Source organism: Mastigoproctus giganteus, chromosome 6 (genome assembly GCF_048544385.1).
Source record: "Mastigoproctus giganteus isolate SK-2022 chromosome 6, ASM4854438v1, whole genome shotgun sequence".
NCBI classification, from domain to species: Eukaryota; Metazoa; Arthropoda; class Arachnida; order Uropygi; family Thelyphonidae; genus Mastigoproctus; species Mastigoproctus giganteus.
Window position 1 is genome coordinate 217,337,870 of NC_143580.1, and position 72,089 is coordinate 217,409,958.

Here is a 72,089-nt window from a genome sequence, read left to right on the forward strand (position 1 = left end):
CCATGGCCAGTTAAAATAATAGATGGGAAGTAGTATTTACTAGTTTAGGCTGACGAGGCGTATAAAACATCAGAAATAAATCTTCTGGTAAAAATTCCCTTGTCAGAAGAGTTCCAGCGAGATGGCCAGATATTTTGTAAATCAGCCCGGATTTTGCGTTTTCACATTTTATGTTGTTAATTGGATTAATTTCAATTCCCAAAATTGATGTTGAAAACTCCTTTTTGCAATTTGCAGACAATGCCTGTAAAGCTATTTAGCGATCAAGAGGAAGTGCTCCGGCAATAACTTGTAAAACACGTAGCTAAAAGGAACACCAGAAAATTCAAATTAGCAGAGTATGCACTAGGTTGCAACCTAGGCGTATAGCGAAAGGAATTTTGGGATAATATGGGTTGGAGAGATTTTGAAAAAATAAAAATAAAGGAAGCCCTTTACATCAAGACATTTAGCCATCTTGCATTGAAGAAACTTATAGGGAAACTATGGAACAGGCTTTTCACCATTAAGATTAAATAAGAAGTAAATGAAACGTGGGACAGCCGACCAAAGTACTTGAACACTAGACACCGGTTAGAGACTACCCTTACGTCATCAGTTTGAGAAAGACGAATCTGTGCTCCTTGTTCATACTCACTGTGCATGTGAACAATGACCTTATTTATTAAAATATTTATCGTGAATATAAAATCTTGAAGCCTCAGAAAAGAGTTTAGTATTGATAACACCAAGAACTTCTATCATACCATGTAACAACTTTCATTTACATATCGTACGTTTAATTATTTGTTGATGCAAATGGCAAAATATTTCTAATTTTCTGGCCAAAAAGTTTGGTTTCCCCATGGCTACATACAGGAGCAAGGCTATCGCCCTGTACAGTAATTTCCCTCGCGGGTAGCAAGTGGTTATGAACACTGTCCTCTCAAACCGATTGAAAAAGGGCCCGACTTTGAATCCCATCAATGACGTGAATAACCTGTATGGGCTCTTTTCACAACCTGGCTGAGGAGTTTTTTTTTTTTTTTTTTTTTATCCCAGAAGCTTTGGTTTTTTTCGTTCAAACAAATCGAAAGCAAACAGCAAACCGACCGAAGCATACACGCAATTGCAAAAACAATATAGTGACGTCTCATAGCTTATTTTCTTTGGTACTTAACACACCTCTAATATAATCTAATCTCCAGTTTAATTATAAAATTTCCACTTGTGCCATCCATACAGGTCACATGACATCGATCTTCCATTTTTTATAGCGTGGGTTCCATGAGTTTTCCATTGCGCAGCTGGTAAATAAACTGATGAAAATTCATGAAATCTTTCAAGAATCTGACTTATAAAAGAAGGTAATTGATGTTCATGAAAGGTTCTCAAGTAAAATTATTTACACAGATGTTTTAAGTCGGTTTTATCGATTGCTGTTCTACTGTCTGTGACACCCCATGCCATTTAGCATTTTCCTTTAGATAAAAAAATAATGGCAGCTCATCTGCAATGCTAATAGATTCTGTGAAAGATGGGGTTCACCTCCGTATGAGAAAAATAAAATTACGTCGCACAAAATTTAAGAAGCTGAATCCTAAAAGTAGCAGTGTCGTAATTTTTGACAGAACAAGAACAACATCGCACCCTCCCCCTTCCCCACTCCATAAAAGAGAATACGATACCAATCGATAAAGCGATGTGCCAGATTTCGTTTAAAAACTGCATCGGAACTTCATAAGATGTTCAGCAGATAAAAATCATAAAAAGATTCATCTCCAGAGCGGATTTTCTCGAGGGAAATTTTTCTCATAACCTCAAAGGAAGTGGAATATACCCTAAAGAAGGGATCATCGAAGAAATGCCGAACTTTTCTGCTCATTTTTCAGTGTCAACAATCAACTCCATAAGTGCATCCAGAGGAATAACTTACTTTTTCTTGGCGGGATGTGATAGATAGCTACAGTCGTACTTCCATCAACTTTTCCATTTCTAAGGCGGTAATGGAAACAGAAACGAAAGAAGTATAAGAAATCCATGGGATGAAGTTAAAAATAACTGCCCAGCTACTCTTAAAATTCGATATTGGAATCGATACGAATAAGAGACTAATTCGGCTCAATTCAGATATAAGTCTTTAAAACGTATTTAAACTGCAATAAAGCCATTTACCAAGTCCAAGTGCAATTAAAATTACGTGCTTTGATTTTGGACAAGGCAACGAAGCCCAACTAACACCATCCAGTCCGAGCCCGAGACCGGCTAACTCCACCAGAATGTCGTTTAGAATAATCGCCTAGGAGACAAAAAAAAAAAACCTTTCATATTAGGGCCTCCAAAAAACTAACTTCTATGACGATGTGTATTACGTATATAAATTGTGTGTATTCTCTGGTCGATTTGCCTGTTTTGCTGGACGAAACACCCGAGGTTATGGGTGAGAACCTTACTATCCACGCCTGAGATTGGCTAACTCAGCCAAGGAGTAAAAATAAGGCCATAAAAGTTCCTTGCATTACTAACGGGATTCGAACCGGGCCTTTCCACCCGGTGTGCAGAGGATGGTGATTTTAACCATGTGCTACCCAAGCGGACTACTCATTGAATGAACAGGAAATGTATTGTGCCAAAAGAATAAGTGGAATAGGACCAGAGTATATCTGCCAGGGACAAACATTCATGACGTTGTAGAGCAGGTATTATCTTTTAAGCGCACATAAGGTGATATTGTTGGCACTGATGACATTAAGAGTAGGAGATCTGTGGATCGGATATCAGCTATCAGACTTGCTTAATAAGTACAGGCCAATATTGAAAAAAGGCGCGAGTTCGGGTTAAATTTGAAAGTGTCTGCACTTTTCCCGAGACACAATAGGAGGGAGTATATTATGAGAGCCATGTCAATCATTTCGGCTCTGGAGAGATTGTGCAAGGCTCATGGGATAGAATTTTTCTCAGCGTGGTCTGGTCTGGGCGCCTCCGTAACCAGGTGGGAAGGAGCAGTAGTGCTTATCACATGCTTCTTGATTAGACCGGGGTTCGAGCCCGTCACCACCAAATACGGAAGATGCGGAAAGGTCAGGGACTGACCACCGCATATCCCGGAGCAATATGGCCTTAGTTGCTAATGCTCCTAAAAACAAAAACAACAACAACAACAACAGCGTGGTCTGTGCTTGTTAACATGCGACACTGCTTCTACAAGGATAGGATACACTTAAATAGAAAGGGTGCAAGAATATTAGCCGATGATATCGAGGCAGTGTTAGGTGGGTTAGAAAACTGCTAGCTTGGAAGGTTACACAGATTAATAGATCAACAATAGCCCAGCAGAGGTGAAAGTGATTCTTGCACTGCTTCTATTGGAACGAGCAGCAGCCTGGAAAGCAAGGTGCCAGAGAATTCAAGGATAACTAAGAGTGAGAACAGGTGCATGTATATTTGCATGTGCGCCAATGCTAAGAGTGTAGTAAATGAATTTGATAAACTTGAGGTGCTGGTCAAAACATCAAATGCGGACATTGTTCGGATATCAGAGACGTGGCATCATACAGATATAAGGAACTTAGAATTTGAATTTTCGGAGTACAGTGTGTACAGAAAGGACAGACAAAAAAAAAACTATTATTTTAGGGTCACCTAGAAAGTCACTTCAACTACCCATGTGTATTGTGTCTGTAAATTGCGTATGTTCTCTGGCCGATTTGCCTGTTTTGCTGGACGAAAAACCACAGTTTTTCCGGGGAAAAAACTTGCTATCTATGCCTGAAACCGACTAACTCTTCCACGGAGTGAAAAAAGCCATTAAAAGTTCCGCGGGATTCGAACCCGGGCCTTTTCTATCCAGTGTGTGGAGGACGGTGACGATACCACTGTGCTACACGCATAAGATAGGATAGGAAGGGAGGTGGGGTTATACTGTTAGTTAAGAAATACATAAAAGATATGTAAGGCAGTGCATCTAGTTGACTTGGGTGGCAGGGCAATGTTCAGTCAATTTGGTGTGATATAAGCACTGAGAAAGCTAAAATGAGAGTAGGAGTGTGTTATAGGCCTAATGACTGATGACTACACGAACTGTACAGAGAATTAGAATGGGCTAGTAAATCAGAATGTCTTATAATGGGGGATTTTAACACCCCATTATAAGACATTATGGAACTTATACTGGAACTTATGGGTTGGTCACTTGTACACTAGCAGTACTTTTGTGGATTTATTAGATGACTATTTTCAACAGCAGCATGTTAATTAATTAATTAATACCTTTATTGTAGACTGTAAATGGTTACATAATTGCCTGATGCAATAATACCCATAACAGTGACAATATCAGGGGTTTAACATAAAATAACTAATACAGGAAAAATTACATAAAACATATATTATAACATTGTTAGATTGTTAGCCACCTGCTCAGGTGGCTAACAATCTAAACGAGTATTTTGCATCTACATTCACGCATGAGGAGTTATTCAGGAAGGAGAATGATGTAGGTAAAGTAAACATTGGCAGTGAGCTGGATGATTTTGTAATAACTGAGAGGAAAGTGGAGGAGAGATTGTTGAGGATAAACATAAAAAAGGCACCCGGGGTGGATGGGATCTATCCAGTTATATTAAAGGAGGCAGCAAAGGAAGTAAGCAAACCCCTAGCCATAATTATGAGAGCTTCTTTGGACTCAGGGGAGGTACCCATAGACTGGAGATGTGCAAATGTAACCCCAATTCACAAAGGAGGATCAAAGGCTGACACAAGTAATTATAGACCTGTTAGTTTAACTTCTATTCCAGGTAAATTAATGGAGGCACTGGTTAAAGAAGCACTGCAGGATCATCTAGACAAGAATTCAGTTATAGCTCAGACGCAGCATGGTTTTGTTAAGGGCAGGTCTTGCCTGACCAATTTGATTGGATACTATGATGTAGTCACAAAAGAACTGGATGCAGGGAATAACTTTGATATTATATATTTGGATCTTAGAAAGGCTTTTGATACTGTTGCACATGGAAGACTGCTGCACAAATTGGAGCAGTGTGGCATTGGAGGAAAATTGCTGCTATGGATAAGGGGATGGTTGAGTGGCAGAAGACAGAGAGTGGTAATCAATGGACACTGCTCAACGTGGACTAATGTTATTAGTGGAGTTCCTCAGGGTTCAGTGTTGGGTCCGTTGTTGTTTTCGGTGTTTATGAATGATATTGATGATGGGATATCAAGTTTAATGTCCAAGTTTGCAGATGATACAAAGGTTGGCAGGGTTGTTAAGGACACCACTGACGCTATGCTGCTGCAACAGGATCTGGAAAGGTTGAACAGATGGGCTGAGAGGTGGGAAATGAAGTTTAACATTGACAAATGTAAAGTACTACATATTGGGAAACAGTAATCCCAGAGCAACGTATCAACTCTGCGGTACTACACTGACAGTGGTGGAGAATGAAAAGGACCTGGGGGTAATTGTGCAGGCAGATATGAAGTTCTCTGAGCAGTGCAGACGAGCTGCAAGAGTAGCTCATGGTGTTTTGTCAATGATATACAGGAATATTTCTAGCAGGGATAAGGAAGTGATTATTCCCTTGTATAAGGCAATGGTTAGGCCACATCTTGAGTACTGTATACAGGTCTGGAGGCCTCATCTCAAGAAGGATGTAGAGCTGCTGGAACGGGTACAGAGAAGGGCAACAAGATTAGTGAATGGAACAAAGGGTTGCTCTTACGAAGAAAGGCTTAAGTTTTGCAAATTACAGAGTCTGGAGACTAGGCACCGGCGAGGTGATCTAATAGAGGTGTATAAGGCTTTGAATGGTTTGAGTATGCTCAATGCCAATGGGATTCTTCATCTTGCTCAGAATAATCAGCTCAGAGGGCATAAATTCAAATTGAGGAAGGACAGATGTCGGATAGATGTGCGGAAATTTGCCTTTGGCCAGCGGGTGGTTGGTTAGTGGAACCGACTTCCATCACTTGTTGTTGAAGTTGATAGCCTAAACAAATTTAAGGCTCAACTGGACAGGTATTTCGAGTGAACGGAGGGGTGAAATGGGAGTGATGTGTTTTTTTTTTTTTTTTTTGGCTGAAGCTGAATAAGCTTGTTTTCTTGCATCATATGCCTTTACTAATGCTAATGCTAATGCTAATGCTAACATAAAACGTATAATTACATATTTTACATATAAAATTAATATTAACATGGGAAATGAAAGAACATGAAAAGCGATGAAAAGACGATGGCAGTCACTCGGCTGAAGACGAAAGCTGTTCCCTGACGATACATATTCTGTAGGATTTGTCCTCTATGAACTTTTTGTAGTCCACATCCATCTCCTGGATGTTGTAGAGCATCTCCATGGGCAGGAATCTATCCCATATCCTGAGCCTCCACGCCACAGACTGCAGAGAGGGGAGGGAAATCCCGCCCCTCTCTGATAGATTTCCCTATCCTGAGCCTGGAACGCAACTAAACCTGGAAATCCATTTCCCATGGATTTCCAGGTTTAGTTGCGTTGGGTTTGATTTGAGTGAGAACACTATTTGTGCAGATTTGTTTGGATTTATCTTAAGCGAAAACTGTGCCAAGTATGTATTCAGATTCTTAAGGCTGTTAATAATGGTTTCAGAAACAGAATCAGGTCGGGCGGTCCCGTTGATCCGATAGAGGAGCTTCACGTCGTCTGCATAACTGATAAATTCTGTTTGCTGGCACAGGAATGTGTGGATGACAGCCGTAAAGAGGAGCCCTGAAAGAACTCCTCCCTGGGAAACACCCACACAAACTTTCCTTGTGAAAGATTTTTTATTCACATTCAGGTGAAGGACCCTGGTCGTAAGTTGCGACTTCAAGAATTCCAGTATATTGCCTTTTATCTGGTATCCCTCCTCACAAATTTGCAGGAGGGGCTGGATGTTTATGCTGTCGAATGGAGACTGGATATCCAAATAAACGATTGCCAACTCAGCCCTATCTCGTAGAGTCCCCAGAATGGTGTTGGTGGACAACCAGATGTTCGAGAGGCAACCAGAGGGAGTAATAGTCTATCTCATTATCACCGGTGATTACTCATGCATTAAGAATCTGAAGATAAAGGAACCACTAGGTGGCAGTGATCACAGTGTACTGATGTGAGATTTACTTAAAGATGTAACTACCATCAGGGGTAAAGGGAAGGGTTTTTGCTTTCGTAAAGGTGACTACGGTGGTCTGAGACAGTATTTAAATTCTATACGGTGGGACCAACTGATGATGTTACCTACAGCAAATTCAAAATGGGAAGCATTCAAAGAATTAATCTTGGAAGCTACTAGGCTTTTCATACCAAATAAGAAATATTGTTCAAGATTTAGGCCTAAATAGATGCAGATGAACTAATTAGACATGTGACAGAGAAGAAAAATGCTTGGGATACATATAAATTAACAGGTGACACAGAAGCCTATGATAGATATAAGCCGCCAGTTTGTAATAAAATCAAAAAAGAGGTTAGGCAAGCGAAGGCAGATTACAAGAAATCTTTGGCAAAGGATGCAAAGAAAAACAGCGAAGACTCCTTTGCTTATGTAAACTCTCGAAGAAAGGGGATGAATCAGATTGGACCACAATCAGTGGTTAAACTGTTAATGATCTTGCTTATAACCAACACCCTCCCCACACCGGGTGGAAAAGGCCCGAGTTCGAATCCCGAATCCTGTCAGTGGTGATAGAAACGTTTCACTCCGTGTATCAGTTATTCCGTCTCAGGAGTGCACAGCAATGTCTTTTGATTCCCCAAAATCCCTGGTTTTAATTCTAGCAAAACAGGCAAATCGACCAGAGGACACACACACAATTAATGCACATAATACACATGAGCAAATGAATTAGTTTTGGGGGTGGCCCTAATATGACAGTTTTGTTAATGTGTTGTGGCGCACTGTGGCTATAGATGCTGATGCGCCGAAAAAATCCCCAAACAAACAAAAAAATGTTAATGTGTTATGTTCTACTAAGGTCGTAATTACTGCTCACTCTGAGTTGCTTTTAACGTTTTTGCCTGATTGCAGCTTAGCTTCAATCACTTCGTAAAGAACGAGATCATTTCTGAACAACTAGCAACCTATTTACGGGATAGAAAACCGAAATTTATGAGTTAAAAATCATGCCGCCATTACCCAATTCTAATTTGGTCATTGGCGTGTATATGCACATAAAATTTCCTTTGGCAAGACAGACTGTTTTCAAACTGTGTGAAAGATCAATCGATTAAAAAAATTAATGGTGAAATTTTACGATTCGCAAGAGTACTTTGAAGAAGATAAATTTCATTAATGCATATCAATAATGGTATATTGATTTTAAAAGCCCTTGCCAGTAGCTCAGTGGATATAATTATCTTCCTCCCCTACCTGATGGAAGGTGGTGTTCGAATCTCATTGTTTTTTTTTCACTACATGGCTGCGTTAGTCGGCTTCAGGCGAAGGTTGCACAGTTTTTACTCTCAGAAACTTGTTTTCGTCCAGCTAACAGAAAACTGACCGAAAAATACACGCAATTATAGACGTAATATACTGACCCTCATAGCCTTAGTTGCTATAGCACCTAACATCTACCTTACATAATGTTTATTTTAAAAATTGTTTTCATTACTTTTTTTCTGGTCGGATCCCATACTATTGATCATATCATGCATGCTTCTGTTCGGAGTTATTTCTTTCCAAACATATATCGGCTTCCGAGGACATAAGACAGTCACCTTTGCCCAAACTTACTCGTGGTGCCTTTCCTTTTTTTCCCTAGAGAATGACTGCAGATGCAATCTGAACACACCGCACAGCATCATCTCTCAACTCACCTGCCACCCCATAACGACATCTCCGGTTGGTCGTATGTGTGTCGCACTTTTATTACGACCTGATCACAGGTGGAGAAAAAGAAACCATTTTTATATTCTGGCGAGCAGAAAGCGCTCCACCACTCACTTGGGGAATACCAATGGCCTCACTTGGAAGGGGATGAACGTCACAGGGGTGATAGAGCACGGAAACACTCGTTCTCTTGAAAGTACCATCACGATGCTACTGTTTTAAGCTTCCCACTGGTAGAAGATTTGTCGATGATGGAGTAGTGAAATTTTTCCTCTGTATTTGTTTGCTTTTCTTCAGTCATGTTTCTTAACAACTCTTCTGACTTATTCGTAGGAGAGGTACTTGCTACGTATTGGCAGCAACATTTTCTGTCTCGATTTCTAGCTGCATACTCCTGTGAGGATTAAATCCCAGATTTAGTTAATTAACCAAAAAGAGATAAACATGCAACCATCTAACTCCTTAAAATTTCCATATATCCAATTGTTTTACAACTGAATTCATAACTTAAATTGTTAAAATTTGAAATTCTCTGTATATATATGTGTGTCTCCTTTGATAAATGTCCATGTTTAAATAGCTACTTTATTTTGGGGAAGAAAAAAAAGTTCCAGTGTATTCTTTGTATCTTGCGCCCTTGTGGGTAGCATAATTGGTACAATCCCGTCCTCCCCACATTGGGTGGAAAGGGATCGAGTTCGAATCCCGTCATTAAAGGAAGGAATTTTATTGGTCTTTTTTACAGCGTGGCTGAGTTAGTCAGTCTCAGACGAAGGAAGCGTGTTTTTTTTTTTTTTTTGTCCCTGAAACTCGAGGTTTCTCGTTCAGCAAACAGCAGCTTGACTACAGAACACACGCTATTGTTTTTTGCTGATGTGCCTGAAACCTTACAACAACATTATTAGCGCAATGTTGCCTATTTGCGATAATATTCTATGGTGCAGAACATGTCTGTATATGTTCTAATTTCAATAATTAAAGATAGGAAAGCAGAAAACGAAATGAAATTAATACTATGAAAATAATGAAAACCCATTTCATCTTTTTAAGTAGTCTTGATATGGCATAAGGAAAGTAAACTGGTGTAATAAAAGTTTAGGTTTAGTCGGTATATACAGTATGTTTTCATAAATTGAATTGAAATTGTGACCACTCAAGTAACTGATAGAAATTATAACTACGATATTTACATGGATGGAACTACTGTGAGTTCCATCCATGTTGGATGGAACAACATGCCATCTGCCCACTGTACTAATCTTCGCAGGTATCATAGTGATTATAATCACTGTCTTTCCACACGTGTGAAAAATACCTAGATTTGAATTTCATCAAAGACGACTAGAATTTTTTTAAAGATTTTCTTCTACCCTGACCGAGTTAGTCAGTCTAAGAGGTAGCATTGCTGCTTTCCCGAAAAGTTGTTTTTCGTTCAGCAAAACCCAGCAAACCGAAAACAGAATACCTGCGGTATACAATGAATGGCAACTTTATTGGGCTCATCTAACTAATAACCATTAGGTTCCCTTTTAGCCCTCAAACCAACCTGTATTTGTTGGCATAGACTCAACGAAGACTGATAGGGATGCTGGTCTCCATGTTGAAAATTGAGTAGTTGCAGATCTCCATTCCGAAGAGCTCGTTCCATCTAATCCTACAGGTACTCAATTGGACTGAGATCTGGTAATTGGTAAGATCATAGCATGAGGATGATATTCCTGGAACCAGTTCTGTACAGTTCAGTCCTTGTAACGTGGCGCACTGTCCTGTTAAAAGAACCCATTTGTCGATGGATACACTCCAAATGTTGAGATGCTATGAAATGCATTGGTATCAAGGGGCTTCATTGTTGACAAATGGTAAGTTGGATCCATAGACTCATGGCGTTTTCCACATATTTTGATCCTCCCATTACCATGAAACAGCAAACGCCTGGTTTTTTCGATTTGATGGATCCGAGATTCTTCAAACTGGATATGCGTGAAACAACAAACGCCTAGTTTGGTGAAAACATTAAACGTCTAGTTTGGTGAAAACATTAAACGTCTAGTTTGACGTCATGTATACATATCCATATGTAGGGCAGCATCCGAACATCAGTTCAACTTTGTCTTGGTACAGATCTCTGTAATACAGATCTCTGTAAAAGGACAGAAATGTGTGTAATGTTATATCTGTGCAATATGCGTGGATGCTGTTGTGTTGTTTAGTTGTTTCTGGCCATTTTACCACCATGAAGGCGATCACCCGGAAAGCCTGTCCAGTACCGTCTACACCACGAGGAGGTGTTCCATAACTACTCGAGCAAAAATATAAAATAAAATAAAAATAATTGAAAAAATCACAAAAGTGAAAAATAATTAAAAAAATCACAAAAGTGAAAAATAATTAAAAAAGAAGATAAAATAATAATAAAAAAATTTTAATTTTGATAGTGCATATCTAACTAATAACCCGAATTCAGTTCCAAAGAAGCCTAGATACTGACTTTGTCAGTAGGGAAAAAAAAAGCGAAACCATTTCAAGTTAGACAATTTTATTGATTTGAAAAAAAAAAAAAAAAAAGAAAAGAAAATAAGCCGCATTTTGAGAAATATAACCTAAAATTGCAAGAACATATTCAACTGTTTGCAAAAATCAGTTAAAATAAGTACTTACATTACATTACATCAATGTCAGTGTTAAAAAGGGACAGTAGTTCATGACAAGAAAAAAGAGCCAATTAAGGTCCAAATATATTGACCATAGAGTTTACTATTGAACTCAAAAAAATTCAAAATTGTCCATGAAAGTTCAAGTTCGAGTTTTTATTCAAAATCCATAGTAGAAAGAGCTGATAACGCTAAAAACAAACCACAAAATTTACCATAAATGGGGTGTTAAAGTGACACAAACAATCTAGTCTAGACAATATATGAAAAGCTGTATAATACATGTGGGCCAGTGGCGCAATGGATAACGCGTCTGACTACGAATCAGAAGATTACAGGTTCGAATCCTGGTTGGCTCGATGTGACGTTTAATCTTTTGGCTTGACATAGCCAAGTGGTCAGGACTGAAAGTGCAGTAGCACACGCTTTTTGGAGTGGACAGTAGTTCAAGCCCGTGACTACTGAATACGATTAACGATTGTATTCATGATTCTTTGTCAACTCCTCTGATGTAGTGGTAGTTCCGGAGTATAAACAAGAAAAATATCTTTATATAACAATAAAATTTATAAGGAGAGAAAATTAACAAAATTTTTAACATTTGTGTTATCAGTTAACAATAGCAGGTGATTTGGAAGGTCTGGTGTCAAAGGTTTGAAAGTTTGACGTCAAACGCATTAAACAACAAACGCTGGTTTGACGAATCTCAGATTCGTCAAGCGTGTGTTTGTCTGCGCGGGGTAGCACAGTGGTATCGTCACCATGTAGCATAGTGGTATTTAACCCAGGCCTTTTCTACTCATACCGGGTGGAAAAGGCCCGGGTTCGAATCCCGTCGATGACGCGAGGAACTTTTATGGGCTTTTTTCAGTTCGTGGCTAAGTTAGTCGGTCTCAGGCGTAGCTAGCAAAGTTCTCCCCCAGAACCCGGGGTTTTTCATCAAAGCTGGCAAATCGACCAGAGCGCAATTTACATACACAATAGACATGGGTAGATGAAATAACTTTCCGGATGACCCTAATAAATATATATATATATATATTTTTTTTTTTTTTTCTTTTAACCAGGTGTTTGTTGTTTTTCCAATCCTCCACTCTAGCGTTCGTGTTCCCAAGTGCACTGTTTAATATTGATAAATGCAAGGTACTACATATGGGTAGCAATAATCCTAGATTAACGTATCAACTGTGTGGTACCACACGCAGGGTAGTGGAGAGTGAAAAATATCTGGGGGTAATTGTTCAGTCAGTTAGGAGGGTTCTCTGAGCAGTGTAGACAATCTGCGCAGATAGCCCATGTGGTTTTGTCAATGATATTCAGGAATTTTGCCAGTAAGGATAAGAATGTGATTATCCCGTTGTATAAAGCAATGATCAGACCACATATTGAGCTGTATACAAATCTGGAGGACTTATTCCACGAAGGACGTGGATCTGACGCAGGAAATAGGAACGAGATTAGTGAGAGGAACAAAAGAGTGATCTGAAAGGTTTCAGTTCTGCAAATCGCAACGTCTGAAAACTAGGCCTGCGAGGAGATATAATTGAGGTGTTTAACGCTTTTAATGGATTCAGCATGCCCGATGCTGATGGAATCTTTTCTCTTTCTCAGACTACACGCATGTGGGGGCATAAATTCAAATTGATGAAGGATTCATGAAAATGTATTTTATTACACGGCAAACAGCTGATTTGTTTCTTGCATAATAATCCTGGCTAAATTCTTCTTTGAATCTTCCTGGTTTTTGTTTGCAGAATAGATGTGCTTAAGTTTGCCTTAAGCCACCGGCTAGTTGACTGTTGGAATAAACTTCCATCTGGTGTTGTACAAGTGGGTAGTTTGGATAAATTCAAGGAAGAACTAGATAAACTCTTAAAGGGAATGGACAAGTGATATTGATATAGGGGAAGCGTTTTTTTTTTCTTTGCTGATGCTGTAAATAATATTAACCGCCTTTTCTCTCTGAATCGAAATCGTCTCTTAACTGGGCTGATCTTACCTTTCCGGAGCTGGCCTGTACTCCCTTGCTGCTGTGATGTGACTATTCCGGTAACTAATAAAACTTTGCTTTTCTCCATCGACCTGACCAAAGAGGATCTTATGTGCTTAAGAAACTGCTTTACAAGCAAATGTACGGTCAAGCCTGATGGATTCCCCATATTCATGTGAATAATCTGCAGTTAATTCATAGTAGATCCCCTTCTGCTCACCTTCAACAGGAATCTTGCATTCGCAACCCTCAGTTTGAGATCCATCTGGTATTCTTCAACATTTTCCAAATATTAGTTCAGTCACCGAACTTTTTCACGCCACGTATAAGAGAAGTTTTCAATATCGATCCAGAGTACTTTAATAACTCTGTGGGTAATTTTGCTTCTTGACTGTCCTTAATTGAAAACGATGATAGTCAGTCATATCGAACGCTGGAATTTGAAGCTATAGATATTTTACTTCTCTCCAAACATCTTGCAATATTTTGTATTCCCCTGAAGTAATAAATAAATATCTGTTTACAAAATTAAATTTTGCCACGGGATTTTATACCTCACTCTGAATATCGATCATGACTTCATTATTCTACAGGTTTGTATCAACACCCAGCACAGCACATATTTGGGAAATAGAAACGTGACTGAAATTCTTAAAACTGTAAACCTTTCAGTGAAACATTGAAAACGTTGTCCGTGAATTTAAGGGCAAAGAGTAAAAGTTTCGCGGTATTTGCCGTTCAATAAAAGGCAAATTCTTTATATCAGCAAATAATTTAAAAAATTCTTTAAATTTTTTCTTGAATCTGGCAAAGTGTTGGGCTGCCTGTTCAATTTTAATCCGCTCTAGATTGGTGAGGAGATTCCACTCCCCCAACTATGACTTTCACTTATTAATACCTGCTATTTTATTGCTAAGAATGCGATCATCATATCCACAGCGAACCCCAAGGAACGGAACCATGACCACGTATCAGATGACCTTTTTCAGGTTTAATGATTCGTTAAATTTAACATATATGAAAAGAGATTAAAGGATCTTTTTGTCTTTCCTAATTATTTTCCTGGTGGTAATAGCCACCCAGTTTGTATGTCTCCTGCTTCATTTTGCATAACGATGTTCCGGGTTGCAGAAGACTTGGAAAGTTTCTCATTAAACCTTTCCGGAGATTCTCTCTCTCTTCTCATTACACCTAGTGCACAGCCAGACGTTAGCAGCGACTTATTTTCAGTGGAACGAGGAAAAGGCATTTGCTAAATCTGATCTCGCTTTAAAATAATGAGCCCTTCTCTGGTTATAATTATCTCTATCTATTGTTCTCGCTTGCGCCAAGCAATTGCACTTGAAAAGAATTTATTTCAACACTTCTAACGCCATTCTAGACTTTCTTATGAGTTGAAAGTAGTTAGGCCCAACGTCAGAAGAATTTAAAACCATTTCAAATTTTAAACTGCCGCTCACTTCCCTTTGCAATTTGGCCTGTGAAACCTAAATAATTAAACTAGTTGCCTTTTATGTGCTAATAGTGACGAAGAAGAATAAAAATTTAAGGACTATTTGCTAGAGGTTGTGTTAAACGCCAAGGCAGCTAAGGTCACGAAGCTTCAGTTGTTCGTTTGTCTAAGAATATACTAATAAATAAATTAGTATTATGCTATTTTCTGAATCGTGTTATTTATTAGTAAAATTTCAACATAGTAAATTTTATTATGACTTAAAAAATGACTTAGAAATTATTTTTTTAAAAAACCACTGTGATATATTTTATGAAACAATTTTTCGGACGAGGACATATTTGATATAAATCTTCTTTAGTAATATATTCCGTAGTAAAATTTTTCTTAATAGTGCGGAGTCCACTGTGCTGTTCGCCAAAAATACGGTAATGTTATTGTATTTTCCATCTCGTAAACTCCTCTAAGAACATGGCTGTCCCAGAATGCGAAAAATATTTATTTAAATTTAGGACTTGCATTTCAGACGTATTAAAATTTCATTTTGCAAATATCAATAAATTGTATCGAGTGTTTTCAAAAGAAGGAAGTGGCATTCCTGGAATAGCTGACCGATTTACGCTGTTGGAGTGAAACTATCTACTAGAGAAGCCTGTTTATAACCAATACCTGTGAGAGCGCTGAATTCTTTTCTGTGCTGCTATGGCAGTCTGTAGAAGTCGGCTATCTGTTTTTAACTAATCCGTGATCCAGACGGGGCTGACAATTCAAAAATGTTTATATGAACATCATAATAAAAATACACTAATGATTTCGCATAATACTAAAATCCTATATAATCATTCTCGAATCGGTTCGGATAATCTATATACAGCAGGATGCACATTATCAGAACCAACTAATAAACAGTAGAAACTGCAAAAGCATTTTACTGTACACCACTTCATCCTTCACATTTGGCCGAAGGACTGTTTAAAAATTGCCAGTGAAACCAAGTTCGCCCTTCTTAATATCTGTAAGCTAAATTTGCTTTACCGTTAAATATTTTGATTGATGTGGAATAATGTACAAACAGAACACGAATGGCGCTGTCTGTCAGTTTATTTGATGATTCGGATCATAGACGTTTCGGATAATCGGCGTCCCATTTTTTTAGAAGATCAAGTCCTTCCTTCTATAGACGAATTCCCAACCTTTTTGTTCTCTCAAATTTCCAGGTTAATTTTAAGTATGGTTCTAAAATAATTTTCAAATTACATAAAGAATAAATATACTACGGTGGAATATCTCGAGTATGTACCATCAGAAGTTTTACTATGATGCCACCTATCGGAGCACAGCGGAAGAAATGTTCAAATTAAAACTTAAGTTGATGTATGTACTTGAGCAAAATATTTGAATCAAAATATGTCCGTTTTTCATTTCTACAGCCAAATTGTTTTTTGGAGTTTTGTTATTTGGATATCTGATTTCAATTTTATCATCTGTCATTAAACAAAAGCTCTAATTCTATATTTTTCATTTTATTCCGCAAGGTTAAATGCGGCAGAATTGCTAAATATCTTGTTCCACTTTGTTATTGCCAGGTGAGACGATTTAGCTGGGTTAATCTTATGACCAAGCATCTCTGGGGACTTTGATATGTCATGTAGAGTTTGATTAATGAGGTTTTCATTGTTAATGGCATTTTTTGCTGATGTAGAAGTTGCCCATATTTTTAGATCATCAGCGTAGGAAATAAAGTAGCTGATGTTTATTTTGAATGGGGGGACGTGTGAATTATCGATGAAAATATTAAAATGAAAATTTAAAGATTGATGAGAGTGTAAATTGAGCCAGACATGGTAGCAGAGATCTTTGAAATGTTTTAAGAATTAATAAAAATAATTATCAAAAATGTGAAATTGCAATTTGAGTAGAAATCTTGCATGGAGGCATCCGTTAAACAAGAAATATATCATAGATTTTAATTACAAATGGAACTCATATGAATACTATTAATATGTGCTATTAATAGTTTGTATGATTTTTTTTAGTCCGATGATAAAAACAAAGATAACAGTGAAAAGCGAAAAGAATGCTACCACTTACTGGTATTTCATGTTGACATCCCCTCCATAAGCTCCCCACTGTGATGTGGTACGGGTGTCTACTGATTCTGTCACTATTAGAAGCATTTCTGGATATCCTATTAATTTTTGTTTTTGTTAGTGTTTTATTTTTTTTTAAAATCCACTCCAGCACTCCGTGCGATTTTTTAATGGATCTCTGACTCGTTGTCAAATCACCCTTCCCAGTTCAAATTTTCATTTCGGACACAAGAATAAGACCTGAAGAATACGGAGAGTGCTAGATCATAGTCATGCAGCTCTTGATCAGAAGTTGTCGCTCTTCAGTCTAGTGTACAGTGATCAGCTCGAATTTCAAGAGCAAGTTCATCTTGCCTTTTGACTTCGATGAAATCGTACATCAATTTGTTCCACTCAGCCAAACTGCCAATCAGAATTTCTAAAAAGAGTTCTACACCGGATACAGACGGATGTGAAAATGGAATATTAGGGATTGGTTACTACGTCATATCTTCTTTCGCCAACCTGAACGTGCAATAGTTTCTTCTTTTTTTAACTATGGTCCTTCTCTGATTCTTTAGACCCATCTCTCTGTCATTTCTTCTTGTCCCTTCCCCCCAAAAAATTGCACTCAAAAGGTGGAGACCTCGTGGCAATTCAGGAATCCATGCAAACTCTACACTCCAAAGTCGGTGTTGTTTCCATGAAATGGAAGCGTAACGGTACTACCACAGTTCAACAACTCACAGGAAGACTGCGAAAGGTCAGGTATCCCTACAATACATCAACTATGAGTTTTAAGATGTTCAACAGGAGCTGAGATCTGTGCAAACACTGCTTACAGAGCTCCACAGCCTCCTTTTTTTATGAACAGCGACGACGCATAAGCTAACCATCACCAACCGTTGCATGTTACAACGAACTTCATAATTAGTCCAGAGAGAAGTCGAAATCGATTGTGTGGCGTGACCAATCTAGTTAGACCCTGTTACGATCAGATGAGTCAGTGTGGATGTGGGTGAGGAGGATGCATGGAGAACGTCTGCTACCAAAGTTCATTGTGTCAACAATGAAATTCTTAGGATGTGGGGTTATTGTGTGGGCGGGGAATCATGAACATCGATGCCTTTCGTAACATTTTGGACAAAATTTCATACGCCCTACAATGTAGCAGTTCTTTGGTATAGGCCCATTTCAACAGGAATATGTGTCCTATGCCCTACTGCCGGTGTTGAGAATGGCGGCCGACACGCTATGGAAGTGAGCGGCACTGACATCATAGTGTGCATAGTGTTAGGGTCGGGCGCCACCTGTGATTTCCCACATCTGCGCCATATGTACACTGTGAAGAAATACAGTACTACTGTAAATGCCAGAAAAGTGTTGTGTGTTGAATGTGTAGTATTATGTAGTGTGTCCTGGCATTTGGCCGCAGGGCCCCTAGTGGGTCCCCACGTTACCCGCAAACACCACTAGGAGATGGCCAGGCTGCCCATTATTTTCTGGCAGGTCTCCGTCAGGGTCGCTTCAGCTTCCTGAACGGAGACCAATTAAAAAAAAATAAATAAATAAGGTTGTGCGGTAATACAGGGTGTATGGAAGAAGAGGGGAGGAGTAAAAGTAAGAGTAAGGGGATGTAGGTGAAGGCATTCACTAAGTTGACAATGGAGCTTTGCCCCACCAGGCGAAAACGGGGCGGCGGATAACCCCAGGAAGGGTAGAAAAGCGGCGCAGCGAGAGTGCTGAGTGTGACCGACATTTGGCGGTGGAGTGGTATAGACCACTGGAACTTACCCAACCATGTGGCTGGGTTAGCAGGTAATCCTACCCAGGATTTTCCAGGGTTAGCAAGTCAATGTTGATAAAAAGGTCAAGTAGAGATTTTATTTCCGATTGGGGCAACTCCCTCACGGGTTTGTATCCCTAGCTTGAGTTGGTTGTAGGGTCCTGCACCTAGAAAAGAGGTTCTGGTGCGTACTCCGTTAGTAATTTGTAGTATTGTTCGTCAGAAATGAACAGCTGCTCCTGTTCTTGAGGTATGTGTTGGAGTCCGGCGTATATCATCATAAATTGGGCAGTTATAAAGAAGATGGTCCCAATCTTCAATTTCTCCACATATACAATAGGGGTTATTGATGATTCCCAAGGTATTCAACTTATGATTTATGGAGCCGTGTCCAGTTATAATATATGTACAGTAGAGGCCTGGAGAGAACCAAGACGGCGACTTTGGATTAACAAGTTCGACGTCTGGGATGAATTTCTAAGTTATTAGGCCCTTGTCCGTCTCTTCCCATCTTGCCTGCCAGGTTTGTAGTAGCATGGCAGGGCAGCAAGTTTCTTCTTTTCTTGCTTACAGTCATTGTGGGTGTCGATGGTATGTCCAAAGATGGTAGCGTGGTGCCCGGCGACAAACAGTAGTGCAATCCTGGACGGATAACCTCCAAGTCGGGGGGGGGACATCCGCAAGAACCTGGAGGGCTGAAGAGCTTACTGTGCAGCAGGTTCTGGTAATGGCGAGCAAGATACTCCGCTGAATTGTTTCTAGAGTGCGTTTATTGCGAAAAATTATTGCTCTATGGTACCAAATCCCGGATCCGTATGTAATAACAGGAGTCTGCGCGTGTAGCACAGTGGTATCATCACCATCCTCCCCACACCGGTTGGAAAAGGCCCGCGTTCGAATCCTGTCGATGACGCAAGGAACTTTAGTGGGCTTTTTTCACTCCGTGGCTGAGTTAGTCGCCACGGAGTGAAAAAACTCCAGTTTCCCCTAGAAACTGGAGTTTTTTCGTCCAGCAAAACAGGCCAATCGACCAGAGAACATACGCAATTTACAGACATAATACATATACGGGCATATGAAAGAAATTTTGGGTGGCCCTAATATAATAATTTTGTAATAACAGGGACTGGCCCACCTTCCCGTGGTGTGGACGAGTATCCAGAACAATCTCTCCAGTTGATTGATACTTCTGGGTAGCCAAGCGGCCAGACACAACAACAGAACACGCACATAATACACACAAACCTACGTCACATACGTATCTGGCCCATTTGTAGTGATACTGTTCTTCACAGAGCTACGAGGCAGAGTTGAACTGACGTTCTAGAAGCCACCCTTTACAAAAACACATGTACACACACACACACACACACACACACACACATGTAATAACATGGAGGAATATAGCTTTATATAGGAGTTTGAGTGTTCTCCTATTCAGTCTCCAATCACACCTGCTTACTCGGACTATTAGAGCTGCATAATTTCTGATTTCGACTTGAAGGTATGAGAGGTGAGGTGAGGTGCGGGAAGAAGGAGAGCTTGGAATCCACGATAATACTCAGGTCGGTCATCAATGCGAGACCGACTTATGTCCGGATACTTTTTGGAAGGTGATGCTATTTTGTCTCGCATTATTCTTATGTGTTCGTTCTCTCATCGCCTTATATATACTGTATACAGGGTCATCGAAAAAGTGTCCGTGATTTCCCTTTTAATTATCTTCGGAAATATTTGATCGATTGCTGTGATCGTAGCAACAAACAGTGTGGTAACTCATTAAGTTTTATTTGACACCTCAACAAATGACTCCTACGCGCTCCGCCTCAGTCAGTGTCAATAAGAATTTAAATCTGTCACAACAGTGCAACGTCAATACCGACGTACGTCGGTATTGATGTTGCATTATTATGACAGGTTTAAATTCAGCGTACCACAACACACACACTGCGCTTTCTGTTGCATGGTCGCCATCTTACTGGCACTGACTGAGGCAGCGCGTAGGAGTCATTCTGTGCACACGACGCAGCCAGGGTCATTGTTGAGGTGTCAAATAAAACTTAGTGAGTTACCGGACTGTTTGCTGCTGCTATCACAGCAATTGATCAAATATTTCCGAAGATAATTAAAAGGGAAATCATGGACACCTTTTTCGATGACCCTGTGTGTTGGATTGTGCTTTCCTGAAGAACTGTTGGTTGCAAAGCTGCACGGAGGAATCATCGTGAGCTGGTGGAAATGGGAGCAGTGTTTTCTCAAAAATAGTGTACGTCCTTATAATAAATGGAATACTTCTACGGCTATCACAAAATTGACAGAGACAGGCTGAAATTTACGTGCTTCTGTAATTCAGACTTAACTCCCATGTATCACATGCTCCTGGCCATATAAAAGAGCCCCTCGGAGGACATGAGTTTTGCGCTAATGATTAGCGCAAAATGATGTGGTTGGTACGCACTTAGTACAATTGAAAATGCACCAAACCACATGACATCGTGGTCAATATTCAACGTTCATGCATTTTTATTCACATAAATGCAGAATAAAACAGAATATAAAAAAAATTAATTGTATTTTTGCTCAGTTTTAAATTATTAATTTAAAACTGAGAAAAATTTTAAAAATTCAGCTGTTGATTTAGAAACTTCATTTTGTAAACATCGCCAAGATTTTTGGATCTTTCGAAACACTCTGAGACTTCGACATTCGATATTTAAATGATCATTCCCTCGCGGGTAGCAGGGAATAATCGGTGATTATTTTACATCATCAGGAAAAGGCATGTAAAAACGTCTGGTTCAAGTGGAAGGAACTGTTATGGATTTTGCAATTTCTTTCCGTAAACTTAGGCAAAAGCATAAAAGAAATTTTATGGATCCGATTATTGACGCCTCTTGGCCTTAGTTACTTCGGTGCAAATTCTAAACAATCCAAAATTCCAATCGAAGATATCTTAGGGAGATTTTGTAAAATCTGTGCTAGGTAATATGCCATCCCGTCTTTGTTCTGTGTCTAAGAAAAAGTTGGAAATTCATCGCTATCACAAGTAACAATTTCCTCTTAACTCATTGGAGTAAACAACACTACTCTGGCGAACTCATCTTCGAGTTTCTGCACAAAATTATAATTTTGAATGAATTTTCCAAATCTCACTAAAGCAATGTAATATCCCACGTGTCTATTTGACATATACTATCTTATATGATGCAAATATGAATTCTTTATTTCACTTGATCCAGACTTTAAGTGCATTTCCATTTGGTTTGGTCTCTTTAAGGCGGTTTGTCAAAGATCAGTAAGCTCAACTTTATGCCTGTGTGATAACTGAGAAACTAAAAGAAAAAATGAAGTAATGCTATATTTGTTTTCTTGCGAATGCCTGAGGGTTAGGGCGATAAAGCTGGATGGATATCATCCATAGTAAATTTCTTACTGCGAGAGAAAAAATGTACATCACTTCTCTCTGGAGGACATTTGCGTTGAGTGTAATTTTTAAAAAAATCCCTCAAATAAGATTTAGTCGAAAAACGGATGGAATTGTGTGGAGAAAGTTACATCAAGTTCCGTCAGTAAGAATAAATTACGGGCACAAGAAAATTGAACTGTGGACAAATGAAATTGGAAATGCTTTAGAGGGTAGTGTATCTAAAATCTAATAGTGACTGAAGAAACTGTCAAAAATGAGGCGCGTAATAACAGCAGTCTTTTCTAATCTTGAGTTGCATATTTAATTGAATGCAACTCAAGATTATAAAAGCAAAACTACTGTAACTTATATATAAATTTTACACAAACTCTTCAGTTTTCTCTATCCATTATCCAGTATGCAATTTAATCTTTAAAAAATTGAAAATCTGTCATACATTTTCATTGAGATGTTTTAATTAATACTAAAAATAGCTACACTAAATGGTCAGTTTATTAGGAATGCATACATTTTTTCTTGAAATAGATCGCTCCTTCAATAACAGCATCACTTGTCGTACCACAGATACGTAGGGATACTGTATGCGCGAAATTCAGCGCGAGAATGGGCAAGAGGAAAAAATTTAAGTGACTTTGAATGTGAAAACTGATAGTATGAGTATCCAAGCGACCCTGCTGGTGTTCTATGTACTATGTCTCGGGTGTATCGAGATTGGTCCACTAAGAAACAACATCCACCAACGGTGATTCTGTGGTCGGAAACAACTCGTTGATGGGAGAAACCAACAGAGGCTTGAGACTTGTGCAAGATAATAGAAAGGCTGTCAACAGGCAGTTAGTTCACAACCAAATACAATAATAGTAACCAAAGAGGCATTTTAGAAAGCACAACTCGTCGTATCTTATCACAGGTAGGAGTATCGCAGCCAACGACGGAATCGGTTTCAGTTCTTGTCAACAAAAAACAAGAAAGTAAGTTAAAGTGAATTCGGTAACACTATTACTGGACAACAGGGGATTCCAAAAACTCTGCCTGTTGGACGAATCCCAGTTTCTGCTGTTTCATTGTAATGGGAGGGCCAGAATATGGCAAAAATAGCATCCAGTGATCCATCCTGCCATATACCATCAATACAAGCTGGTGATGAAGGTGCTATGGTATAGGGAATGTTTTGATGGCCCATATTAGGCCCATTGATACCAGTAGAGACACACTTCGTTGTCACAGGTCATTAGAAATTGTTTCCAGATCAAGCATATCCCTCCATGGCTGCAGTACATCCATCTCCGAATGAGTTCTTCCAACAGTTGATCTGTAATAGTTTCGAAGAAAAGGTGAGGTTGGTAAAGGCTGAATATGGGAAATCACTGTCCAAGAGAATAAAGAAGGTGGACAAGAGGCCCATCAGCATTGAGCTTGCTCAATCCATTCAAATCCTTAACACCTGAAATCATATCGCCTCGCAGCTGTATGGTCTCCAAACGCTGCAATTTGCAGAAATGAAGCTTTTCTTGGTAAGAGCATCCCTTTGTTCCCCCTCACCAATCTTATTGCCATTCTCTGTACCCGCTCAGTAGCCCTACATCCTTTCTAAAATGAGGTCTCCAGACCAGTATGCAGTATTTAAGATGTGCTCTGATCACTGCCTTATACAATAGAACAATAACTTCCTTATCCCTACTAGCAAAATTCCTGTATAGCATAGACAAAAACCCCATGTGCTGTTCTGGCATCTTGTCTGCACTACTCAGAGAGCTTCATATATCTGAGTGCACAATTAGCCTCAGATCATTTTATCAAGTCTGCCTTGCCTAGTGTAAACAGAGGAAAAAACTTCTGAAACTAAACGTGAACCGTAGTTTGAGAAATCGCTTTCTGAATCGCACAAAGAGTCGCTTGATCGCTATAGCGCTTGGTACTCGGGACCCTGAAAAGAGATTTAGACTGGATCATGGGAAGGTTTCTTTTAGCCACTTACTGTAATAAGCACGCCGTGCAAAGGTGCTTGGGGGGACGGATGCAAAAGGATTTAAGGGACCTCATTTATTTATGTTGAGACTTTGGTGGCTTCCTCGATTGGAACCCCATAGGCCGGGGGCCCTGGTGCGGGCATCCAATGCACCCATCATTTTCACGGCCCTGGGAATAAGTTATCTCCGTGGGTAGTTGAGACTAACAGCATGGGGAATTTCAAAGGTCAGCTAGATAATTACCTAAGTCAGAAGGAAACACAGTAGTTTTTATTTTTTATATACTATATGCATTATTTTTATTTGATTCATTTTTATTATAATAAAGGATGTCAGCAGAATTTTGCAAAATCTTGAAGCAGAGAAAGTGCAGGTCCTGATGGTATTTCTCCACTTGTTCTCAAAACTTGTGCTCCTGAGCTTACTCCTGTTTTTGTCAGCTTTCTGCACTTTCTGATTCCAGTAGTATTTTTCCTTCTGCAAGGAAAGTTGCTCACATCCAGCCAGTTCCTAAAAAGGATAACAAATCTTTCCCATCCAATTATCGTCCTATTGCGCTTACTCGTTCTGAAATAATGGAAAAATCCATTAATCAACTCCTAACCTATCTAGAAACCTTCCATCTGATCAGTGATCTCCAATATGTATTCCGTCATTGTTGATCCACTTGTAATATACTGTCATATTACCCATTTATGTACAAATTCCATGGAAAAGTTTGGCGAAACTCAAGCAGTTGTTTTGACATTTCAAAGGCTTTTGATCGTGTTTGGCATAAAGGTCTTCTAAATAAATTTCCATCTTATGGTTTTCCAACTGTTTTTTTTTAATTGAGTATCCAGTATTTTCTCTTACCGCTCAGTACGGGAGATGGTAGACGTCTCTCTGTCTTCTAACTTCTCCACTAATGCTGGTGTTCCCCAAGGTTCAGTTCTTCCTCTCACTATTTTTCCCTTGTGTGTTAATGGCCTTCTTCTATTGACTGGAAATCCTGTCTATAGTTTTGCTGATGATTCCAGTTTGCGAAACCTTGCCCTGCACAAACAGCTTCAACTTCTCGAATATCCACTACCAATTTCTTAAATGCTGATCTCCAGGTAATTCTTCAGTGTGGCAAAGATTTCAATAGTATATTTCAATCCTAAAACTCAGTCCTGTCTTATATCTCGCAAAAAGAATTCTTCTGCTCCTATGCTTATCTTCGGTGGCACTGATTTCTAGGCACGATCATATTTCTCTATTGGGGATTATCCTGTCTTCTAATCTCTCTTAGCATAATCACATTACAAATATTGTTTCCTGTGCATCTAAAAAAACTAGGTTTTCTTTTTCTCTCTCAGCGTTACTTTTCCTCTAAAGTTATTCACTCTGTACAAATCTCAAGTCCACCCCACCCTGCTGATCTCCGTCCCAGATATTGTTTCCACATATCTGGGACGGTGCTCCATAACCGCTCTCAGGGCCTCTAGACTCCATTCAAAATACGGCAGTTAGGTTAATTAATGATCCATTTCTTACAGTCTCTCCGCTCTCTGTCTCATAGACGTTCTGTTTCTGCTACATGCCTTTTCTATAGATTCTTCTGTGTGTGCTGTTCTTCTGAATTGGCTTGTGTAATTCTCGCTGTCTCTTCCAAACCAGTCTTAATACGTGCTACGACCATTCAGCATCCTTTTATTATCAACTTCAAATTCACAGGACGTACTCGTTATCAGATATATGTGCCTAATAAAGTTACCACGCAGTGTATATAAAGCTGATAACTTTCAGTTTTCTCCATCGATAAGCAATGATTATTCTTCAACAAAAACGTAATTCTGTAAGTTTTACTAGCTATATAGACATTTTCCTCGGTTATCCGTCTGCTGGTCCATTACGTCTTCATTGTGATAGAAAATTAAAGCTAATAACACGTCTATACATTACCTTGGAAACAAAAAGAAAACAAAGCAAAAAAAAACCTGAAAGTTCATGCTTGCGTTAGGCAGCGAAAAGATACTGTAGGAAGACCATCTCATTAAAATATCACCTTATCTCTGATGTTTTTGTAGCTATGGTAACAAAGGACGCTTCTTTGTGATGTTGGCCTTTTATTATTGCGTCCAAGTTTATCCCTGAGGGCTTTTTTGTTTTATTTAATTTTGGAGTATTAGTTTGACAACGCAGAATTAGATAAGCCTAAAGAAACTCTGTTATTATGGGAATTGATTTTTTTTGTGAAACTACCTTCTAAGAAAATCTTCTTAGGTTCACTTAGAAACGATTTTTTATCATTATGTAGAATTCCACCTTACTAATTCTGTCTATCGCTAGTTATGCGTGAGGGTAAGGCATTTTTCTCCTCAGCTAATTACAGTGGATGCACAGAACTTAATTTCTTACTTCTCATGATGTAAGTGCATGCTTGCACGTGTAGTCGCCGGGTGGGTAAAGTACCTGCCTAGCAACACAAAGGTCGCGAGTTCGAATCCCGCTTCGGGCTTGGATCAAAGTACTGTAAAAATCTTGAGAGGTGCATTATGGCCACAGAAGCCGATGCGCCAACAACTAAAAAAAAAAAAAAACACGTGTAGTCCTCGTGGGTACCGCATGGACAGCGTTTCTGCATCCTCGCCCTGGGTTAAAAAGACATTTTAAACTGTTTGAATGGCATATCAGTCTGTAGGAAAGCTGCATCTTTGAAGCTTATTCTAAGCAAGGCAGCTATCAACTTACCGGGTTTTCCGTAGAGAATTCGTCTTTTTGACTTGATTTGACTCTTTATCTTTCTTACCGTCGTAACATAATTAGTAACATAGAATGTCTGCAGTCTTTTTTGCAATAAATTGCTCTAACTCTCTCTTTTTTTTTGCATAAATATAGTAAAACAACCTCAAAATCGAAATCTTTAAAAATTCGGTGAATTTCTTCTTTTTTTCGTTAACGAATACGGTAGTAATAAATCAGCTGAGGATAGTTTGCCATAAGTGTTTAGTTAGCCATAAAAAAAACTTTATTCTTCAGAGTTTTTTTTTTTTTTTCATTTCCAACACAATTCATAGTATTAGTATTAGGTATTAGCCATATAGTGCAAGAAAGCAACGGGTTTTCTGCACAGCCCAAAAAAAAAAAGTATATAAGAAAATACAAATTGTGTGCTTCCCTCCTCTCATACATAACTATCCAGTTGACCTTTGAATTTCTTCAAACTGTCAGCCTCGACTATCTGCAGAGACCAGTAATCAACAACTCGCTGGATAAAAGAAAACTTTCTCCAAACCAGCCTAAACCTCTTCCCCTGTAATTTTAAAATATGGCCCCTAGTTCTTAAATTCTTTATTGCAATGAAAATTCCGTCTTCATTCATTTCACTATCCCCTCTCACAGCCTTCTAAACCTCAAACAGGTCTCTTCTAAGTTGCCTGGTTAACAAGCTCTTTATCCCACATAATCGAAGTCGTACTGTCGCCCTTTTGCTGATCTCACCATGCGAGTTGGCCGCCTTTGGCCTTTCAAGAAGTTCAATGCCTTTTTTCCAGATGAGATCTCCATACTGGGCCATAGTATTCCAAACGCGGTCTTACAATTGCCTTATACAGTTTGATATGACCTCCCAGTCTCTACAGGATATTCTTAGATAAATCATCCATCAGACACCATGGGCTTTCCTGGCCGCTGTTTACACTGCTCAGAAAACTTTATACCTGCCCGTATCGTAACTCCCAGATTCCTTTCTTCCTTTACTGTTTTTAATTCAACCCCACCAAATGTAATATTAATTCAACCCCACCTTGCATTTTGCTGGATTAAAACATAGCTGCTATGATTCTGATCAATCTTCAAGTCATCCTGAAGCCCTACTTGGAACTGATCTGTGGGGGTTGTTCATGCCTATTGTGGGGGTTTGGTGTATTATTGTGTACTATCTCTTTTCTCTTAAACTATCTAGCGCTATTTATCCCTGGTTGGGGCGCTAATTGTGAGGGCGGTATTATTGTTTTTCCTTTGCCCTAATTTTCTTTATATTTTAATTATTATAATTTATCCCCTTTTTTTTATATGTATATCCCCGTAGTCCAATCCTCCCACTTAGCATCTGACTTGTTTGTTCTCAGAAGATTACCTGACTCGTAGGGGACCTTAATTATTTTAAGTATTTCTCCACAGGATTGGCTGAGTTTCGGAATGACAGACTCCAACACATGAATGTAAAATAAAACAATGTTTATTAACATATCATACAGAAATTAGCAATAGTATTTGGTCAAACTATATTTGGCTGGTGACTTGTTAATTCATTAACCTTTATATGTGTAATTATCTTGTTCAAACTCAATTGTTTCATCATCTGATATCCTATTCTAATACACATTATTATTCATTATGACATGGTGTCTCTTCATGTTCTTTACAGGGACTTCAATAGGTCGTGTCATTCACATTACATAGATTCTTCCCACTCTTCTTCTGAACAGTCTGTATAATAAACCAACAACTACCCGCCAATGAACTGGCTCACAAAAACCTTCAGAGTTCGTGTCTCAATTTGTAAAAAAAATTGCATTTATTCAATCAGACACCCTTTCTGCAATCAGGTCAACAGGAAATATTAATCAATTCAATTTAACATTACCCTTCAGAACAGTTAATCCTCTATACCTTTATATATCACTTATTAATGAGCCCCTACTCAAATCAGAAATACTCTCCACCAATCAACTCATAATAAATTGAAATTTCAACCTTCAATTTCATACATATTATAAAAACCTTTCCCAACCTTAAACAATTCTCAGTTATCTCTTATACCCTCTCCTTCCAGCAAGCATTTATATGAGGAGCTTCACTCCAAATTATAGGCTGCGTCCGTCTTAAATACATTACCCGTTTATTCATATATTCATTACTTAAATATACACATTTTTCTCCTAAAGTCCTCTCCTTAATAAATTAAGTACACCTATGTCGGTAAACTCTCTAGCACTTACGTGTTTGGCCTGGAACTTCCCTCTCTGCTCGGCTTCCTTTCATATCGGTCATTCAGGTACTGGAATGCGGGGGCGCTCATTTGGGGATCTCGGTGATCATGGTGTTTCCCTACCGGGTACTGCACGGCTGGAATCAATCAGTGTCGCGTACTCTTTACCGGTCAGCATTTTTTCTTCCGTGGATAGAGGGGTTTTCGAGTAGGTCAATGGTTCGACCACTCATTCGACTGGCTTTGCCTATATGATTCTCAGGGCGTGATTCTACCTTCTTCCTCACTACGGCTTCCATGTTTACAGGTGAACATTCCTACGGGCTGTCGGGATATGCAGAATTTCTATCACTGCTTCCATCTATCTCAGGTCTGCAGCTATCACCCAAATTAGACTACTGCTCTGCTTAGTATCGTTCTCCAACTCCTTCAATTCATTCTCCAGACCGCTCCGTGAACTTCTTCAGCCTCCTCCGAAAACTTCTTCCGATTGCCACGAAAACTCTTCCAGAATGCCCCGAAAACCTTTTCAGAATCTCCCTCTCAAAATTCCCTCTACTTTCTTCCTGGCCAATAGGAGATCTGCACATCCTTTTTCCTGTGTTCTCATTTGTCTCCTCTCCTCTTCCGTGGGCGGGTCTTCTTTACTCTTTGTGTCCCAACTTCCGTGAACCTCGAACATACGAGAACAATCTAGAAAGAGAGGCGGAAGTTCCGGTCAGCTGAGAAGCGTCACAGCTCCTCCCGTGACCTCACGCGCGCACACCTGGTGACGTCGCCCACCTCTAATAGCGTTTCACCGTGAAATCTTTAGGAGGGCCAGCTTAAGCACTCTTGGCCCTTTCTATGGTGCATCTGCCTCTGTCTTAATGGGGGATTTGTCATGGTATATTACTTTCACTCACTCGTCAAAGAACTTCTATACAAACAAGCTACTACTAAACAGAGAGTGACTGGAAGGTATTTTTGAATTCCAGTGTTTCTTAATCCATGTTGTTTGTACCAGAAAACCACTATTCGTACTACAGTTAAATTCTCATAATATTTAACAATTTTTATTAATTAATGTAAGGACGGGTCCTTACAGATCATTAACGACCCTACCAGTCTTTACTTCGACTGTAAATTTTAACATCACATCCTTTATCCCTTCTTCGATATCGTTTATGAAAATCAGAAACAATGTTCCAAGAACCAATCCCTGGAGGACCTCACTTCTGATGTTACACCAGTCTGGAAAATATCCATTAATCCTTTGCCTTTTGCCCTGCATTCCATCATATAATCTCTGCAGTAATCCCAACATGCTCAAATTTATACATAAAATCTCACGAAGAACTGAGTTAAATGCCTTGCTATAATCCAAATAAACTATGCTGAAATCGTTCCTTACATCTAGCTCATTAGTTTCTAAATGGTTTACCAGGTTAGTTGAAAATGATTTTCCCTTTAAAAAAAAAAGCCATGTTTTTTGTCCTTCAGAACCATTTCTATCTAAATGTCCCTGAATTGCACACTTAATCTTCCCTCTAAGATTTTCCCTACCACTAAAGGCAAACTAAACGGTCTGTAGTTATCGAATTCACTCTTAGAAGCCATTATGTATTGGCGATACGTTGGCACTTTTCCAATCCAAATAAATTGCTCCAGAGTTCCAGTCCTCTCTAAAAAATACTGGGTATGCCATCAACTTCAGGAGCCTTAGTTATCTGCACAGGTAGCACAGTGGTATCGTCACCGTCCTCCCCACACCGTGTGGAAAAGGCCCGGGTTCGAATCCCGTCGATGACGCGAGGAACTGTAATGGGCTTTTTTTCAATCCGTGGCTGAGTTAGTCGGTCTCAGGCGTAGATAGCAAGGTTTTTCTCCGAGAAATTGGGGTTTTTCGTCCAGCAAAACAGACAAATCGACCAATCTATTTCATAGAACACACGCAATTAACAGACATAAGACACATCACGGCAGATGAATTTAATTAGTCGGATGGCCTAAATATAATAGTTTGGTTTTTTTTTGGAGCCTTAGTTGCTTTTGAAAGTTTTTCTAATAAACAGTCATCTGTAATTTCGAAATGACTTATTTTGTATAGCCAGCCTCCCTCGTAAGCATAAAGTCTTTCGTCAGTAAAGACCAATGCGAAGTAAATATTCAGTTCATCGGCAGGATCAGCTGAGATAACTTAGACTATCTTATACCAGTACACAAGGGTCCGATCTGATTCATTTTCTTCTTCTTTGTATTTACGTACATGAAAAACTCCTAGTTCCCATTCTTTGATCTCGTAGCCAGTGCTTTCTCATACTCAGCCATAGCTTCCCTAACCTTATTTATGATACCATTACAAATCAACTTGTAGCTGTTGTTAGCTTCAGTATTTTTGATCGCTCTGTAACTTTGTCATGGTGCCTTTTCCTTCTCTGTAAGACTTTCTAGTTCCATATTCATCCATCCGGGCATATTCCTCGTGCTATATTTTCCTATTGGTATAACTACCTATCATTATGGCTGATTGGGTATAACCCTTGACGAATGGCACAGGCGTGTTCCAGCAAGATAATGCACTCTGCCACGTTGCCGGAATTGTTGGGGAGTTGTTCGCCGAACACGTAAGTGACTTCCGTGTACTACCTTGGCCGCCGAATTCGATGGATATGAATATTATAGAACACTTCTGGGACTATTCGGATCGACAGATGCTGCTTTTGGATCCTTCGCCATGAATTATCATAGATCTACGAGATGCAATCCTGGCGACATGGTACAACGTACCTCCTGCAACGCTTAGAGAACTTAGAGAACTTAGAGTCCCTCGCCGTGTGGTGGTAGTACTGGTGGCAAGAGGAGGATATGCTCACTATTAGGCAGGTGATCATACTGTTTTAACTGTGGACAATGTATATGCGGTAGGCTGTGGGAGAAAAACATCTGTATGATGGACTCTTTCCTGCGACCAAGTATTCGGCAGCCAGTGTTCATCATGAAAAATTCGTTTTATTAGGAACAGGGATGCCCAAAGCTCAGCTCCATATAGTAAGTACAGAAGGATGTACAGTATAATGTACGTAAGTTTTATATACCATATTATAACAAGTACTATGTGGGCATTCCTAATACAAAGCTGTCTCGGTGCATATCGTACCATATATAGTAATGTGAGAATAACAGCGGGGGACCGTCGTTTCATGTATTTTATTATCATTTTTAGGTTGCCACCAATTTCTGCTTGTTTTAATACTGTAAAAAACTCCACACACTTTACTAAAAATAAATAAAAAACACAAGCTTAGAGGGCTATTTTAATTTTTTTTTTTTTCCTGTAAACCAAGAAACACTCAAATCAAACCATTTTAGATAGTGGTTTGATTTCTTTAAGTGTTCGTTTGTTTACAGTTGATTTAGCAAAGTGGTCTTTGCCAAAATGAAAATAAGAGATCTTGAAACATGAAAAAGATTAACTCTGATCTCCTGGAAGTACATATCTTAATTATAGACATTGGAGGCTGAAGATCTTTATGAAAGTACCCATGAGCATTCTCCAAATGTAGCTCTTTATCGAGATTCGGTTTCTACAAATAACTTAGCCCACCTTTCGTGCCAACGCTCATCAACAGTTTAATTCCCATGTGAGGTAAACGGCAAAACGCTCTTGTTGCTTCCATCTTGATAGTACATTGTACAATGCAATAGCTGCGCATCGCACTCTTTATAGGAACGAATAGGGTTCATGTATTTCTTCTACGACCATTTCAGTCTTTCGAATTGCATGGATAGTTAGGTCAAGACGTTAAAAACAATCTGGAAAGGGCTTAAGCATCCTACGTACTGAACTCATAAAACATTTGTTGGAGACATTTGATATATCCAGAACTCTTTCTCTCACTGTTCCCAAATGGTCACTCATAAATCAAAGGTTATGCTGGCTGCCATTTTCAACTGCTTATAAAGTTCTTGGCAACATCTAACTGCAGGTAACCTCTATTTACTAAAATACAAACCTATTTTGAGTTTGTTTTAGGATAAAAATATTTACACATTTCTTTTAAATCTTTCATGCTTCTTTCCAATCAAAAATACCCCTTGGCAATTTCAAACATTCTAAAAATGTACTCACATCACTTCAAGGGGGTTGTTTAGACTCACTTAAAATTCGCCCTAAAGAAACAACAGATTGCAATTCCTATAAAAGTCATTTTAACTCAGATATATAGGCCATCTCTATATCCATAAATATGTCACTTGGGAGAAAGCAACCTATTAAAAAAATGGATAATAGTCTGACCTTCATAGAATCTATGTCGATACACACACGAATACCAGAAACACCAGCGACACCAAGAGAATCTCTAGAGAAAATAAAACATATAATTAATCTTTGAATTTAATCATTCAAGTACCAAAAACGATACTGAATGATAAATCTTGGGAATCTGTGTAGTAGCTAGTTAGGGGGTAAAGAGGACATAATTATTGATGTGAGAAGTAAGGATAATAGCTACACATGTAGCGACTTGTTGGATAAATTTTGGACAATGTGAGTTAAGTTTGAATGTATTTGTGTCTGTAATTCTGCCCAAGCACGGTAGGTGGAACTTATAGGTGTAGCGCAATTTGCAGGCATAATATGTATGGTGCAGTATGGTCTGAGTCGGTGATTCGCCAAAAAACCCTACTACAACAACAACAACAACAACAGCAATGACATAAAACAGCTTTCTTGGGTAGCACAGTTGGTAGAATCGTTGTCCTCCCCACACCGGGTGGTAAAGATCTGATTTCGAGCCCGGTCGATGAAGTGAGGATTTTTATGGTCCTTTTTTTCACAACGTGGCTGAGTTAGTCGGTCTCAGGGAAGGGTAGCATGGTTTTTTCTCCCGAAAACTCGGGTTTTTTATCCACCAAACAGAAAATTGACCACAGAATACCCCCAATTTACAGACAGTATACACGGAGCAATATGGCCTTAGTTGCCAATGCTCCTAAAACCCTATTACAAAAACAAATAACATAAAATAGCACTTGGTGTTTTATCTATGTGTCAAAAAGTTTTGTTAATATTGACAAAGAGGTAAAGCTTTAGTAATTAGGGCACATCTTAAATACTGCATATGCTCTTGGAACTCACATTTTAGGATGAATGGATGTGGATCTGATGAAAAACATGTATTGAAGAGTAACAAAACTAATTTATTAATATAAAGAAGCATCTCTATAAAAACATAGAGACAGAAAGAATTGAGTTGTTGAGGTATTTAAGATTTCGAAGAGTTTTATGTGAATCTGATGAAAAAGATGCATTGAAGAGTGCACCTTTTTTAATAAATTAAATAATGAGGATATTTTTTTTATTCTTCTTCTTTCGTACAGAGTAGAGAAGATATACAAAAATCAAAAATTATAATTGCAGATTGAATATAAGAAAATTTCTTTTGGCCAAAATATTATTCCCACCTACTCTTTTAGAACAGGAGGGCTTATGTAAAATTAAGAAAGGGTCGGGCAAATGGATGGAACCAGGCGACTTTTTCAAGTCTGATGCTGACTAAGCCTGGCTGCCATGCATCGATTTGCCCGACCCTCTTTCGCCTGGTGGAACCTGCCCCCACTAACCCTTTTGGGGATGCCTTCCCTATCATCCTCCATGCTTCTATCTGTCCCCCCTCCTTCAGTCTCTACCTCTACTACTATGAATGCGATCCCTATACTTCTCTGTCGCTCGAGTTGAGACATAATTAAGATAACATTGTTCACAAGCTAGTTTTTGTGTTGCTCTCATTCACATGCTGAACCAATAAAGTTACCTATCAGAGTGATCGACTAACAAGAAACAACCCTATGGGCACATAATAAAAACAGATTGCCGGTTCATTGTATTAGTCGAGTTATCGGGCCAGCGCTGTTTGGCTTTTCCTGCCGGAAAATGGATTTCATCCTGAAAGATAAGAATTGTTCATAAATTATACACGATTTACAGACATGAGATACTTATGTCTCATGTCCTGAGCTACCGACTCAGTCAAACCTGATTACTACCAGCTGTATGAACTGTGCCTTAAAGTAATGTGAGAATGTGAAAAAGTTGCATGGAAACGCATCTTCCACTTGTTTGGACGCCTTATTCATAATATACGCTTTTACTTTTTCTTCAAAGAATAGGAAAACACGCCTAGAATATTTTTATCTTCTTTGATACTTCTGTAGTTCCGCGTACTGCATATTTTTCCTGCTCCATGCTGTAGAATATTAACAAAAAAAAAAAGAAGAAATATGAAGTTAAATATTGTAATTTTATTTGGTTCCTCATGAGAGGCTACTCTACAAATTGGAGCGTGCTGAAATTACTGGAAAGTTCCTCAAATGGATCAGGATGAAAACTTTTCGTAACCGAGATAAAAAAACATGCAACCCTAGCCTGAGAGCGACTAACTCAGCCACGCTGAAATTGAATAATCAAACGCTAGGGTACAGTAGTACACACGTTTGAGCTGACTGTGCTTCCGTTTCACGTGACCACTAAATACGGTGATGTTCTTGTATTCTCCATCATGTGAACTCTTGTGAGCTTATATGTGTTGTTGATCATCTCACTAAGTTTCCTCACAAAGTAGTTTGGGGTAGAGAGAGACTGACAAGGCACAATTGGATAGTCATTTTATAGAAATGGGCAAATTGTGAGCGGCTTCCTTTCATCATTTGGATGATTATTACGAATACTAATACTGATTCTTAAACGATCGAAGTTATCAATTACCCGCCGCTAAAAATTACTCTACCATCAAGGAAAAATTGCTTCATAAAAGTGAATGACTTCTCCTGCACTTCTGCTTAGAAACGAGCTGCCAGTACTGAGTAAATCATCTCGCTTAGTGCAAAGTCCTCCAAGAACTGGTTTATAATAGAAGTCAACATCCAGAAGTCTATTTCAGTACATCAGGCAAGTTACTCAAGAACCATTCATCACGCCTGTCTTCAGCGACACAGCACTTTGAAATTGTGTGATAAGGAGTATCAGATAACTCTCCTCCCACTTATTGCTGTTCGTGACTTGTATACATCCCTAGATGTACGAAGAATGAAACAGAAAGCTACTGAACCACGTCTTCGTGTAAAGTACTAAAATATAAATTACTCTCCTGAATAGATCTTTGTGAAAATACATGTAGTGGTAGAGAAACCATTAATATTGAAATCAAGGCACAATACGCACATTTCATCGTGTAGTGAAAGAGAAGGAATATTTTATTGTAAAATAAAAAGCTTGTTCTTAAGAAGAGATGTAATACTATTATTACGTTTAAGAAGCTTTGCTGATTAAACTACATTACAATATTTAAATTGTAATAATTACTTCAGGAAAATTTCGTTATGGAAAACAAGTGAAGCAGAATCGAACCAATATCATCTGGATTATCCTGACCGTATATATATATACGCTATCATACGAAAAGTATTCGGAAGCTACCACGTTTGGAATAATGAATAAATAGTTAAAGTACTGTACTCACATCAGCTATTAAAACATGAATTGGGTTGGTGCCATGCCAGTGACATCATTTCTCTCCACTGTCTTTGACAATATACATATACGATTACTCTCTGTCTCCTCTCACCTTCGTCTGTTTTTTATTTTCTCAGGATTAAAATAATTCTCCTCGATAGTGCGTAAACTCAACAAAAGGGAAGCTCAAATGCCACAATCACTACTGCGAGCAACAAGATCCAGCACTAGAAAATTGCATGGACAGTTTGCTCTATATTCTAAACAAGAGAGGGGCTTCCTTCCCTTCTCTGCGTTCAAAGCTCAAACGACTTGCACCCCATCTATCTGTCTAGTTTACTGTTCTCTATGTCTTCTGTCTATGTACTTCTGATTTTTCTTTCGCTCGTTCTTTACTACGACGTTTTCTATTATCGTATCATCGTCCAATGCAGAGACGTTACCTGTCTAGACGCCTGATCAATTAATTCCTTAACGTATGAATAACGCATGATAGTAACACGCACCGAACTGTTAAATTCTACCTTTAAAAAATGGTTCTGTACTTTTACAGTTCTTTTATAAAACAACCTGCAAAGACTACTCGATCAAGAGAAACTTGTTTTGGCAGTGGATCAAAGCGTGAAATCGCTCATTCAAACATAAAAGGTTTCCGAAGGAGACACACTAAGAAAACATCAATCACCGGCTCTTCTTTTGAGCGTGCTGTCCGTGGCAAATGATGCAGCCTTTTCCCTACATCTTGTTTCTGCCAAGTGCATTTCCCTGAGTCTTCAATGGGTGTTTCTTCTCGATGTTCGCGTCGTCTATCATTTCCTCTACATCCCTTTGACACACCAAGACTCGACATATTCTCACTCGAACACTTCAGAATGATTTCTAGAGTTTTTGGATGGGGGAAGACAGAATTCCATCACTGTCCAGTGTTTTGGATTATTGATGCAATTCCGTGACCTGCGAGACGTGTCGATCAAAAGTTTAAATCAGCTACGTTTTTACTAGCAACTACTCCATTGATGCCAAAACTTCTTGAAACTTGCTTAAGAAAAAAAAAAAAAAAAAACTGAAAATAAAAATAAAATAAAGCAGTTAGCGTGCAAGTTAAAAATCTAACTAATAAAAATTAATGGTAAGAAAAATAGTAAATTCAGAAAACGTAAATCAAAATATACGAATTGACAAAGTAATTTTATGAACCTACCTGAAAAAAGTGAAGAAAAGCTAAATTAATAAAAAAAAAAAAAAAAAAAAAAAAACATGAGAAATTGCGAAAGTGACAAAATAAACAGGAGAAATTGCAAAATTGACAAAAGAAAACTGGAAACTGAAACTGCAAAATTTACAAAAAACATGAGAAATTGCAAAATTGACAAAAAAGAGACATTGCAAATTTGACAAAAAAGACTGAAAATTTGACAAAAAAAAAAAAAACTGGAAACTGAAACTGCAAAATTTACAAAAAACGAGAAATTGCAAAAAAAAAACTGGAAACGGAAATTGATAAAAAAAACTGGAGAAATGACGAAATTGGCAAAAATCTAGAAACTGCAAAATTGTCAAATTAAAGTTTCTGTGAAATTGAAAAAATCATTGAACTGATAAAGTGACAAAAAAAATTAACTTGAAGGTTCGTATAAGTCTGTTTAACGTTAATCATGTATGAATCGTTATTCAATCCCAACAGGTACAAGAGAATAAAAATTTATCTCGCAAAATCGATAAAATGTCGCTATTAACCTCTCATCTGACATTATTGTCCGTCTCCTTCACGTCTTTTAGCAGACTAAATGCTCACAGGCTCTTTTGACACCACAGTACCGCATTAAGCGGTACTTCCATGCTGTTATAATAATAATAACCCACGTATTCCCTTTATAACCGACAATAAAACTGTCTATTTATAAGATTTCCAAAGGCAAGTGACCAGCTCTCTGTTATCTGTGTGAAAACTCCGTTCAGTTTCTATATAGATCTTCTATTATTAAAAGATGTTCGAAGCGTCTCTATTTCGCGTAAAAATTGCCCTCCTTCCACCCAGGATGACTACCGTCCGAAGTAGAAAATATCATAAGAAACCAAAAAGACATAAAAATAAACTGCTTTTGATTGTATCTTGTTTTTGGATCGATGTGACTGAGCTTAGCAATAAGGAACACAAATATTATTAGATCTCTGGTTTGTCAAGTCTGCAGTGGTTGTTCATGACACGATTGTGGAGTAACAGAATGGGAGAAATCTAAACTGACGCATTCTCTTTATAGTTAAGAATAGATAGCCCCAATAAACCGAACCGCTGGCGAAAATAACTGGATCGCCTTTCTCTCAGGTACATTTTATAAAAAGTGAAACCGGAAACTGTTTCGAGGAATAAAAATTAGATTGATGTGATATGCCATAAAGGTAAAATCTCGTTGGAGATAGAACTATTGCTGCACATTGATGGTGTTAAAACTGCATCTCTCTCTCTCTCTCCCTTCAGGAATAAGATGAGATTCATCCAATCAAAAACAATGAAAGGTCTTTTTGACCTAGTATATACACTGTTAGCATTTGCCTCTTATTGTTTATCTTCTTATTGGTGCATATAAACACTGTCCTTCCCACACGGTGGAAAAGGCTCGGTTCGAATCCCGTTAATGATGCGAGAAATTTTTTATGGATCTTTTTCACAACATGGCTGAGTTATGCGATCTCAGACAAGGGTGTCATGGTTTTTTTGCAAACGTATCCAAGGATCGCGAATTATTTATTCGCCACGCTTGGAAATATCTGCAATACCATGAGAGTTGTCAAAAAGTAGTGGAAACATGGTTGGATTGCAAGATATTTTTCTCGCCGCAGTTCAACAGATGTTACAGACGCATCAGCGACTAAGGTCATATTGCTCCGTATGTATTATGTTTATAAATTGAGTGTGTTCTGAAAAGAGCCGAATTCGATGAAGCGAGGAGTTTTAATGGATCTTTTTCACAACGTGGCTGAGTTAGTCGGTCTCGGGGAGGGTAACATGGTTTTTTCTCCCTGCAACTCGGGTTTTTCGTTCAGGAAACAGAAAATCGACTACAGAATAAACGCAATTTACAGACAGTGCCTTATGGAGTACGAAGCACTGTCATGAGCTGGAGAATATTACTCTGTACTGCTTCCCAGAACTGTGCGGGACTAATGGGACTGATTCGGGGAAATTTGGCACATGAAATGCGTCGAAGTGATCCTCAAACCATTAGCATTAGTATTTGCAAATGATGCAAGACAGGAAGCTTATACAGCATCAGCCAAAAAAATAAAAAAAAATAAAACACCTCCCATTACATCTAGTTATACCCTCCAATAATTTGTCTAGTTCTTCCTTCAATTTATTCAAGCTGCCAACCTACACAACAACAGTTGGAAGTGTGTTCCAGCAATCAACCACCTGCTGACTAAAGGCAAACTTCTTCACATCTATAATACAAACAAGATTTCTCAATTTGAATTTGTGACCCCTCATGTGTGTACTCTGAGCAGACGGAAGAATCCCATCAGCATTGAGCTTGCAGATCACCTCGCAGGTGCCTTCTCAAGACGTTGCAATTTGCAGACCTGAAACTTTGGTAAGAGCACACCTTCGTTCCTCTCACCAATCTTGTTGCCCTTCTCTGTACTCGTTCCAGAAGCTCCTACATCCTTTTTTAAAATGAAGTCTCCGGACCTCTATGCAGTACTCAAGATGTGGCCTGACCATTGCTTTATACAAAGAGATAATCACCTCCTTATCGCTGCTAGTTAAATTCCTGTATATCATTGACAAAACCCCATGAGCTGTCCTCTCAGCCTATCTGCATTGCTCGGAGAAATTTATATCCGACTGCACAATTACCCCAGGCCTTTTTTCATTTTCCACTATTCTGAGTCTAGTACCACAGTACCGCACAGTTTGGTACGTTACTGTGGGATTACTGTTACCCATATGCAATACTTTACAGTTGTCAATGTTACACCTCTTCACTTCAGTTTACACCTCTGAGCCCATCTGTCTAACTTTTCTAAATCCTGCTGAAGTAGCATACCGTCATTCCTGTAATTAACCACCCTGCCAACCTCTTTTTCATCTCTAAACTCGGACGTTAAGCCTGATATGTCTTCATCAATATCATTAATAAATATAGAAAACAACAATGGGCCCAACGCCGAACCCTGGCAGACTCCACTAATAACATTAGTTCACGAAAATCAGTGTCTATTGATTACCACTCTCTGCCTTCTCCCACTCAACCACCCCTTTATCCATATAGAAGCAACTTGCCCTTAATTCCGCACTGCTCCAATTTGCACAGCAGTCTTTTATGTGCAACAGTGTATTCCTGAAATCCAAGTATATAATATCAAAATTACTTTTGGCATCCATTTCCTTTGTGACCACATCGTAGTATCCTCAATAGCATCAGCGAATATTCTTGCACCCTTTCTATTCAAGTGTATCCCACCCCTATAGGAGTTTCTCCTATTATAACAAGCACAGACCACACTGGGGAAATTCTACCCCATGAGCCATAATCTCTCCAGGGCTGAAATGATTGACAAGGCTTTCAGCATATTCTCCCTCCTATCGTGTCTGCGAAAAATTGCAGACTCTTTTCTCTTCCACATTCCTCTACGATGTGGGCCTTGTGACACTGGCGTTGTCTTGTTGAAAGAGTCCAGTGCCATCTATATACACGGTCACTATGTATGGCAAAACTTGGTCCGAAACAATACTGAAGTAGGATCTGGAATGAGGGTGCGTTCAATGGGGATGAGGAGCCTCATTGACAAAACCTCATTGATGTCCATGAAAACACCCCCAAATCACTATGTCATCGCTGTTTCGTCCGACCGGGCAGTCTGGTTCTGGTTGCAGGCTGTTCACCTGCTCGCCGTCGAATACACACCCGTCCAACTACATTATGGAGCTGGAACTTTGATTCATGAGACGAGGCGACTCTTTTTCAGTCGTCCAATGTCTAAGAACGGCGCCCCCGTGCCCACTGCAGGTGTAAGTGATAACGGCTAGTCCACATGAACAGGTTGCCTATTCCGTTGGCCTGCCCGCCGGATGGTGTGTGCTCGGAAACGTTTGTCTGTGCGCCCTGGTGTTGTCTACCGTTAATTGGGGGAACGTGAGACGTTTGTCGTCCCAAAACAGCACATGCCAACTGTTGTTCACCTTGACTGTCAACAAGTGGTGGTTTTCCCTTTCCGGCACGTTGGGTGATTGTATGTCCCTCTTCCGACCATTCCTGCCACATTTTCGCTACGGCGGCCCTCGAATACCCAATAATGCTTGCGGTTACTGAGATGCTGTCCCCGACTTCCTAGCGCGGCAAATCATTCATTGTTCAAACTGCGTCAGGTCCCTTCCTTTCCCATTGAACAGGCTTCATACCCACGAACTGATAGGCACTATTTTGCTGCGTTGGTCAATTACATCACTCCTAGGTTCTGTAGGATGCGTCCTGTCATGGAGAGAGGAGTGGTCATAATGTGGCTCATGAGTGTATAACCGATGTTTCTAATACTGTATTTTGTCTCCTATTTTGTAATACTTAAGTAAGATTTTTAAATGATTTTTTTATCTGTAATTCTGAAGCCGATTAAATCATAAATGAATTCCAGCTATTCATATTATATATATTTTTAAAATACTCTTAACTACATATTCGATTAGCATTTCGTAAATTACAGCAAATTGATCTTCCGATGAAGATGTACATTATATTGCCTGAAGTAACCAACATCCAAATTCTTCAAAGACCCATATATTGATACAACTCTAATTAAGATCCAAAATGCAATGGATATTTCAGTGAATTTTATCTTAAATGCAGTAATTTTTTGATTAATATACTTTCACTTTTGGTCAATATTTTATTAGCCATCTTTATAGCAACTTCTGCTAGTACCCTTCTGGAGTAGATGAGCTTTTCTTCTATCGACTTTCAGGATATCCAATGTAGCTTCCTTTCATTAATTATCTTACACTCTTGACAGACAAGTGGACCCTTGGAAAGTGAGCCACTCTCTATAGCTGATTGAGCTCTCCTCTTTCTAGAGATTCAGCGGACAATTAGTGATCGCCACCCTTTGCTAGGAAATCTTCAAAGTGGGCTTTGAAAGGAGTATCAGCTGGGTTTGCAAACGGTATACTCAAAACGCAGTTACTATCAGTTTTAACTAAATTTTTCAAATATGAGGAGCCGGAATATCAAATTGAATTAGTCTCATTTTATAAGTTGAAAATCGTTCAAACATTCATATTACTTCCGGTCAGCACGCATTAATTTCCGCTCATAATGCATCAATTAATTTCCACCTTTTTAAGATCACTATCGGTCTCATGATGAGCTAAAATTCGGCTTTACACCCAAAGTTAAATCAATGGCAAACATTAGCGCACATACTAACAAGCAAATTGTGTGACAAAATGCAATTGAGAAGAGCGTGCTGCTCTTTGCAATTTTCCTTCGTCAAAATACTTTAGCGCTCACACATGGATAGCGAATAACGTGGCAGCTGAAGCGCCCCTCGTTTGATATCTTGTTTGAAATGTGATTCTTTGCGTACCTTTGCTGCTTTTTTTTTTTTTTTTTGTCATTTTGATTTTTTCTGCCGGCTTCCAGACTAATGATGTCGGATTCTTCAAAAACTACTAATGATGCGAGACATGTGCTTGCATGCTAATGATTCAGATCCACCAGCATTAACCAAGAGAAAAATAGAGAGTGAGAGATAAATTGGTTACTAATAGTTATATCCCGTCTACATCTCAGGTGTTGGTGGGGATTAAGCATTAAAAGCACAGTACTTCGAGTGATCGATTGAAATATGTTAATAAACTCCTTTTTTTTTTTTCTTTCCATTACGAAATAATATGGTATTGGGTTGTTGTAGAATGCGATTTTCCCGTATAGAGTTCGAGACATTTTATAGGTTACGTCGTCTCAGTTTTATACAGACATGGAATAAAACAGCACAGATTTATCCGAATTGGGTTTATATTTAATCAAAATGCATAAAGCTTACTGGCATCAGTTTCCAGTCCAAGAGATTATTGATCTGCAGAAACTGAGTATTTTATCAGCTTAGGATAATCAATAAGGCTAAAAAATGCATTATCATTTTTGCCTTACATTCAAAATTGCCGTTCGCATTTCAACTACAGGTCAATGTACACTACCCTCAAAAAGTACACGAATACTCGGTTTATTTTTGGCGATACGAAACCTTTTGGTCACGTGGAGTGTTTCCGTGGGCTCCCTGTGCATTGCTGGACGGTGGTGCTTCCACCACAAGAACAGGCTATAGCCTTAAGTGCTTGATGCAGAAATAAAAGGAATGAAGAAACAAACTGGTCTACAGATCAGTATGCAGTATACAATTTGCAATGTCAGCGGTAGACTGCACACGGAAAAAACATGAAGCTGTGGAGTCAGTGGAATAACATAACTATAGGCTATTCTGAACTTTACATCATTCAACAGGTAAATGCACAAGGCCATCTGACGTGTCCAATATGCAGAACCCTCCGAAGACTTCGCCTTACTCCTCTACCTCTCTCAACCTACAACCGCCACATATCTCAAGTCCTCGAACATCTGTGAGATGAGTTCGAATGGACTGTACGATGTGTGTGGATTCACAGATATCCATGGTGCTACTACGCGGTCTCTGTAATCAGCATGACAGTACTATCTTCGGATATTTTATAATCCAGTGGCATCCATGAGACGATGTGTTCAAGCATTTATACAAGCTGAGAGAAGCTCAACTTTAATTTTTGCAGTACGGATAAAAAATAATTTTCAGCACTGCATGCCATAATGCACTAATCCTTATATTAGTTTTCATGCGCCATAACGTCAATAATTACGTTTCGTGAAAAGAACCTTTAGCCACATAATTTAGTTTGCTTTCGAATATTTAAATGATAACAATCCCTTAATGGACTCGAGTCGACAGTTCGTGACCTGCTAACAAATACCAAAACTGCCTTAAATATGCGCTTATATCGGAGCCAAATAGCTATAAATTCTGTCTAACAATCCTTTTGACAGTAACGGCATATTTATAAGCAGGTCCCTTGAGTTATCTATATTATCTCACGAATCTATAAGCGTGTTATATATGAGCCTTCTAAAGCATGCATAGTTTGTTCTAAGGCTAAATGAGTGCAAAGATAGATAGAGAAAGAATACTTTCTCCTGAAACTCACAGAATGGGAGCCATTCAAAAATAGGGTTCTCCAGACCACCTGCCAGTTTCATGTGAACCTAGGCGAGAGTAATATCAGATTTAATTTATCTTTCGCTTCATAAACTCCCAGAGTTATTACGAATTTCGGCCGGTTAACTGGGACCAGAATTGATTTCACAGAAAATGTGCAATCTCAATTTGCACCGCATATTAAAACTGGTAATGAGATTTTTGATACTCAACTAGGTTTAATTTACGTACCCTGATTAATTTTGGGTAACCGAGCTCCAAATTCCTTCCCTTCTATTTCTTTCTCATACATTTTGTTCCTGGAAATGTGTAAAAAGAAACTTCGTAGTTTTTTTTTCCTTTTAAAATATAACTTTTAAAGTTTGTCCGACTTAGTTATTAACCGAATTGAATCTTTAGCCTTGAAAATATAATTTTTTTTCATTAATTATTAAATATTTTTAATGAGAAGTTTACTCTTTCCTCCACCTAACCTAACAATTTCTAAGCATTTACAAAATTATAACAAGTTCTAATGTCACTTGTCATTAAGAGTTAAAACTGGTATACGCTTCCAGCTTTTGGAATTCCCAACATCGACAATAATTCCAGTGACTGTTTAGATAATAAATAAAGAATTCATATTTAATATCCAGCATTGATGAATGCAAAGTGTAGAACTGAAAGTGATGAAGTTAGATAATTAAAGGTATAATGCGTAGATTAATGATCAGCAGTTGCGAGCAGAGAGCGAGCTATAATTTATTATTTTATTGTCAAGATGTCTTAAGCTTTAATGAGAAACTGCTAAACGAAGTGTACTTTAAATATTGATGATTCTCCATTTTTATTTTTCAGTTTCTGCAATATCACATATTTATGTAATATTGCAGGGGCGCGGACATTTTTTTTTGTCCTTTGCTGTTTGTTTCAAAATGCATTAAAAAAATTACAATTTTTGGATATAATTGCAAATTTAATCTCTAGTATATAACAGGATAATCCTGTAGTGCTCCAGGACCTGTGATAACAGGATACTAAAAATCCCAATAATTTTTCGTCATTTTAAAATATTTATCAACTGCATTGATTAATTATTATAATTAAAACGATTTCCTTACAGAACGATGCTCCAAGAAGCAGCGAAATGCAACCAGCCATCCTTACTTAATGCCTGTGATTATGTGCCTTCATTTCGCTCTAGTGATTGCTGTATGACCTTTGTCATGGATATTAAGGCAATCATTTGCATCACTGAACTCTCTTATTTGCATATTGTATATTCCCAATTGTTTAACAAAGATTCTCTTTTTAAAAAAAAGAGCATTTGGAAAGCTACAAAGTTTAATAGTCACTACACAGGAAAATTAGTGCCGTTAGAATTTATTTAATGCATTTTGGCAGATTTTGGAAATTTTTCTCAGGTGGCGCTGTTTCATTCATTCAACTGCTGTCTGCTGTCTTGTGTTGGCTTCGTAGTAACTTTTGAGAATCGTTGATCCGTTAGGCTTACTTTTATCTCTTCTTTTCTTTTTTTATTAACCAAACTGAATATTATATTTTCCTTTAACCTTGTGGCCATGTTCTGTTTTCCAAAAATATGGAAATGTGAACAAGAAAAAAGTATTTATAACGTAAGCTGCACTACTTAATCTCATACGGTTCTCTGACTCAAAATATTGCTTTAGGAAGCTAACATGTATGTTGAACTTCTACCTTCCCCACGTCATCCGTATTCTATTTGGCAGAGCTAAGTAGAAACGCAGACTAGGATCAAAAAGGATTATACGAGATTGCGCCACTAGAAAAACGACTGAAGAGAGAGGAATACAGGAAATTATTCTCTGAACCAAGATAATATTTTGCTTATCGAATGCAGTCGCCTAGTAAGTGATGGTATGATTAAAAAAAAAAAAAAGATTAAAATTCCACACAAGACTTATACTTATCAAAGCTGAAATCTTTCTATAAATCAAATTGTGAACATACTTCGAATGCTGTTCTGGGGCAAACTTTGCAACTTAAAATAAATAAATTGCACCTTTACAACTCCTCTACCTGGAGATTCTTCGAACTTCTGAAGCAGTCTTAATGTTTATATAAACACATTTAATGTTTGATTAACTCTCCAAAGATTAATAATATTCAAACATCTACGGATTCATTAATATAGCATAGCATCTTCATGAAGGATTCGCTAGTTATTAACGAATATCGCTTATGAAAACGAATGATTAATACTGACGCGAACAAGGATTCCTTCGTGGTTGTTAGTTCATGTATCTTCGCTGTGGTTCCACGGATAATTCCTCCTGTTGTTCCATGGGCAAACTTACTATACTAAAGCGAAAGATCGTTGTGTAATTATTATATGCAAGACTGAAAAGATAATTTTAACAAGAAATAACAGACATAGAACATGAATCCTGCGACTTATGGATAGATAGCAAGTATGAATTTCCTATAAATGGTTATTTCTGGTAACTGAAAAAACATTAAAATCGATAGCCAAAAAACTTTCGTTGTGGACTTACCAGTTACATTATGGAAAACTTAATTTACATTGCCGGAATTGTATCTTTTTACCTTTTGTGATAAAAAAAGAAACTTTTATTTTTGCTGTTGAATTTTTTTTTACGTATGGTTGCGCCTGTTTTGTGTTTAAGTATAAAAACGGAATGCACAAGTAGGGAGAGTGGTGCATGGGTCATTAGAGGCAGCAATTTTTCTTAAAGACATCCCAATGTTTGCGATATGAAAAATCATAAAACATTTTACGATGAAACTTCTTTATTTTTAGCTGAACATCTGGGCAACTCACACACAAAGGAAGTATTTGGAGTTTAGATTATATGACGCTATTGATTTCTTTGCTATGGGCAAAAAATCGTTAGAGTTCACATCTCTTTCTCTCCTTGATAATCTTTAAAAGCTCTTCTTCTTATGGATGAGACGAAGGAGATTTTAACCTCGATTTCGGACCAAGAAAATCTTTTCTTCGACAATTGTTTTTCTATTTTGAGGAGCCATGTCGTAAATTCGATGAGTTCTGTTGTAAACTTAAGGCTTTGGGCTTTTAGAATGGCGTGATTGTTTGAGACAGTTATTTTTACCATTTAATATCAGAAAGAGGAACAACCATATAGTGTATAAATCCGGCATATTAGTCGACTTCTATTTTTTCTTAGAAAATCAAGGTGAACAATTCGTTAATTTTAAAGGTGAGAAATTGTTTATATTTGTGTAAAAATACTTGTATAATAAATTGTCAATATACGAGGAGGGTTCAAAAAGATTTGCATTCATCCAGAAGTAGTTGTGATAGAAAGATGATTTTTTTTTGTTTGATACCTTAAAATCTCTATAGCAAGCACACAAATGTTGGTTTCGATCGGAAAATTCGTTTTTTTTTAATTTGCAACACTGAATGAAGCGAAGTGTCACAATGGATAAAGTGGAATACAGATCAGTGATTCGGTTCCTCTTTCTGAAAGGGAAAACACTCAAACAATCCACGAAGAAATGGTCGCTGTTTATGGAGAAAACTGCCCAGGTTACAGTTGTTGCACATTGGTATCACAATTCAAATGTGGAAGAACCTCAGCGCATGAAAGAAATCCCAGGACACCCATCAACTGTTGTAGCAGAAGAGAGCGTTGCAAAAATTGAGACATCGATCCTGTAAGATCGTCGTATTAGCGTCAAAGAACTAGCTTCGGAGCTCCAAACTAGTGTAGAATCTGTGAAGAACATCATCCATTAACAGTTGCATATGAATAAAGTGTCTGCTAAATGGGTCCCAGACTTCTGACCACTTACCAGAAGAAAGAAAGGGCACAATGTGCACATGAAATGTTGTTGATGTGCCAGGAAAAACTAAAATATTGCCATACCTGCTTATTCCCCCGACCTTGAATCCTCTTATTTCTTCCTCTTTACTTCCCTGAAATCTTTTCTTCGTTGAAAACACTTTGCTGATGATGATGATGATGATGATGATGAAATGATTTCTGCTGCCGGGTCGTGGTTTGAAGGACAGTCAGAGGACTTCTACAAAACTGGCCTGCGGAAATGTATTGAGGGGTGGAAAAAATGTTTCATTTTTTCTGGTGACTATGTTCAAAAAGTGTAATACGAATACATGGTATTTGTTTCCACCTTCTGTCACAACTACTTCTGGGTGAATACAAATCTTTTTGAATCCCTCCTCGTATTGTTCCTGTCAAAGCACCTTCATTTAATTTTTAGTTTCAAGTTTAGGATTTTATACTCGGCATATAAAATCCAAATTTAAAAAAAAATTTTGCTTCAAAGGTTGACTTACGCGGGAATATACGGCATTTAGTTTGTATGCCTTATTACTGTATATATAACGTACCGAGGATATGTGTTGAATTATAACTCAGAGTGTCACGGTATTGGTATGGTTATTTCTGGCGCAAGGGCTACTTAGGCCATATTGCGCCTGAGTGTCACGGAAAGCAACATTAGACATCGTTCATATTCGTCGATAAACACGTTTTGACACATATCCTATTAGTAAAATCATCACTATCTGTGGTAAGCGAAAGAAAGAAAAAACAACCAGCGCTTGCAACCTTGTAATGATATTGCAGTGCTTATACGAATAATTATATAGACATTAATTTAATACAGTACTTATTTTCGCTATTCCAATAGTGTCTTTTTTTCTTTTTTTTTTTGATAATTTGATTTTTTAACATGTACTGAGAGGCCACTTAGATGCAGCAACCCTTGTCATGAATCACGTGTTCGTATCGTGCAATATAAAGCAAGTGTATGTGTGCAATTCAGTTCAAGAATGAGCAAGGTGTAAGATTTAAGCGACTTTGTGAGTTGCATATTAATCGGCACTCGACGAACCGGTATGAGCATCTCGGAAACTGCAGCCCTCCTAGGATTTTCGTGTGCGACTGTGTCGAGACTGATTCAGTAACGAAATAACATCCAGCCAACGGTGATCATGTGATTTGTGCAGGATAACAGAAATGCCACAGTCAAATAACAACCCAGTACAACAGTGGTAACTAAAGTGGCATTTCAGAACACACAACTCGTCATATCTTGCCACGGATAGGATATGGGATATCCCAGACATCGACCGAACGGTATTCTACTTCTGTCAAAAAAAAACAAGAAGATTTATTTATTTATATGGGATATCCCAGACGTCGACCGAACGGTATTCTACTTCTGTCAAAAAAAAAAAGATGTGATTAGAGTGGACTCAAGAATACGAACATTATACAGTGGAGGATTAGAAAAACGTTGCCTGGTCTTATGAATACGGCTTCCTTCAGAATATAGCGAAAACAGTGCGAGTCCATCGCCTTATTCCAGGTGTCAACAATGCAGGCACCTAGTTCGGTAGAACTAGAAAATTAGAAAATTAAAACCAGCTAAACTTTTGAACGTTACAATCATCAAGAAAAATTACTTCACTGTTAGGAAATTTAGATTGGAGAAAATCGGGTTTCAAAGAATGGAAGTCAAAAAGTTCTGAGTGATTTGTAGAGTTTGAAAAACAATAGAGGGAACGAGCGAATTTGTCAGAATGGAATAGAGAGAGTATTAGCAAAAGGACATCACGGAGTGGATATTCCACGATAAAAGTTCTGATAAGGATTTGTTAGATTGTTGTAGGTTTTAGGCACAACTTAAACCATATTGTGTCATATATAATATGTCTGAGAATTGCGTGTTCTGTGGTCGATTTGCTGTTTGTTGGACGAAACACCCGAGTTTTCCAGAGGGAAAAAACCCATTCTACCCTCTCCTGAAACCGACTAACTCAGCCATGTTGTGGAAAAGACCCATAAAAATTTCTCTCATAATTGACAGGATTCGAACTCAGAGTTTTTCCACCTGGTGTGGGAAAGAGAACGATGATTATACTCACTATGCTACCCATGAGGGCCTCTGACAAGGAAGATCAAAGTGAACATATTCACGAGTGTTTAAAGAGGAAAGATCACAGAGCGAATAATTAAGCAAATGAGATGAGTGATGGTATCGATTCTGACAGAAAAAGCAGGTGGGACTTCGCATATTGTATATGGAACTTAACGTCGTTGAGATTATAACTGAGGTGACGTGTATTTGTGAAATAAATCGAGAAAGTTTTGGGAGGTTTAGTTTGTTATTTGTGATGGAATGATGTAAACCATGGGGAATTATGGGGTTCTGTCAATGATATGCACGAACTTTGCCAGCAGGGACAAGAAGATCATTATCCTGCTGTACTAGTCAATTTAAGCTGTATTTGAGTACAGCATAAAGTTCTGGATGCCTCAATATAGGAAGGAATGTAAATCTATGGAATGGGTGTAGCAAAGAGCAACAAGATTAGACAGGGACACAGAAAGGTACTCTTACTAGAAGAAAAAAATTAGTTTGTAAATTGCAGCGTATGGAAACTAGGTACCTGATTAAAGTGTTTAAGGCTTTAAATGGAGCGAATAAACTAATGCCGATGGCATACTTTCTTTTTCTTGGACGTGCACATAAAGTAGAATAAATTTTGATTCTAAAAGGATTGTTGCATGATAAATGTGCAAAAATTTGCTTTCAATCAGACAATATTTGATTGTTGGAACAAACTTCCATCTGATGTGGAAGTGGATAGTTTGAATACACTTAAGGAAAAATTAGAACAACTATTAGAGGGGATGGAAAGATAAAATTGGTATTTTTTGACTGATTCTGTTCATAAGCTTGCTTTTTTCGTCATATGCCATTATTAAAAATAATACTAACACTAAATGAGTTAAAACTTGGAGAAACATGTATGAAAATGTCGTATACTCAATAGGATGTAGCTAGCTCCTTTTGTAATAGGTTTCTTCGGGTGTAGTGTCCAGCGGCCGGCTTATGAAACTCTTTTAAGTCGTTTGGAGTAGTGTGGGTTCGATTGCCGTCATGGCGAAATTTCAAAAGTCCTATATTTGAAGCTGTAGTTAGCCGATCTTAGGAGCTGGGTGTAGGGTTCCCCCCCCCCGAGTCATTTTCAGGTTTATCAGTAATAGCAACATGCAATTCGGCCCTTGAAACAGATTTCGAAAGACGTAATACACTTATGAGCGCGTGCTTGAGGGCCGTTAATAACAAAAGATAATAGTAAATTAGCTTTACCCTTGGAATGTAAGAAATATTGGATCTCGCCATGATGTCTGTCATAAACTCAAAAAGGCATGACCCAATGTATATAGGAGAGATGAAAAGTCGTTTTGTATTTCACCATAAAAAAATTCTTCACAACTTTCTCTGAAACCTCCCAACTCCCCCCCCCCCACCCCACATACACCTACATTTGAGGTTCCTGGCACAAGTGGTACCTTGATTAAGCTCCGTCTATTCATCAGACTCTTATATAACCAGTTATCACTAATGTCGGTTGCTTTCCAAAACTTTTGAGAATGTAGTATAGGTAAACACTTACAGAGAATGAAATGTAGACGACATAGTTTCAAACAGAACTATGCCCCGAACTGCAAATCAGTGTAGCATTCATGTTGAAATAAAGATGGTTCAGTTATATGAAATAACAGAATGTAATCATAATTTTTTTTCATAAAATAACGGTTTTTCATTGTTTTCGTATAAAATATATCGCTTCCTCTCTCTCTCTCTCTCTCTCTCTCTAAGGAATATGAATTGTTGCTATAATTCGTTTAACCTTTTCTTCTTGCACGCGGGATATTTGAATACTTTCGTTGTGCATTTAGCAACCTCTCGGAGAATACCAATGAAGTTCACTCTATAGTAAATTCTCTCATAACAGCGAAAACACAGCAAGTGGCTGCTATTTTTTCTTTCCTTTTCTCATCCAGCGGCAAAATGTCAAACTTAACTAGCCTCGGGTACAGCATTTGACACATGAACGATATTTTTATTGGTCTCTCTATTCTGGGGAAATGGGGGAAGGAAGAAAGTAATCCTGTTTCCTCCTTTTTTATGACCTTTTCTTGCTGGGAGTTAACAATTTACCGAAAACTGTTCTTCATTTAGCTTGTCAATATCGCCGACGACGCGGGATACGTCGCTCGTGCGACACAACCGAAGGAACGCATTTAATAACTTCGTTCCTGGAGTGTGCCGCAGTGAGATATTTTTAGCAAATACAAAATTTAATGCCTTTGTTTGAGCTAGGGGGGGAAGAGAAGGATGCTCTTCACAAACGAATCAGATTATGCTGTCGGAACAGAATTGTTATAAATCACGACACGCCCATAAAGAGGTGGTCACAAGATTAATTAACAGTTAAAGTAATTAGAATTCCTAAATATTTAAAGTTAATTAAAATTAAAATTAACAAGAAACTGCCTCCTTTCTGCAGTCCATTACTTTGGACCAGCTGGATTTTTTTTGTGTGCAAAGGATTATCTTCATCAGCACTTATAAAACTTCATCTTCTTTGCGAATAGAGAAATTCATCAATAGTTGTCGATTTTAAGGAGGATGTTGTTACCATAGCAACATACTCATTTCTGTGTTTTCATTACGTCATAAACAATGGTACTGTTTATAATTACCATAGCAACCTGTTCATTTCTATATTTTCATTACTCTTTGATGACGAAAACAGCACTGATTGTGGTTTCTATAGCAACAGGTCTCATTTTTTGTATCTGAAGATCAAAGTCATTGTATAAAAGCACAAGTGGTTGCTGTGGAAACCTCTTGATCTTTTTGTCACAGCTTTGCCATCTGATATTTTGTGAGTTGGATAAAGTTTCAATTTGTTTAGACTTCTTTAGTATATTTACTAATTTTTACAAAGTTTCTTTTCGGAATGAAGTAGCCTCTTGCCTGTTTGCTAACTGCAAGACCATTTGCACTTTTGAAATAATTAATGTTTGATGCTTTGAAGTTAATTACGGCCCCCAAACATCTAATCAATTCAGTGAACGTAAATCCTGAATTTCTTTCATCTGATGGATGACTATTACTTGCTTTGTTACCACGTGTATAATTTAAAGGTCGCCGGTATTCAATTACTCGAAAACAAGTCATTTATCAAATTAACAAAACATTGGTTTCACAATTTTTATTTCTCTAAATGGCATTCACTCAAAGTAATGTACTAGTCGATTTTTGTACAGTAAAAATAGGAATAGTTACAGATTGCCACTGTGCAATCCTCGGGTTATTGACGGGATTCGAACCCGAGCCTCTACTATCTGGCGTTGGTAGAAAGGTGATTATAACCACTAGCGAAACGAAAAAAAATGAAAGAGGCAGGTTTCAAGCTGGAATGTAGTATATCTCAGGACGGCTGCCCTGGAAAATCAAAATACCACGCGAAGAATAGGATAAGAGTTTCATCCGATTAATTTGCATCGGATCTGATGTATACTGTAAGATGAAAAATCTTACAAGTTTAATATTTTAGAAAAGAGTGAGATTTATTTAAAATAAAGTTTAGGAAATGGCAATATGGGGCAGCGGAACAGTACTGGTCACAAATACTAATTAGATAATGGGTCACAGGCAAAGGGATTAAATGTAGACAAAGTAACGAGCAAAGGTTAGCGTGGGAGGCTACGGGCCGAACGTGGATATGGCTACTGGCGAGGAGGTGCGAACAATTTAGGCTAGGACAGAACAATACGGGAAGGACACTATCGGTCGGACATTCCTTTTGATCGGGGACCTCCGGAGTCCAGCCAGGTGGTAAATAGGGGTCAAATGCTCAGGTGAGATTTTAAAATTGGCGTCCGTCTGTCGGCGATCGCAGGTTTAGAACATAGTGTAAAATAAATTCGTTAAAAGCACAAACAAAGTAGTGGCGCGCTTCAAAGGAACAGACAATCTGGGAAAATTATAATTTATTAAAATAAGAAGTTGGATAGGGCACTAAATAGACACCGTGAGAAAGATTAAAATGAGCTCTGAATATACATCTTGAGAAATTTTAAAGGACGAATAGGAAATGATGAAAGTTGATAAAATGAGAAGATTGGGTAAACTCAGAAAAAAGGCGAGCCGGAATTATGAGGGGCGTTGCTGAATTCAGAGTAACAAAAAGTGAGTGAGCAGGGGGAAACAGAGACAGATCCCTCAGTTGAGCTTTATGTGGGTGGTTATGAAGGTGAGTTAGAAACAGTGAAAACCCGAGTTGCGTATGTGGGGGGTGTATGGAAATGAGTTAGGGGGAGACAAAGTTTAGATTCTTGTCGGCGTTTGGGAAATTGAGTTAAGACTGAGAATTGAGTTTTTTGTCGTGTTATAAAATGTGAGTAGGAAGGAGATGCCTGAGTTGAGCTATGTGGAAGGTGAGCCTTCTTGTGGTGGTTTTGTAAAAATGTGAGTTAGAGACAGAATGGAGTGATGTGGGTATTAATGGAAATGGGTTAATGTTATACTAAGTTCAGTTTTTGTCGGTGTTTGATAGTTGGGTGAGATAGTTTGGACACAACACACAGTTGAGAATTTGGGAGTGTTTTGCGAAGATGAGTTAGTAACATGGACAGTTGAGGGTTCTGTTGTGGCAGGAAATATGTGTCAGTTTACAGTTGAGTGTTTGGTCTTGGTGGGAAAAGAGCAGGGTAGCGCCCTGTGAAGTTTTCTTCTTGAAAGAGTTCTTAATAGGTGGAGCGCGAAAACGAGGGTAGCACCCTATGAGTTTTTCCTTGTGAAAGGTTTTAATAAGGTGGAGAGAAAGGGAGCGAAATCCGTAGAATCAGTAGCTCGAGAGAAAGGAGCGAAAACTCCGAATTAGTAGCTCGATAAAGTGGCGAATGGAAGTAGCCCGTGTAAGTTGGAAAAAGGCCTCAGGATGAAGATAGCAGTCCCCATATCGACGGAGTATGATAGTATGCAACGTGCCAGCCCAGTTAAGGTGTACAGTGAGTCCATCAGAATACCAGAATTGTGATCCTCACTAGAAAATTCGTTAGGAGTTCTAGAATGAATGCCCTGATATACAATGATGACATTTCCAACTAAGAGTGGAAGGATCCAAAACAGCAAAGCCCGACTAAGAGGAAATTTAAGTAAGTGACTAACATAGTATTCTCGTTACCTTAAAGGACTTTAGGACCCTAATAACAGATTAGTGGAGATTTAAGATACTAAGAGATATATACATGTATAAAAATATATACGTAATGTAGAGAGAGATAAGTTAGATAATAATAATAGAAATTTGACAGGTATAACTTTGTAATTAGTGAAAGGAGCTAAAGAAGAAGAAAAGGGTGTTAATGATAGTAGTGGCTTTGATTAATAATAAAACATATGTTATGTTATAAGCAAAGGAGAGAAAAGGAATATTTGTCATAAGTTGTTTCCTGGAAAATGTAGATATGATTAGCATTTTGGAAGGGGAGGGTAAAGTCCTAAACCAGTGTATAAGGTAAGAATTATGGAGCATGTAAGGAAATTTATGGATCATGTGCAAGGAAGAAACTATAACAGTTGCTGTACTAATATTGTTTGCGTTGTAAAGGAAGGGATAACGTTAATAGAGTATAACCAATGTACTTAGTTATATATATAACTAATACTAAGTAGACAAAGTTGAATATTAATAGTACATGCCTCAGTTTGTTCATTTTTTTATGTTGTATATATATATATATATATATATATATGAATAAACTATGTTATATTATATATTTGTGTGTGTAGTTTGTCATCCTGGAACACCCATCTCTTCCGAAGGGAATTATAATTAATCGAGAAGTTCCCTTGAATTTGGAATTCTTCTGTGAAGTAAGGTCAGATGCGTAAGTGGGGGAATTAAGAATAAAGTGGACAAACACATAATAGGGAACAAAACGAAATAAAATTAAGAATAAATAAACGAAACAATAAAACAACAAATAAATAAAACAATAAAAACCAATAAAATACTAAATATAAATCATTTCTTCCACCCCCCCCCCACAATACGAGTATGTTCCCATTCAGAGAATGTTGAGTTTTCAAGTTGGATGTTTGTTGATTCTTTATCTTTACTACATAATAAATAGCATTTGTCTACGAATGTGGATAGATAAGGATTGGTTGGCTTCAGCATGCGATATGAATCCAGTGCAATGGCTAAGGCATTGTGATGTTTCCTGTCAAGTATTTATCCGATTATTTATTATTCATCTTACTGGTGTCTGCTGTATAAATCTGCAAAAATCTGTAAACCGTACATAACTATGACTTTAGTTTACGACTTGTAAACAAGTTAGTCATAGTTCATCGGTCATATCAAAGCATGGTATAGAAGTTAAGACTGTATATCTGTCAGCATCTACGCTCCAGCCTAAAAGTTTGGATTCGCGTTTCATTTTTAACTGAACGCATTTTAGGGCTTATACTTAAACGATATCATTTTCAGCTACTTTAGAAGTTTGCTGCGTACTAACATGATGCTTTTACTAACAAGCCCTAAAATGTGTTCAGTCTGATTTACTTTTATACACCATTAGGCATCTCTCATATTGTGGAGTTATACTTCATAACTGAATTGTCATCATTGCAACACCAGGGTACCTGCCCACCGACCGATTAGTGCCAAATAGCCTCGAAACGGTTCCCTCTGGGTGATGGTATCCGCCGAGAATAAGTAATAATAGTCTCCTCCATTGGTGAAGTGTTACTTATTCGAGTAGTGCAATATCATGGCAACTCGTTGTGAAGGTATTTACAATATGAGATATACTGTACTTAAACGATGCCTTTTTCAGCTACTTTTAGAAGTTTGCTGCATACTAACATGTTGTTTTTGCTCTTTGTACGTCAGTTTAATTTTCAAAGTTTTTATTAAAATAGGACCAACTTGTTTACCAAATTTTATTAAAATGTCGTCTATTAAGTATAAAAATCAATAAACAAAAATCTTAAATAATATTTAAGAAATTTTTAGAATATTCTAGAAAGTGGGAGTATTGTTTCAATATTACAGAAGACTGTAGATGATTCTAGAGTGTTCTGCAATAATATAAATTGAGAAATAAGAGCTGCAATTTATAAAATCGACGTAAAATGACGCAACACGTAAGTTGTATGGGTTTCGTGATAAACATGGCAAGAAATAAGGAACTGAGTGTTGAAAAAAGAAGTGCTATTATAACTCTGTATAAAGAAAGTTATGCCATGAGAAATATTGCCAAAAAACTAGGTGTTTCATTCAAAAGAGTGCGAACTACCATTTGAGAATATTCCAGAAAGGAATATTCGAGGAGGAGACAGTTTAAAGGACAGACCACGGAAGGACGACCGTGCGTAACAATGGAAGCACTAGATAACGCTTCTTTCTAAAGGCAGTGGACGACTTAGTGCACCTGAAATCCGAGCTGAGTTCAATAGGAGCAGAGAAACTCCTGTGTATACATCCACTGTAAAACTTCGTCTTAAACAATCAGGACTTCATGGTAGTATAGTTGTTCGAAAACCCTTATTAAAACCGGAAAATCGAAAGAAACAGTTGGCGTGGGATAAGAGCCATCAACATTGGACATTCGAAGAGTGGAAAAACATGCTGTGGACGGATGAATCCAAATTTGAAATTTTTAGATCCAATCGTAGAGTTTATATGAGACGATCAACTTGAATGAAAAAAATGGTGCCACATTGTTCAGTGCCCACAGTCCAGCAGGGTGTTCCATCATAATCTGGGGTTTCTTATGTTTTTCTGGAGTGGGTGATATCGTCAGAATTGAAGGAATTTTAAGAAAAGAAGACTATAAAAACATTCTTGAACATAATACAATATCCTCTAGACTTCGACTTTGTGGAGAAATATTATATTGTAGGTGAAATAAAATCGTTTTCACTTACTTCGGTGATTTACTACGAACTAAAATGATACTCTGCACTAACTTGTTCGTCCAGTAAATTTACCGTAGTCTTAGGCTTTCAACCCTAAATCATTTTTTACTACTTTACTATCACACACAGTCCGGCATCTCTCATATTTTGAAGTTAAACTTCATAACTGAGTCGTTGTTGTTGGGTTTTTAGGAGCATGGGCGACTAAGGCCATGTTGCTCCGTGTATTATCTGTAAATTACGGGTGTTCTGAGGTGGATTTTCCGTTTGCTGGACGAAAATCCCGAGTTTTCGGAAACAAAAACCATGCTACCCTCCCCTGAGACCGACTTTTTATAGGCTTCGCCTGAGACCGAATTTCTATGGGCCTTTTTCATAACGTGGCCACGTTATGAAAAAGGCCCGATACAACTGTGCTACCCACGAGTGCATAACTGGGTTGTCATTGTATCACTGGAGTACCTACCCGCCCAGCGATGAGAGGTCGACAAGTTTCGAAACGGTGCCTTCTGGGTGGTGGTATCCGCCGAGAATAAGTAACTTTAGTCTTCTTTACTGGGGAAGCATTGCTTATTCCAAGTAGTGCAATAATATAGACATGTATAGTATTTTATTGTTGGGCGGGTTCCGAACTTTAGCTCAACCTCGCCACGGTAGTGCAATAACATGTCGACATATTGTAAGAGCTGCTCCTTGAACATCAGTTCGACTCCACTTCGTGTCACTGTGAAGTAGAGTGGGCCACGAACGTAATTTAATGTGGTTTGTGGGTAGTATACTTGTGTTGTTCTGGCCACTTGGCTACCCAGAAGCAACAATCTCCTGGAAAGCTGCTTCTGAGTACTCGTCCAAACTACGCGAAGGTGGGCTAGTTCCAGTAGGTAGGACGCTTAATGTCTTAGGTTATGAGACAAAAATAAAAAAACAGAGAACCTACCCAGGAGAAAAAAAAATAATATATATATATATATATATATATGTATATACACGAGTATATTTGAGTGTTAGGTAGTTAGATAATTTTTTTGTGTATATGGTGAATGAAATAAAAAGAAAGTAAGAAGAAATAAAAGAAGGTAGAAAAATTAGGAAGTAGTCTATCAATTTTGTAATTACTGTATTTATCTCTTATACATTTTTTGTTACCTTTTATCCCTGCTTATCTTCCTTTTTTTTCCACTTTATATATATACACACACACACACACACAAAAGAATTATTTAACTACCTAGCACTCAAATGTTCCTTCCAACATACATATCTTTTGATTGCAACTAAAATGCTTCAATACTATTCACCTCCTTGATTTAATTAGATCTCGGTCACCAAAGTACATTGACAGTTATTAAATTAATACATAAATAATACTACAGCTAAAGCCCTTCAATACTGATTCACCTAATCTTGACTTAATTTTCTAAATTAAATATTAACCCTTGTTTCTCTGACATTAATTACGGCTATGTTTACAATACCTCATAACCATTAAATTGTATGACAGAGTTTATTATATACTATACTGCTCGACAAAATTAACAGAACACACAGAAAACGTGGTTAAATTCGTGCAGCTTGGGATGAAGCTGGACAGAATTTGGTATAGTGTACCATAGAATAGCAACGAAATGAGGAAACAGCGGGAAACTTCGAACAGGTGTAAGGGGCATTTATATCGGTTTTATAAAAATTACCAAAAAGGTCACATTACAGAAGTCGACACAAGATTAGCGAAATTATGGTCACATGATACAGTTATTTTTACGCCATGTGATTCCTCCAACGCCTAAACAGGTCTGACAGTGGTGACCCATGCTCGATATGAGGGTGTCTATAAGATTCTGTGGGAACAAATCCCATTCTTCCATCAGCGCAGACTTTAATTCACCAAGTGATCAAAGATTTGGCTGTCGGCGTGTAATGCGACACCCAAGGGCGTCCCACACATGTTCGATCGGATTTAAGTCTGTGACCGTGCTGGCCATGGCAGTCGTTGAATATGTTCAGTTTTAAGCGAGGTTGAACTTTCGTTCAGGTGCCGTCCTACTTAAAATACTATACATGTTCAGTTTCAAGATATTCTTCCACCACTTGAGCTCTATGTGCAGTGACGTTGTCATGAATGAAAGAAAATCTGGGCCAACCCCACCCGTACAATGTCGCACATAGGTTCAAAGATCAGTTCTTGGTACCTCTGCGCAGTTACGGTACCAAAAACATAAATTGGAGTGCGGCCGTTGATCATTATTTCGCCCCACACGAGAACACCGCCTCGACCGTCCCTTTCAAACACCGCCATCACCGTACCATCCAGCATCCCTATCGCTGATATTGAAGGGATGGTACTGCATTCTTCGTTGTCTCCAAATGAAAATCTCTAGAATCTGTTTGTAGGCTAAAACGGGGCTCATCAGAGAACAGCTGCACACCATATGACAGGGCTCCAAGTCACATGTTCATGGCACCAGTTTCGACGAACTCTATGGTGGGTTGGGGTTAATGGGATACAAACCACTGGCTTCCTTGCGTAGAGTCCGCTTGAACTGAGCGTTCTTAACACAGTCCAGTAGGAAATGTTTTCAGCTGTGGCCACAGCAACCTTAAATGACATTCGATGAGAGAACATCGTAGGGTTCCGTCTTGCTGTTAGAGCCAGATATCAGTCTGTTGTGTTTGATGTAGCCGTCGGGTGACCTTGGCCAGCTCTTCTTATGGTTTCTGCCTCCTGAAACTGCTTCCATAGTGCCGGGACGACACTGCTTAACACATTAAGCCAAGGTGCAACCTCCGCCTGCGACTGCTCGGTTTCAAGTCGTCCAACTTCCTGCCATCTCAAAGAATCATCTGAACGACGATGACTTGCCATTCTGAGTACTTGAGATGTAGTTATCCCACAGAGCAAGCCAAAAAACAGGAATAAAGTGACGTGGTAGCAGCAACCCGTGTTTTTATAGGCATGAATATTTTGCATAATGTGCGGGTCTGTAAGGTGGTAGATCGATTTCTATTGGATAATCGGAATTTGCATGCCAGGATGCCTATTATGTTAAATATTGACAGTGACAGTGTTTACAATAAAATATTAATGAAAAACATTTTGCTCTGTTAATTTTGTCGAGCAGTGTATTGCACCTTTTCATTGCTGATAAACTGCAGTTATTTGTATACCAACTTAAACCATATCTCTTTATGACTCAAGAGCCATAAAGAATAATAAAAGATTTCCGTCATTTACATTACATCATATACCAAAGAACTTTGTCACTTATTAAGCAGGTATATAAATAATAGACTGTGAATATGTTATCAATTCTTAATAAAAAAATTTAAAATACTTTATAGGGTGCTTTTTTATATTAAAATATACATTGTCGTAGCTGATTTTAAAAAAAGATAACGATAACTGCTGTCGTATACCCTGTGATTCCAAACTTTTATGCTGGAGCGTACGTTGTCGCAGATAGCACCTTTAAGATGTTTGGTTTTCAAACGAAAAGTAGTTCTAAGATGTTTGATGAATTTCCAAGATGTTTGATCTAGGATATTTGAGTTGTCTGTTATAGTCTTAGACAGAATTGGAAATCGTTTGATCACGTAGTTTAAGTTTTAGGCAGGGACATCAATCTCGCTTCACGCATAAATATAATGTTTGTTGATCCCTTGAGTTATTGTTCTGTCGCACATCTTAAAGAGACTGGAAGGAGATGCTGATGCGCCTGCGTCTTGCTTCCTAGTGACAGTAGGAGAGATGTGCAGTGCGTTGCGTTATGGAATTTATTTTTGTGGTAAATAAAGGAGCGCTGGGAGCTCTCCATAACTCCATTTTCTTGTGTAAAGCTACGAGATATACATGTCTATGTTCAAAATTAAAAAGCTCGATGTTGAAAAAAGTTCCGAATACATTTGGGAAGGTTATCTCTCGAAGACTACATATACCTCGAAGAGAAGACTACATATATCATACATGTTCTCCTATATTTGTACATCAACTTCTACAACACTCTAGAAATAGATCCAAGCAAAATCTGTTTTGAAAATACAGAACACAAATCTTGCCAGAATCCTTAATTCAGTTGTGCTACTAGGCTTAGTAAGCTTCGGTTGGCCAAGTCTATTCAGATGAATAGGCTAGACCTAATTTATTATTGTTATCCGCTTGCTGTTTATCTTTTGAGTCTTACATTTTCATAACTGTAACACTATAAGTGACTTGGAAATGATGTAGACTCCCGCTACCATTTTTATTTCCACGTGTGAGAACATTAGTTTTAAACTTAATAAATAAAAAATTAAATACATTCACTGGCCAAAAAATTATAAACCTTTATTCAGTATCTAGTAGGGCCACCTTTTTCCCGAATTACATCCCTTACATAGATTCATAGACGTAGCATAGATTCCATTAGGTGTCTGAGGAGTCTAGTTCTGCATTTTAACCATTCTTCTATCAAGATATTTGTCACCTGCTGTATTGAGTCGTTAAAGAAGTTAAAGCCGATCTGCCCTTTCCAACATATCCTAGACATCCTGAATTAGAATCAGAGCTGGAAAATTCGGCAGTAGATGTTGGGAAAAGGTTGTCCTACTAGATATTGATACCATTGTTCTGGATTCTTCCAATGTAAAGGAATATGTATAGATTCCTTTACATTGGATGTAAAGGATTTTGGGCGTGAAAAGTTTTGAAGCATTTTGTGTCTGCCTTAGCAGTATCTTTATTTAGAAAAACCTGTTTTCCCGCGTTCATATCCTCTTCAACGAATAGACCATACCTCTTCTTCTTACATTTTTTTCCAATTCATATCAGTTTCATCATAAGTGTAGATAAGCAATGTTGCTCTTTTTGTACCTTCTTGATTGGAGGGAGATAAGTTTTTAGGCAAAACTAATCGGTATGATAATTGCTTGCTCATGCATTGGTTGTGTATTGGCTGACAGTAGAGGAACCAGTAGCAGGAAGTGATCATGGAGTTCTACGGTGGATGATGACGAGAGAGGTAGCAGAAGTAAAAGGCAAAGGAATGGGTTTTAATTTCAGAAAAGGAAATTACGATGCCTTAAGGTACTACATGGCCTCTATTAACTGGGTAGATATCGCGCAGAGAATGAATACAATTGAACTGTGGTACGCTTTTAAAACATTAATCACAGATGCCTTGAATGCGTATATACCATTAAAAAAATACTCCACGAGAAGGGTTCCAAGTTGGATGAATAGTGAAGTTGCCACATTACTTGAGCAGAAAAAGGTGGCATGGAAAGGTTACAGAACAATAAAAAGTACTGAAGCCTATAACAGCTACAAGGTGATGTGTAATAGAGCCACAGAAAAGGTTCGACAGGCAAAGGCAGTTTATGAGAAATCACTAGCAAACAGAGCAAAGAGGGGGGATAAAGAATTCTTCACATATATAAATGCCAAGAAGAGCAGGACAAACCAGATCGGACCTTTACGTAAGGGAAAGGGGACAGTAATAAATACACCAGCTGCCGTTGCAGATGAACAACTCAACAGTTATTTTGCATCGATATTTACAAATGAAAAGCCTTTTGTGGCAATGGGAAATTGTGGGAGCGAAGTTAAAAAATATGTAATTAATGATATTGAAATTTCGCAAGATTATTTAATGAAAAAACTTTCAAGCCTACAGACCAGTAAGGCTCCTGCAGTTGATGGAATATACCCTATAATCTTAAGAGAGGCGGCAAGCGAGTGCATTGAACCACTGAGGCTAATTATGCGAGCATCACTAGACTCTGGGGAGATTCCCTTGGATTGGAAAAGTGCAAATGTATCTCCCATACATAAGGGTGGCTCTAAAAGTGAAGTGGGAAATTATCGACCTGTCAGTCTGACTTCAGTAGTAGGGAAAATCATGGAGGCAATGATCAAGGGTGGAATTCAGGATCATTTGGATCGAATTGAAATTCTCAAGGATACTCAGCATGGTTTTGTAAAGGGAAAATCATGTTTAACAAATCTGGTTCGCTATTTCGAAAGGGTCACTCACGAGCTGGATTTAGGGAATAATTTCGACATTGTTTATTTAGATTTCAGCAAAGCTTTTGACTCAGTCCCACATGAGCGGTTGCTTTATAAGCTGGAACAGGTTGGAATCACTGGGAAAATCCTTAGATGGATAGAAGGATGGCTTCAGGGCAGGAGGCAGAGGGTTGTGATAAATGGCTATTCCTCAGATTGGGTTGATGTAAGAAGTGGGGTTCCCCAAGGATCAGTATTAGGACCACTGTTGTTTTTAATTTTCATAAACGACATTGATGAAGGGATAGAGGGCGTTTTGTCTAAATTTGCAGATGATGTTAAAATTGGTAGAGTAGTTAATGATCACTGTCAAGCTGAGCTTCTTCAGAGAGAACTAGATAGACTTCAAGAATGGTCAGAAAATTGGCAGCTGTGCTTTAATCCAACAAAGTGTAAGGTATTACACCTGAGAAACAGTAATCCCAAAATAACTTATTCACTTGGTGGAGTTCAACTAAACCCAGTACTGGAGGAAAGGGACTTGGGTGTTACGATACGGTCAGACATGAAATTCTCTGAGCATTGTAAACAGGTTGCAAGGAAGGCCCATGGTGTCCTATCGATGATCTATCGAACTTTTTCAAGTAGAGATAGGGACGTGATAATCCCATTATATAAGGCTTATGTTAGACCACACTTGGAATACTGTGTTCAAGTATGGAGACCGCACCCAAAGAAAGACATCGAGCTTCTTGAAAGGGTGCAAAGAAGGGTAACTCGCCTGGTGAGATCGGAAAAAGGGAGTCCTTATGAAGAAAGACTTCGAATATGTGGGTTGCAGAGTTTGGAAACTAGACACCATAGAGGAGATTTGATTGAGGTGTTTAAGGCTCTGAGAGGCATACGCAAAATGAATGAGGACGAAATTTTCAAGATTATAAATGATGCTAGAACTAGGGGACATAAATTCAAGTTACGGGGGGAAATGTTTAGATTGGACTGCAGGAAGTTTTATTTTAGCCAGCGAGTTATAAATTACTGGAATAAGTTGCCTTCATGGGTGGTGGAGGCCGACAGTTTGGGGAAATTCAAAGGTCATCTGGATAGTACTTTCGGGTAAGGGAAGCGCATAGGATGATAGGATTAATTTCCTTTTTATTTAATTTTTATTTCATTTTATTATTTTTATTTATTTATTAATTATTATTATTTATTTATTTATTTAATTTTTGTTTTTATCATTGTTTTGTTCGGAATTTTTTTTTTTTTTTTTTTTTTTTTGGCTGGTGCAGCATAAGCCATAGGCTTTCTTGCACCATACGGCCGTTACTAATACTAATACTAATTGTGTAGAGAGTGTTTCACACATGGCTGGAAAAAATATTCATTAGGCGTTTCAATTAAGTTAATTTGGATTTCTACTGAGTGAAATTTTGCCCCAAGTTTCCGGGATGAAAACACCATGCTAACATCGCCTGAGATCGACTAATTCAGCCACGTTGTGAAAAAGACCCCGAAAAATTCCTCCTGTTAATGACGGGATTTGAACTCAGGTCTTTCCACCGGGTGTGGGGAGGACAGCGATTATACCAACTGTACTACCCACGGGGATCTGTTGTTTTTTTTTTTTATTTTATGTTATGTTGCAGTTTTTATTTCTGTACAGATTTTTCACTTGTCCATCGGTCACAAATCTGTACAGTCGACCGGGCTAGCCGGGTGGGTAAAGTGCCTGCCTGGCAACCCAAAGGTCGCGGGTTCGAATCCCGCCTCGGGCTTGGATCAAAGTACTGCAAAAACCTTGGGAGGTGCATTATGGCCACAGAAGCCGATGCGCCAACAACTACCAAAAAAAAAAAAAAAAAATCTGTACGATGGGTGATTTTTTTCCAGTTCTGTAATTTAATCTCGGAAGCATTAGAGTTTTGGCAATTATGATCGGTGGATCAATCCGCACTTTGTGCAAATGGAAATTCCTCTGGAAGCTGTTTGGACATGTCCAAGTATTTGGAGTTTGAGGTAGCCCTTATCTGTCAGTATCCAGCTTTGATCGATGTGGAGCGCTTGGTGAGTTAAATATAAGAATTAGATGTCGTGTAAGAATGAGATTATCATCTCGCTTAACTGAGATTCTCTTAATGTCAATCTCTCCTGGTTATTGAGTACAGTATTTCCTGTATCAAAAATTAGCGGTACAAAGAGGTCTCAGTTTGAAACTACTCTTTTGACTTGTGGAGGGCTACCTTAAGCACTCCCGCTCCTGCCCACTCGGCTACGGAGGCCGTCTTTTTTTTTTTTTTTTTACCTTAACCGGTTAATGTTTATTAGCCTCTATGGGTGAGTTAGATTAGCAGTTACAATGAGTATATCGCCCGATTGAAGTTTAACAATCTTCAGGGATCCAGCAGTGCTTTGAAATGCTTTATCTATTCTGAATTTGCCTAATGGAAATTCATTAGTGGAATGCATAATTAGGTAGGTCGGAGCTGGGTAAGTATCTAAATTAATCGTCTGTCTCTTAGCTGATCCAATATTTTGGGATCTTTCCTTCTTTTTATCTGGTAGTCCAAAGGAGTTTTCTTTACTGTTATTTACTCCTTTTGGCCCTAGGGAACTGTCTTTACCTTTCAAGTTTCTGGCCCCACCACGAAGAGGCAAGAGCAGTGCCGCTAGAGTCGCCAAGCGATATACACTGAGTGATCACTGAATTATAACCACCCCTATAAAAACTGAATGCGACCCGTTGACCACGTGAGGTACGAGAGTGCGGAGTTAGTCGACCTACGTAGCATTGATAAGGTGTCAGTGATTCAGTAGGTAGTAAAATTCCGAGCGTGATGGTTAAAAGGAAGAATTTATCGGACTTTGATAAAGGACATTGTGGGTGCTTGAAGAGCTGGTGCCTCGATTTCCCAAACGGCTGAAACGAGAGCCGCCGTAGTTAAAATGTACCAAGACTGGCGTAAAAATGGTCAAACAACGACCCGACAGCAAAACTGGAAAGGTCAGCGAAAGGTTGATATTAGAGGTGAGCGCCAGGTCCGACGACTCGTACAGGCGAATAGGTGCAGCACTGTTGAAGAGTTATCTACCCAATACAACATGGGCCAACCCCGAACAATATCTGGCATGACCATGCGTCGCACGCTCGCACTTATGGGCTGTACCAGCAGACGACCCCTACGGCATCCTCTCCTAACCAAGGTTCATCGGCGTAAAAGACTCGCCTGGTGCAAAGAGCATGAAAATTGGACGTTAGAAGATTGGAAGGTGTGCTGGACGGATGAGTCACTTTATTTACTCCACGCCGTGGATGGTCCTGTACTGATTTGGCGTCAACAACATGAGGCTCTTGATCCATCATGCATGGTATCAAAAATGCAGGCCGGTAGAGACGGTTGTATGGTGTGGGGCATGTTTCACTGGCAGGAACTTGGACCCCTGGTGCATATGGAACAACGTATCACTGGTCTCCGCTATTGTCAACTGCTTGATAACTGTGTACACCTCGCTATGTTACACTTTTTCCCGAATGGCGATGATGTTTTCCAAAATGACAATGTGCCGAGCCATCGTGCACTTGTGCAAGAATGGTTTGAGGAATACAGTTCTGACTTCCAGCATATCGATTGGCCTCCGAACTCCGCCGATATCAATCCCAAAGAACACTTGTAGGACACTATGGAAAGGCATATCAAGCTTCTGGATACACCAATCACCTCCATACCTGCATTGCTGACCGCATTACACACAGCTTGGTTGGCCATACCTCCCGAACGCTTTCGACATCTTGTTGAAGCAAAAGGAGGACTTCGTAGGTCCTCCTTTTGCCCTCAGTACAGCAGCTATCCGACGTGGCATTGATTCAACAAGATGTCGGAAGCGTTCGGGAGGTATGGTCAACCACGCTGTGTGTAATTAGGTAGGTGGTCATAATTCAATGATGACTCAGTGTAACGTTTAGTGTGTTAGTGAAAAGGAGAAAAAATAAGAATTTTTCTTATGGAAGTAGTACAGCTTTTATGATAAAACCTACTTTTTTATTAATGGAAAGGGAAGAAAATCGTTTTAAAACCAAAGAAGAACTGTAGCGTTGAGAAAGCCAAGAATGCCCTTTTAATCACTTAAAGAGTCGTTTCCATGAAAACGCTTAGTATCCGGTGTGAAAGAGGGACCCAAAACAACCATGTGTATATACAGTAACACAGTAATTTCGGTGGCGGTAGAGAGCTGCTATGGGGTGGCATTAGTCTCTGATTGCACAGACTTTCAACATCATAAGGAACAGAACCCTGATGGAACGCAGGTATAGAAATGAAATCTTGCCACTCATGCCTAAGCTGGTATTGCTAAATTGCCAAATAACGTTAAATTAAGACAGCAAAAAAAAAAAAAAAAAAAAAAGAAAACGGGTGTTCATAAAATAAAATAATAAAATATCAAAAATTGTATTTAAATAAATTTTAACAAGCATTAAAGCATTGCTATTTAAAAAAAGCGGGAAGATTTATGACAAAAAAAGTAAGTTTAATAAAAATTGATAATAGAAAAAAATTCAAATATGAAATAAAAGATACAAATTTAGCATATTTGATGGCATTTTTTAATAATTTTTCTTTAAAATAAATAAAATAAGTGAAATGCCATATCACACATGGTAATTTGAAAATACTTTGGAGTAAATAGCAAATAGGAGAGCACTCCTTATGTGACCAGGTCTTGAGAAATACAAAATCCTATAAACGAACATTGAGCGCAGAGCAATTCAAAACACATTTATCTGACAAGCTGCTAGATTTCAATGATTCAGAACAATTGACACTCATTGGGACTAGCAAAGAATACAGACTACTTTACCTTATAAAATACTGTACCCACTTAAGGTTTTCTTTTCTTTTTTACAGAATGTACATTTGGTTTCTTTTAATTTAAGGGCTGTTAGAAATATGAAAGATTGCGATGACAGCAGGTTGACAAAACGCACCTGCGTAAACACGATGTTCACGTGCTGCTTACGTATGGAAATTAGAGCGCTGCAGTGTGTATTGGCATCCGCGCTGTGCATGTTCTGGGCACGGGTCGATACGTAACAGCTGCTCAATTTCCCATAGAAATTTCTATCATTATCATATGGGTCCGGCTCGTCTCCAAACATGTTTTCACCATCTCTCTCTCCTCTCACAAGTTCTCTAGATTTTCCCTTTCATATTCCTGTAACTCGTTTCACTTTTGTTTTCAGAACTGCACAAGTTTTTCTGCTTTACATTTTAACTCCTTGCCTCCTTTTACTTTTCTGCTGCTTCTTCTTCTCCCACCCCCCCCCCTCTCTCTCTCTCTCTCTCTCTCTTTATATACATATATATATATATAATATGAACCAGAGCTGTAATGCTCAATACCTTCTGCGTTGATATCAATATTTGTAAAATAATAACAGAAGTTTACCTCAGCATAGTATGTAGAACACTTCCGTATAATACTCTCCAGAAATCAAAACGAAAAAATCGAAAATCTTACATTACAGTAACATAATTAAAAATCAAAATAAGGCAATTAAAAATTAAGAATATTAGAAGACGAAAAAATTTCAAAACAATTTTCCTTCCTGAATCTGACAACGCTTTTCGACCGTATGTCGTGATCACAGGAATGAAAATTACCGAATAGGGGTGAGCATGAAATTTAAATAGGGATTATTTGTCTTCGCACATGCGCGTAAAAGCCACGAATCGGAGATCAGATATGGCCGGCGAACATTAACAGAATTCCCGTGTAATTAATTTTGGCGGTTTCTGCAATTAATAGTCGCGCATAATTATGTTGGATACTAAGTATTTTGGCCTCGTTAAATAAAAAAGTATGTTTTTCGTTAATGGCATGAAAGGCTAATTCTGACGCTGTTGAACGAGAAGCACGAACTGAGGCCGCATGTTATTACACGAATATTCAGAGGAAACCGTGTCGAACCTTGGTAAGACGAGCCATTAATTTGTGTTGCGAACGAGGGAAGGACAGAGCGATTATTCATAATAATGTGTAATTTCCGTATTCTCCTGGCCACAATTTTAAATTCGGTATCTTTAAAGAATCTGTTAAGCTGTTTGTGCCACTGTTCAACATATGGGACAGAAATAAAGTACTTTTTGATTACTATTGTTGGTTGATGTATTTTGTATCCTATCCTTAGCTTGTACCCTAATTCGGTTTATTGTAGCAAGGGGATAACCCCTGTTTAAGAATCTGCTGGTTAATATTTGTATTTCTGAGCCCAAAGCAGATTCCGTGGTTGAATATTTATAGGCATTTAGAAATTGATTAAAGATATTCGATCTTTTGTATGTGAATGGGTGATAGCTGTTATAATGTAGAAGCATATCGGTGTGTGTAGGTTTTCGATAGATGTTAAATTGAATTTTATTCGAGTCCCGTGTTCAAATTAAATTTATGATTAAATTTAATATAATCCTTTGGATAAAAGTGAAATCTGGTCCTGCGATAGCGTATACGAGGAAAGATTTGTAACCTGTTGATATGTCGGTTCGTTGAATGCTGGGCGAGGGGATGTTCGCGAACTAGCTGACGCATATTGTGGTAGCACGTTGTGTGTATACAGATGGGGGGGGGGGGGGTCGCCCAACTCGTATGCACTTCGTCGCAAGCCAGCGGCAATGTGTTAGAACTCGTATGAACATGACTTGACCCTCCCGATAATGTTTTTTTTATTTCTGAGGCCTGTGCTTCCCGTCACAGATCTATGGAGGTCTTCAATACAGACCAATCGTTAGGATGTAGATAATTTTTTAATTTATCGCGAAGTTTCCTAAGCTGGGAAAAGTATTTTTTTGTTTATTAGAATACCGAGCTCTTAAAGCAAGTTTAATTATATTACGCAATGTGGCAAGTGCTAGTTGGTTTACGCCCGAAATTTTATGATTTAAATTTACCCTGGCAAACTTCGGAACTATGTTGTTTTGAAAGCAATATTTTGGAAAATAAATATGGTAACTTTGAGCGGAGTAACTTAGTGTTAATCTAATGTAATTTTTCACCAAGCTGTTCAAAAAATTCCCCATAATTGTGTGTATCGATAGATTATACCTGGAAAGAAAGGAAGTGAATGAAATAGTCAATAAGAGTTTTAAAAATTCTTAAACATGGGATTCTTAAACATCCCCTTGCTACAGTAAATGAATTAGGGTACAAGCTAAGGATAGGATACAAAATACTACACCAACCAACAATAGTAATCAAAAAGTACTTTATTTCTGTCCCATATGTTGAACAGTGGCAAAAGCAGCTTAACAAATTCTTTAAAGATACCGAATTTAAAATTGTGGCCAGTCCAATACGGAAATTACACACTATACTGAACAATCGCTCAGTCCTTTCCTCGTTCGAAACACAAATAAAAGACCACCTGTTACACAATATTTCTTGCGGTTATTGCGACTCGTCTAACCAAGGTTCGACGCGGTTTCCT

At 38.4% G+C, this 72,089-nt stretch overlaps 1 non-coding gene across 1 annotated transcript; it reads left to right on the forward strand.

Annotated features, from left to right (window-relative positions):
- The first annotated feature begins 11,760 nt into the window (after nt 1-11,760).
- Nucleotides 11,761-11,833, forward strand: TRNAR-ACG (transfer RNA arginine (anticodon ACG)). The gene has a single exon. It is a non-coding gene; the product is annotated as a tRNA-Arg (tRNA).
- The last annotated feature ends 60,256 nt before the right edge of the window (nt 11,834-72,089 follow it).